Here is a 67,896-nt window from a genome sequence, read left to right on the forward strand (position 1 = left end):
TGGAGGTGGAGCCACTGGCAGCCATGGTGGTTCCCGCAGGACAATCTCAAAGGGAAAAGCTCTGAGACTGACACTGTAGCCTTTACGGAGCTGCATGGCCTGAGAAAAAACTCGTCAGATGGAAAGGGTGCACGTTCCATAGTTGAGCCCACCCAACACAGGCTTCCCTGTGAAGCTACAGGAGGCCGTTGGATTAACGCCACTTCAAGTGTCACAGGAGGCTTGCCTTACAGAAGGTTCTAGAAAGTGAAAGAAGAACCACACGCAGAGGCTGTGCCGGCGCGCGGGGCTGAGGCCACTTGCCGGCTGAAAAGACCACCTGGCAGCAGGGCTGTTACAGGAAAGGGGTGACCCTGAGCGAAGTTTTAAATGCCAGTGTGACTTTTTTTATTTAGCGCGAAATAATACACGCGGCAGCCACCTCAACTTCGTATCACCTCTGACCTGCGTGATTCGCCTCTAACTACATGCGCCATGAGCGACCGAACTTCTTTTCACTCCAAAAGGAGTTCCAGCGCTCGCGCAGTCGTTGGAACTGATGGAAGGGAAGATACATAGAACTGGAATTATTTTGTACAATGTTAATCATGCAACGGGCAGTATTCACAGTGCCTTTCATTGGGTGAGTGGAGGGTTGAGTGCCGCGGAGGGATCCTCTCGCGGAGGAATTCTCACGCGGAGGAATTCTCGCGCGGACGGATCCCCTCACAGAGGCTGCGGGAGCGCACCTCAGCATTTCGCTGCGGACGCCGAGGTGCGCGGAGCCATGTCTGACTCTGAGGCGAGCTCTGCGATGGCTGAGGAGGGCAAGCCCGACGAGCAGACGCTGCAGGTGCTGCGGGACCTGGCCAACCGCCTGCGGATCCATTCCATCAAGGTCGCATGCACTTCGGGCTTTGGGTAAGGTCCCCTTATGGAAGCACGGGCTGGGTCGGGCAGCCGGCTGGCAGGCGAGGCTGTCGGGTGAAGGGCCCCATTGGGGCCTCGGTGGGCTTGGGCACAGATGCCCAGCTGTCCAGGAGCGCGATCCATGCCAGCCAGTGTTCTTGTCGTGGTCAGGGCCGGGCGGTTGGTCCCCCCCCCCCCGCCGCCGCGTGAGTTCTGGAGGCGTCCGAGGCCTCTCTGGCTAGGAGAGAAAGATCTGGAAGCTTTTTGGATGGGCGGTGTTCCTGGAATGGCAACGGTCGGGCCGCGGTTTAGTTTAGTGGGCGACAGGGGCTAACTGTACGCGGTGACGCCAGGCGATAGGAGATGAGGGCGCCATCCTATCGGAGGCTGAGAACGTAAACCGAAAACGAAAGATGTTGGCGAGTAAGAGCAGAGACGCACTGCTGGGTTTGCTAGCGCGGCTATCTTGTCGAAGGCTTTTCTGTCTACTCAGAAGGGCTGTTGTCGTTTTGTCTTTGTAGGATGAATTTCACAATGTCCTAATTTTACATTTTTTAAAAATGTATTTATTTGAGAGAATTGGCGGGAGACAGACGGATCTCCCATCCGCTGGGTCACTCCCAAAATGGCCGCAACGGGGCTGGGCCACGCGAAGCCAGGAGCTTCTTCCGGTCTCCTACGTGGGCGCAGGACCCCGCTCCAGCTTCCGTTGCTCTCCCAGGAGGCTTAGTGGAGAGCGGGAACGGAAGTGGAACCGTTGGGCTCGAGCAAAACTGACGCCGCCTGCGCGGCCCGCCCCCCACCCCGCCCACCCCGCCATCTTAGGGCGAAGTGTGGGGGGTGGCGGTGGATTCTTTCCGCATTTGGTCAACTCCCCAGTGAGACTCCTGGCGGCGTACTTGGCCGCCTAGGGAGTGATTTCTGTCCTACCCCGTTGTACATTGGAGGCGTGTGATTTTTCTAGCTGTGGTGTAGTCGTCTTGGGCTTTCTGTTTGTAAAAGTCTACTCAGTTCTTCAGCGTGACCAGTTCTTTGCCCTTAGAATGCTCTTAGAATTTTTACTTCCGCAGCAGAATGGGCCTCTGGTTTGCTGAGTTGCGCTATTTCAGTCTTCACTTTTGCTTAATCTTTTTAAGAAGAATCAACTTCTGGTTTCATTGATTTTTTTCCCTGTTTTCTTAGTCTGTTTTATTTCTGCCCTAATCCGTATTTTGCCTTTTGATGGGTTTGCGTTTACTTCTTTCCCTAGCTCCTTAAGTTGCTTTGCTTGTTGATTTGAGGGTTTTTTTTTTTTTTTTAATGTGTTTAGAACTACAAATACATTTCCTTTTGGCACTGCTTTTGCTTTTTCTGTTCAGTTTTGGTTTTGTGTTTTTGTTTTTGATGTTTCTGTTTTTTAATTTTCTTTGCAATTTAATTTTTGGACTCATGGGTCATGCAGGAGTGTGTTGCTTGATTCTCACGAAGTTGCTGCATTTTCCATTTACTATTTCCAGTTTTATCCCTTTTGATGGAAATTTAAAATATTTGTGGAGGATGGAATTAAAAGAAAAATTTCGGGGGTGGTGTTGGTGAAATGGTGCCAACATATCTAAAAGTGCCATCTCACGTGTCCTTCGATAGCTCAGTTGGTAGAGCGGAGGACTGTAAAAGTGCCATCTCAAGCCCCGGATGCCATCTTGGCCTCTCCAGGACCAAACCTGGCTTACTAAGCCCAACCATAAGCAGCAGCCCCACCCCCGCTCTAACGGGATTCACTTTCCCAGTCCTCGCCCCCTGAGTCTGTAACAAGGCCTGTTTTCAGGCCCACTCCTCTTTCTGGCTCTCCCCATCCAGCCTGTCAGGTCCCTGTCGTCACCCCCATCCCCCCCCATTAAACTTCCCTTACTCCCCATTTGCTGTGTTCTGTGCTGACCTCCCAGGTGGTGCAGCCAGTGAAGCTGCTGCTTGCAGTGCCGGCACACCACACCCGAGCGCCGCTTGGAGTCCCAGCCTTCCAGCTTCCCATCTAGCTGCCTGCTAATGCTCCTGGGAGGTAGCAGAACGTGACCCAAGTGCTTTGGGTCCCTGCCATCCCCGTGGAAGACCAAGATGGAGCTTATGGGTTCTGTTTGCAGCCTGATCCAGCCCCTGCCATTGTGCCATTCAGGGAGTGAACCAGTGGATGGGAGATCTCTCTGTCACTCTGCCTTTTAAATAAATCTTTTTAAAAGAAATTATTTCAGGGGCTGGCGCTGTGGCATAGCAGGTAAAGCTGCTGCCTGCAGTGCCAGCATCCCATATGGGCGCTGATTCAAGTCCCAGCTACTCCACTCTGATCTAGCTCTCTGCTATAGCCTGGGACAGCAGTAGAAGATGGCCCAAGTCCTTGGGTACCTGCACCCACATGGGAGGCCGGGAAGAAGCTCCTGTCTCCTGCCTTTCGATCAGCACAGCTCTGGCAGTTGCAGCCAGTTGGGGAGTGAATCAGCGGATGGAAGACACCTCTCTCTCTCTCTTTCTCTCTGCCACTCCTTCTTCTGTGTAACTCTTTCAAATAAATAAAAAAAATCTTTAGAAATTATTTCATAGAGGGAGCTTCCATCCACTAGTTCATTTCCCAGATACTTCCATTGGCTGGAGCTGGGAAGCAGGTAACCCAATCCATATCTCCCATGTGGGTGGCAGGAACCCAGTTACTTAAGCTATCACCTCTGCCTCCCCAGGTCTGCATTGGTGGAAAGCCAAAGTTAGGAGCCTGAGCTGGGAATTGAACTTGGGCACTCCAGTGTGGGACACAGGAGTCTAACTGCTAGGCTAAACTCCTGCTCCTAAATTTACTGTTTGATTGCATTTTTACATTAACTTTTTTTTTTTGACAGGCAGAGTAGACAGAGACAGAGAGAAAGGTCTTCCTTTGCCGTTGGATCACCCTCCAATGGCCGCCGCGGCCGGCGCACCGCACTGATCCGATGGCAGGAGCCAGGTACTTATCCTGGTCTCCCATGGGGTGCAGGGCCCAAGGACTTGGGCCATCCTCCACTGCACTCCCGGGCCACAGCAGAGAGTGGCCTGGAAGAGGGGCAACCGGGACAGAATCCGGCGCCCCGACCGGGACTAGAACCCGGTGTGCCGGCACCACAAGGCGGAGGATTAGCCTTGTGTGCCGCAGCGCTGGCCTACATTAACTTTTTAACATAGCCTCAAAATTGGTATGATATCTTTTAAATCTTGTCCTAGGGAGTGAGCAGTTAGCCTAGCAGTTAAGATCCCCAGCTCCCATGTCAGAGACCCCGCCTTTGATTCTGAAAAGTGTTCTGATATGCCACAACACTGGTTCCAAAGTTTTTTTTTAAAAGAGGCTGGCATTGTGGCACAGTAGGTTAAGCCGCTGCCTGCAATTCCAGCATCCCATATGGGCATTGGTTCAAGTCCTGCTGTTCAATTTCCAATCCAGCTCCCTGCTAATATGCCTAGGAAGGCAGTGGAAGATGACCCAAGTACTTGGGCTCCTGCCACCTGTGTGGGAGATGGGGATGAATCTCCTGGCTCCTGATTTCAGACTGTTCCACCCCCAGCTGTTACAGCCATTTGGGGAGTGAACTAGCAGATGGAAGATCTCTCCATGTCTCTGTCTCTCTCCCTCTGTTTTGTAACTCTGCATTTAAAATACATAAATAAATCTTTCTTTAAAAAGTGCTGGCATCTCATATTGGAATGCCAGTTCGAGTCCCAGCTGCTCAGCTTCTGATCAAGTTCCTGTGAATGTGCCTGGGAAAGCAGTGGGAGAAGGCTCAAGTACTTAAGCGCCTGCCACCCACATGGTAGAAGACTAGGATGGAGTTTCTGGCTCCTGGCTTTGACCTGCCCAAGTCCCAGCCATTGTAGCCATTTGAGAAGTGAACCATCAGATGGAACATTTCTTTCAAATCTTTTCTTTAAAAAATTTTAAGATTTTTTTGGAGAGGTGGAGTTACAGAAAGAAGGGGAGACAGAGAAAGGTCTTCCATCCTTTGGTTCACTCCCCAAATGGCTGCAGCAGCCATAACTGGGCTGATCCAAAGCCAGGAGCTTCCTTGGGTCTCCCACGCAGGTGCAGGGACCCAAGCACTTAGGCCATCTTAACTGCTTTCCCAGGCCATAGCAGAGAGCTGGATTGCAAGAGGGGCAGCCAGAACACGAACCAGCACCTATATGAGATGCTGGCGCTGCAGGTGGAGGTTTAGCCTACTATGCCACAGCGCCAACCCCTTCTAAAAAAATTAAGAGCCATGTTTTTTTGAGGTCTTTTTGAATTTTCGTTTTTACCTAAAATGCAGAGAGACTGAGAGATCTTTAATCTCAGATGCTTACAACAGTAGAGCTGGGCCAGGCAAGAACCAAGAGCCAGAAACTCGGTCCAGGTCTTCTACATGGGTGGCAGAGACCCAAGTATTTTAGCCGCCTGAGATTTTTTTACATATTTATTTGTTCCCTTTACTTTTAAAATTAGTAAGAGGATTGTAGTTTCTCAATGATCTCTAATGGCTTAGAAACCAAATCATCTGCTTTAGAGAACACTTGCAATGCAAGAATTTTACGTCTGTTTTCTGTATTATGAAGCATGAACCAAGAGATAATATGACTGAGATGAGCCTAAAATCTTGTTCTTCATACTATGGGGAAAAGACTCTAGGGAGTTGCTTTTATAACCTTGTGCTGTGCCCTCCCCTATTTTTAATTATTGAAGGACCAGCTAGACTCACATGCAGGCCGCTTTGTAAGACCAGTGCTTATTTTGACATTCAGTAAAGGCCCAAGTTACTTGACCATGAGAAATTACTGTCTTTCATGATTCACTTCCTAAATAAATTCATTTTAGGTGGTAGGATGGGGTCTTCATGGTGTTTCTGATTAGTGGCTCCTGAATTTGCATCAGCATGTAGAATTAACCAGATGACTTCACACAAGAATACTCAAGGCCTGGGGTGACCTTGCTTCAAGTATATGGTACTCCACTGATACAAGGGGGTGGTCTTGTAGCAGGTGGCTGTGTGCAGGGAGAAGCTGAGGTTACTGGGCTTTGATGCTTCCTTCAAGGCTGCAAACTTGGGAGGCCGTGGCCCCTGGCGGGAATCATTCTAGGCTGGGAGAAACGACTGTTGCTTCTGGTCTGAGAAGGCCACATGCTGTACATTGTGTTGCACTTGCCTGGAGAAATGATCTGTGTGTCATGTCTGTCTTTCAGCCACCCCACATCGTGCAGCAGCGCTGCTGAGATCATGTCTGTGCTCTTCTTCTACACGATGAGATACAGACAGTCAGACCCGGAGAACCCAGACAATGACCGCCTCGTCCTCTCCAAGGTATGCTGGCAGGGCAGCCCAGGGCCTGTTCCCATGCTTCTAAACGCTGCCAGACTAGGCCAGGGCTTCAGCATAGTGGTTGAGATGCCTCTTGGGAAGCCTGCATCCATGTCAGATTGCCTGGGTTGAAGTGTCAGCTCTGCTCTGGCTTCTCACTAATACACACCCTAGGAAACACAAGTGATGGCTCGAATAATTGGGTCCTTGCCATCCGTGCGGGAGACCTGGATTGAGTTTCTGGCTCCTGTCTTTGACCTGGTCCAGCCCTGGCTGTTGCAGGGATTTTGGGGGAGTGAAGCAGATGACAGTCTTCCTTCTCCGATGGCAGCATGCCTGGAGTGGGCCCTGATGATCATTCTGGCTCTTTGTGTTGTGAAGGTTTATAAGGTGTTCTAACGAGAACCAACCTGAAGCCATGTGACATGCCTGGTAGGCGTGCTGGCTCGCGGCAGCCTCTCTTTCCTTTAGTGGTACCCTGCCTTGTTCCACCTAGCACTAAAGCTTCACCTTGGCAGGATCACGCTGCTCTCATTGCCTGTGCCTGTTGGGCAGAAACAGCCAACATCAGCGGAAAGGAAGAGCTGCATCTGAGGGAAATCAAGTGACTTGGGGAGACATCCCGCCCTGTCAGTTGGCATTCTGCCATTTCTCCATAGCTTTCACCTGACACTAATGGGGCACTTTGTCATTAGACTGGATACAGTGCCAGCTACCTCATGATACAGGGGGCAGGAAAGAAAAGGAACAGTGAAAACAAGGTTGAGCTGAGAACATGTGGCTGCTTTTGTCTGAAGAACACTGTGTCCTGGAGCAAATCATTTAAAACCTGCCTTGGAGAGCACCATGTCCAAACATAAATGCCAGACCAGGGCGTTGGGGAGTGGTTTAAGGACAAAGTCAACTGCGGGTGTGGCTTAGATACTTGGGAGTCATCATTCTTACCCTTGTTTTGGTGTCTGAAATGTAATCGCAAACACTTGGGCAAAAATAAAATTTCAAATATTAACATACAAAAAATTCGGTAAAGTTTGTGTGTATAAAGACAAAGATGAAGTAAATGGTCTGCTGCTAAAAGTTGGGTATATGAAAATTCATTGGACTAGGCTTATAATCTGTTTATAAGCTTGAACTGTTCTTTACAATAAAAAATGCTAAAATTGGGGTACACAAATACAACAGGGGCTTTCAGGTTTCTGGTTTCAAAGGGAAAATGTGTAGTTTGCCACATAACTGCTGCTATCAAGTTATCAGCCTCAGAGGGATAAAGAGCCTTTCTGGTATACAGTAGCACAGTAAGCATTGTTCAGCTGCTAGAATTTGTGTGTTCATCATATTTAGACGGCAGATAAAATTGGAAGAGGAAAAAATGCAGGAAGCATAGTGCAGGGTGGCTTTGACTAGGGACAGAGTAAAAGGGAACACTCGAGCCAGAGCAGGCAGTGCCTTCAGCACTGCTGTTCCGAGGCACTGGGTCTGGCCTCAGGTGACTGTAGGGTCAGGGCATAACTGTCCAATGCAGAGTGCTACGTCAGCAGGCCTGCTGAGGCTTGGCACCCTCACTGACTATCACGTTCTTTGACTCCCTTAGTAGAGCTGTCACAGTGCTGTGAAAGCTGCTGGGGTAGAGGGACTCGGGGTCTCTCTTCAGCCAAACCTCCATCCCTAGACCTTTGATTTGCTTTTGTTAACTCTTTTGTTTTCTCCAGCCAAGCAGGCCTGGGAACCAACCAAAAGGCCTTTGTGTGAACTTTTTCTGGAAGCACACTTTGCTGCAACAGAGATGAGAAGATCGTCTGGAAGAGAAGTCCTTTACTTTTGTGGTTGTCCGTAGCGCCTTGTGTCCATCTTTATTCTAGTCCTCCACTCCTTGGGTTGTGTCTGCTCCCACTCCTCCCACCACTGTATAAGAGTTGTGGGAATGAGAAAGAAACTCATACGGGACATTTCTGCACCAGGCATTGTGCTGACACCCCACCAGTCTTCTCTTGCAGACCTTACGGCCTGCTGTGGTCCATTGTTTGCATTCAGTGAGACCTTTAGGAGATGGTCTTACTTGCCCCACACGTCATAGCCAGGGGGAAAGAGTTGGTCTGAGCTCATTACAGGCGTGAGGTGGCCACCATAGGGAGGAAGACAGTTAGAGATGTGGTCAGAGAGACTTTATGGGACAGTTCTGCTAGGGTAGAGATGCAACACTGACAGGAGTCTTGGGGGGCACAGAGCATATGGAGAATGCCAGAGAAGGTCCTAAGAGCCCAGGGAGGAGAGTGGGAAACAAGCAGGAAGAGCCAGCTGAGACTGAGAAGCGCCATTTGTTTATCCATGACAGTGATGGACACGCACCTGCCTCTGCTTGAATGAAGCAGATGCTTTACCAGAGGTGGGGGACAAACAGGAAACAAGTAAATAGGAGAATGATAGGGCACTATTGAAGCACAGTAATCCGGAAAGACCACAATGCCTGTGTTTGAACAGAAATTTGGAAGACTTGGGACAGCTGTGACATGATGAGCTGCCTCTAACTTTTAGCAGGCTCCTCTGGTGTCTGGGTTGAAAGTGGCTACGGGGAAGAGGCTGGGGCAGTGATACAGGTAAAGGATTCTTGTGGCCAGGCCAGCAGGGTGGTGGCAGAAGCTGTTGAACCAGTTTTCTGTCTCTGGAAGCCTGGGAGTGGGCGACAACCCTGTGGCATGGATATCTCTGTGCAGACAACCAGGATGTTAGTGAAGGGAAGGGAAGTAGTGGTGGAAAGTGATTGCTTTCTGGCAGCGGTACTTCTAGGTGACTGCTTCTCAAATACCAGTTGGCCTGAGGTTTACAAAGCAGAGAACTTAAGAGTTCAATGTTTCTGGTTTTTATTTAAGAACCCACATTCTCCAAAACATTGAATATAACTAGAAGAAAAGCCTTGGGAAAATGGCAAGAGTCAAGTTTGACATTTTCTGCCTTGCGCATGGGCTCCCTCCTCTGTGTTCCCAAAGCTCCAGTTACCCTTGCCACACTGGATCACCTGTGCGCCCCAGGCTTGAAAGACAGATCTCTTCATCTGGGTCACCATGGGTTTGCTCTGTTGTCCACTTGTAACATTGATCCGAGGCTCGTGGTGCATGTGGGAGTGGTGAAGAGTTCACTGAGCAGGGCAGGGGGGGCCGTTCCCATGATACATACTGCGTGGGCCACAGGAGCAGCCTGCATGCTGTGCCAAAAGCAGGCCTGATACTCCTGTCCTGCAGCTGCTTCTGGCTTCACTGGGTCCCTTCTGTCTTCCAGAGGCTGTCGTTTGTTGATGTGGCAACAGGCTGGTTTGGACAAGGACTGGGGGCTGCATGCGGAATGGCATACACTGGCAGGTACTTCGACAAGGCCAGGTAAGGCACCTACCCAGGAATCAATTAACTGCCCTGCTTGTACCACACACTGGCTGTGTGGGCTGTCCGTGTGGGAAGACAGTGGTGCTTTTGGAAATTGGGAAAGAAAGCATGTTTCTGGAGACTGTCCCAGCATTTCTGACTGGATCTGAAGTGCTGCCTGGAGCCTGGAGCCAGGGTGATTGGAATGCTCATCTTTTCCAACAGCAGTGCCTTCCTGTTTCTCTTAGTGAATTTCACTTAGGAATGACTAGATGGGGCATTTGCCTCTGCATTGGGAGACCCCTAGTGGTTAATAATGAAGGTCTTTTTTCCCCTTGGATTGGTTCCATTAGATCAGTCTTTCTCACAGGGCATGTGCCTAGCAAACAAGACAAAGAAGAGGGCCAGAGAGGGTCCCAGAATTGGCCGTGGGGACATGGTGATCTAACCTCACAAGTTCCCTCTGATGTACCTGATGTGTGTGAGTCCAGAGCTTCTCTATCCTAGGATCTTGCAGAACAGCCAGCTAGGTCTTTGGGATGGGGGAGAACCCTGAAGGGCCAGTTCCCTCCCCATTGCAGCCCCTGGTGACCCCTCCAGAAGTACTGCATTGTGCCACTTCCACTCCTCAGGTAACCACTCAGCCCCGTTCCCCACACGTGGATTGATATTTGTTATGTGTTGTTGCCTTTCTTGGTTCTGAGCCTGAGGGTAATAACTTCTTTCAACTAGAGGATTTTACTGGTGTTAGGGCTGTGTGTTACTGGCATAAATGTTTCATATGATTTTCTGCTGTGGAATTCAGTGCTTCCAGTGATATGTGCTACTGAGGTAAGACATTTTGGTCGTTAGGATTATTTTAAGTTATAAGATCAGAAATAGAAGGTGACAGTGCTTAAAAATGGAGCTTACAGAGGCCAGCACCATGGTGTAGTGGGTTAATCCTCCCCCTGTGGTGCCAGCATTCCATATGGGTGCCGGGTTCTAGTCCCAGCTGCTCCTCTTCCGGTCCAGCTTTCTGCTGTGGCCTGGGAAAGCAATAGGGGATGGTCCAGGTGCTTGGGCCCCTGCACCTGCGTGGGAGACCAGGAGGAGGCACCTGGCTCCTGGCTTCAGATCGGTCATTGTGGCCATTGGGGAGTGGGCCAGTGGAGGGAAGACCTCTTTTTCTGACTCTCCCTCTCACTGTCTGTAACTCTACCTCTCAAATAAATAAATAAAATATTTAAAAAGTAAATGGAGCTTACCAAGAAAGTGTACATGGGAATGTTGCTTGGGGATTCAGGGGAGCTGACTTCTTCCCATTGCTCTCTGGCCTGTAGATAGGGAGAGGTGGCAGAAGAACCTAAAACTAGCCTCGCGGATAGCATAAGAAAAGGCCCAGAGCCTGGCTCCTGAGGCCCGAGCTCTCAAAGCAGCATGGCCTCAGCAGCTGCATGGGACCAGATGGCCAGAAGTAGCTTCTCAGGTCAACTCCTTCCTGTCTCTGCTGAAAGGCATTTGCTTGAGTGGCTCACTGAGCCTCCCCATCCCCCAGCATGCTCCTGAAGTGCTCTTGGCTTATTCTAGCTACCGGGTGTTCTGCCTCTTGGGAGATGGTGAGACCTCAGAAGGCTCCGTCTGGGAAGCAATGACCTTCGCTTCTTACTATAATCTGGACAACCTTGTGGTGATCTTTGACGTGAACCGTCTGGGACAAGGTGGCACCTTGCCCGTTGAGGACTGCATAGAGATCTACCAGAAGCGCTGCGAGGCCTTTGGGTAACCACGTTCTCTCTTGCTTTATCTTCTTTCTGTACTGCCCCTCTTTGCCTCATGTAACCTGGCTGCTCCCTCCTTTGACAGGTGGAATACTTACGTGGTGGATGGCCGGGACGTGGAGGCACTGTGCCAGGTATTCTGGCAGGCAGCTCAAGTGAAGGGCAAGCCCACTGCTGTGGTTGCCAAGACCTTCAAGGGCCGGGGCATGCCAAGTAAGCATTTCTTTCCTGCTTGTGGTTATTGAAAACATCTGTTTGCCCAGCAAAGGAGGCGTAGACAGGCAGGCAGGCGACTGAGTTAAGTCACAGTGATGATGCCTATGGTGGATGCTAGAGATTGTTTCTTCCTCTTGCTCTCACTAGACAGTATGTCTTGTTAGGGGAGGGAGGAGTCCAGACCCCCTGCAAGTGAGCAGTGAGGGAGGGACTAAGACAGCCCATCAGGTAGAGTGGCTGAAGGGGGGTGGTCTATGCAGTGAGAAAGTATGCTACATGTACCAGCAGATGCACGGTTAGGGGTGTGCATACACACGCATATGCCTAGGTCCAGACTCTTGAGAGAATATAGGAAATGGCAAAGTATCACCTCTGAGAAAGGTAGCTGTGGATCTGGGACTAGGGGAGTAGGAAGTTTTGAAAGACTAACTCCTTGCACCCTTCAAAACTGTCACCTCAAATTTTTCATCTCAACTTTAAATAGTTGTATTTAAAAATATAAAGAGTTCCAAATTGTACATCTCCTCCCTCTCTTATTCCCACTCTTATATTTAACAGGGATCACTTTTCAGTTAAATTTAAACACCTAAGAATAATTGTGTGTTAATTAGAGTTCAACCAATAGTATTAAGTAGAACAAAAAAAATACTAAAAGGGATAAAGTATTAAATTGTACATCAATAGTGGGACATGCTCAATCGGACTTGCCCCAAATGGTGGAGTTAGAAATGTGCCAGGGGGTTCCAATTCAATCCCATCAAGGTTGCATGTACCAATGCCATCTCACTAGTCCAAGTGATCAATTTCAGTTCACAATTGATCATACTGATAGGTCTAAGAGTCAAAGGGATCACATAAACAAGACTAGTGTCTGCTAATACTAACTGATAGAATAAAAAAGGGAGAGAACAATCCAACATGGGAAGCTATATACACAGCAGACTCATAGAATGGCAGATGTCCTAAATAGCACTCTGGCCTCAGAATCAGCCCTTAAGGCACTCAGATCTGGCTGAAGAGCCCATGAGAGGCCGGCGCCACTGCTCAATAGGCTAATCCTCCACCTTGTGGTGCCGGCACCCTGGGTTCTAGTCCCGGTCGGGGCACCGGATTCTGTCCCAGTTGCCCCTCTTCCAGTCCAGCTCTCTGCTGTGGCCCGGGAGTGCAGTGGAGGATGGCCCAAGTCCTTGGGCCCTGCACCCACATGGGAGAGACCAGGAGAAGCACCTGGCTCCCGGCTTCAGATCAGCACGGTGCACCGGCCACAGCACGCCGGCTGCAGCGGCCATTGGAGGGTGAACCAACGGTAAAGGAAGACCTTTCTCTCTCTCTCTCACTGTCCACTCTGCCTGTCAAAAAAAAAAAAAAAAGCCCATGAGAGTATTTTAGGCATGGAAAGCCAAGACACTCTGGCAAAAAAAAAAAAAAAGAAAGAAAGAAAGAAAGAAAGAAAGAAAGAAAGAACTAAATGAAAGATCTCTGCGAGTGAGATCCCAGTAGAAAAAACGGGCCATCACAGAGGAGGTACTTTTCTCTGAAGGGAGGATAGAACTTCCACTTTGACTATGACCTTGTCTAAATAAGATCAAAGTAGGTGAACTCAAAAGGCTTCCTCATGACTAGAGCCTAGGGAGACTACTGATGCCATAAATAAGAATGTCAAATTGTTAAGTCAACAACAGGAGTCACTGTGTACTTACTCCTCATGTAGGATCTCTGTCCTTAATGTGTTGTTCAATGTGAATTAATGCTATAACTAGTACTGAAACAGTATTTTACACTTTATGTTCTGTGTGGGTGCAAACTGATGAAATCTTTACTTAATATATACTAAATCGATCTTCTGTATATAAAGAGAATTGAAAATGAATCTTGATGTGAATGGAATGGGAGAGGGAACGGGAGATGGGAGGGTTGCAGGTGGGAGGGAAGTTATGGGGGGGAACCATTGTAATCCATAAGCTGTACTTTGGAAAATTATATTTACTAAATAAAAGTTTTTAAAAAAGAAAAACAAAACAAAAAATATAAAGAGTTATTTTAGGAGCAGGCATTTGGCATAGCAGTTAAGCTGCTGCTTGGGACACCCTCATCCCATTTCAAGAGTGCCTAGATTCTAGTTCCTTTTTTTTTTTTTTTTTTTTTTTTTTTTGGACAGGCAGAGTGGACAGAGAGAGAGAGAGACAGAAAGGTCTTCCTTTTGCTGTTGGTTCACCCTCCAATGGCCGCCACGGCTGGCGCACTGCGGCCGGCGCACCGTGCTGGTCTGATGGCAGGAGCCAGGTGCTTTTCCTGGTCTCCCATGGGGTGCAGGGCCCAAGTACCTGGGCCATCCTCCACTGCACTCCCTGGCCACAGCAGAGGGCTGGCCTGGAAGAGGGGCAACCGGGACAGAATCCGGCGCCCCGACCGGGACTAGAACCCAGTGTGCCGGCGCCGCAAGGTGGAGGATTAGCCTAGTGAGCTGCGGTGCCGGCTAGATTCTAGTTCCTGTTCTACTTCCAGTCTAGCTTCTTGCTAATGGACGCCCCATACGGCAGCACATGATGGCTCAAGTGGTTGAGTCCCTGCCTTTGACTTTGTCAAGCCCTAGCTGTTGCAGACATTTGGGTAGTGAACCAGCAGGTGGCTTTTCTTTCTCTCTCCCTTTCAAATAAATTTAACCAATTTTGTGGGAAGAATATGTAGACATTTTAGAATAAAATTGTTCTGTATTTCCTCCCAAAACACAGCCTTTCCCATACGTGCCCCTCCCCCATACTCATCTGTAAAGTTTCTCTCTGCTGTGATGATTATTGCTAAGACCCCATCTTGTCCCTGAACTGCAGTGGCTTCCCAAGTGGGCTTTCCGCTTCTAGCATACTTCCCTCCAAACTAATTTCCACTCACTCCCCTGACACAAATCCTTTGATAACTTTCAAAACTGCTCTGGATAAATTCAGTTCCTCCTCCTATACCCACAAGACCCACTCTCCATAGTCTACCCTGCCTGTCTCTCCAGCTTCATCTTCCCCACTTTCCCCTCCATTCACTTTACATGGGCAAGTGGCCCCCTCCAAAGCCAGAGGGCTTTCATCCAGGTTGTTCAGTCTGTAACACCATCCCTGGCCCTCTGTGCCAAGTTCTTAATCCTGTGAGTCCTGCACTGACATCCCTATTGTCAGAATGTGTTTAGATGACCTAAAAGGCACTTATTAAATATTTATGGGAAAATGACTATTATTTGTTTTTGTTGCAGATGTTGAAGATGCAGAAAGTTGGTATGGAAAACCAGTGTCAAAAGAAAGAGCAGATGTAATTATCAAGTTAATTGAGAGCCAGATACAGACCAATAGCAATCTTGTGCCAAAACCCCCTATTGAGGATTCTCCTCAAGTCAGCATCACAGATATAAAGATGATCTCTTTGCCTGCTTACGAAATTGGCGACCGGGTAAGCAAGAAGGTGGATAATGGAACAAGATATTGTTCTGAATCTCCTACTGAGTACATAGAATTCTTATGATTTCTATAGAAGAACCAATTACTAGACTATGAGACATTTAATTAATGGTTATAAGCCAAAAAGATGAACTCACCTCTTTTAATAGCTATGCCCTTTTTTTTAATCTGCTTTCACACTTACTTAGGTCTGACTTTTTTTACTATCCAGTTGCTATTTATTATTGCCTTGTGTTCTTTGGCTTTTTCTTGCTTCCTGACTTTGGTCTGTGGCCTGATACTCTGCAATGCATGAAACTGCCGTGATTCTGAGTGTACACTAAGGATGGTGATAGGTGGACTGGTCTTTGGAACCCTGTCTTGGGATTAGACAAGGAGACAGGCAAATTAAAAACTAGTTCTTCAGAAAAGAGTCAAGGGACTGACCTTGTGGCACAGGGGATTAAGCTGCTGCTTGCGACACCATCATCCCATATCAGAGTGCCAGTGTGAGTCCCAGCTACTTCACTTCTGATCCAGCTTTCTGCTGATGATCCTGGGAGTGCAGCAGAAGATGGTCCAAGTTCGTGGGCCCCTGCCACCCAAATGGGAGACCCAGGTGGAGTTCCTTGCTCTTGGCTTCAGCCTGACCCTGACCTAGCTATTGTATGGCCATTTGGAAAGTGAACCAGTGGATGAAAGATCAATGTCAGTCTGTCTCTCTCTTTCTCTCACAGTTGTTCTGCTTTTCAAATAAATATTTTTTCTAGAGAGAACCAAATTACATGTGTAAATGTTTGAGTTTTTTGACTATTTTTAGAGACTTATTTTTATTTATTTGAAAGGCAAAGTTAGAGCAAGAGACAACAGAGTGATGTTCCAGGGCTGCTGCTGTGGCACAGCAGGTTAAAGCCCTGGCCTAAAGCGCCAGCATACCATATGAGCGCCAGTTCTAGTCCCAGCTGCTCTTCTTCCGATCCAGCTCTCTGCTATGGCCTGGGATTGCAGTAGAAGATGGCCCAAGTCCTTAGGCCCCTGCACCCATGTGGGAGACCCAGAAGAAGCTCCTGGCTCCTGGCTTTGGATCAGCACAGCTCCAGCCATTGCGGCCAGTTGGGGAATGAACCAGCAGATGGAAGACCTCTGTCTCTACCTCTCTTTGTAATTCTGTCTTTCAAATAAATAATTCTTTTAAAAAAGAGAATGATCTTCCACCTACTGAATTACTTCCCAAACAGCCACAGTAGCCAGGCCAAGAGCTTCTTCTGGGTTGCCCACAGGGGCCCAAGCACTTGGGCCATCTTTAACCGCTCTCCCAGGCACATTAACAGGGAGTTGGATCAGAAGTGGAGTAGCTGGGACATGGACCATTGTCCATACAGGATGCCGGTGTTGCAAGTGGCAGTTTAACCCACCATACCATGCCTTTTAGTTTTTTACCCATCATTTTTATATCCTACATTCTGGTATATTGTAACAGACATGAAGTATGCAGGACTTAAAAACCTAAAGAAAGGGGCCAGCATTACTGGAGGGGATAGTATGCTGCATGTCACACATCTAGGAAGAAAATCAAATCTCTAAAGTATGGCTTCTACTGAATTTGTTTTGCTTTCACAGCATGGTAAAACCAGAAATTACTAATTCACCACTGTATTACACCACTGTATTATTTAGTCAAAGGAGGAGGGAAAAGTAGGATCACATTTATACATGTAAACAGAATTAGTTCACAGAATTCAACATCATTTCTTGTTCTAAAAAAATTCTCTTAGGGGCTAGCACTGTGGTGCAGCAGGTTAAAGCCCCAGCCTGCAGTGCTGGCATCCCATATGGGCGCCAGTTTGAGTCCAGGCTGCTCTACTTCAATCCATCTCCCTGCTAATGCACCTGGAAAAGCAGCAAAGGGTGGCCCAAGTGCTTGGGCCTCTGCCATCCACATGGGAGACCTGGAAGAAACTCCTGGCTTTGGCCTGGCCCAGCCCCAGTTGTGGCCATTTAGGGAGTGAACTAGCAGATGGAAGACCTCTACCTCTCTCTACAACTCTGCCTTTCAAGTGAATAAAAGTAAATCTTTAAATACATACATACATACATGTATATATAATATTAACAAAATAAGACTGGTGAGATGCTAGTTTGATTATAGATCCAGATAACTGAAATCTAGAGCTATTTTCATGTGTAAGGGTGAAGTCATTTCTTGTTCATCTGGTAGAGTAACTCAGCCCCTCTGGAAGTGTTAGCCTTTGCAGTTGAATAACAAGAGTAGCTGGTATTGTGGCACAATGGGTTAAACCACTGCCAGTGATGCCAGCATGCATACGGGTGCCAGTTCAATCTCAGCTGCACCACTTCTGATTCAGCTCCCTATTAATGCACCTGGGAAAGCAATGGAGGATGGCCCAAGTGCTTAGGCCCCTGCTATCCACATGGGAGACTCCCAGATGGAGTTCAGGCTCCTGGCTTCCACCTGGCCTAGCCCTGATTGCTGCAGCCATTTGGAGAGTGAATCAGTGGAAGGAAGATCTCTGTCTCTCTCTCTGTGTGTCTCTTTCTGTATATCTGCCTTTCAAGTAAATCTTTAAAAAAAGAAGAGGGGGTCCAGCGCTGTGGCACAGTGGGTTAACACCCTGGCCTGAAGCGCCAGCATCCCATATGGTAACCGGTTCTAGTCTTGGCTGCTCCACTTCCAATCCAGCTCTCTGCTATGACCTGGGAAAGCAGTAGAAGATGGCCCAAGTCCTTGGGCCTCTGCACCCACATGGGAGACCCAGAAGAAGCTCCTGGCTCCTGGCTTTGGATCGGTGCAGCTCCATCTGGGGAGTGAACCAGCAGATGGAAGACAACTGTCTCTACCTCTCTGTCTCTGCCTCTCAAATAAATAAAATAAATCTTTTTTAAAAAAAAAGAGGAGGATCAAAAGCTGGTGTTGTGGAAAGCCCCAGTGCCTGCATCCTGTGTTGGAGTGCCAGTTCAAGTCCCCGCTGCTCTGCTTCTGATCTAGCTCCCTGCTACTGTGCCTAGGAAGGCAGCTGAACATGGCCTAAGTACTTGGGCCCCCACCACCCATGTGGAAGAAGACCCAGGTGGAGTTCCTGGCTCTTGCCTTCAGCCATTTGGAAGCTATTTGGGGAGTGAACCAGCAGATAGATCTCTTGTCTCTCCCTCTGTCACTCTGCCTTTCAAATAAATAAATGAACGCCTTATATATAAGAAATGCTCACCAAATGTTGGTGCATTGGCCATTTCTCAGAGTGCCTCCCAAAGCTGCTGCTGTTAGCCCTGGGGATGGTGGGATGGGATCAGGGGAAAATGGTGTCTTCCTTCAGTGCCCCACTAGAACTTTGGATTTTTGTACTGTACACACATTGCATTTTTTAAAAAAAATTAAATTGTTAAAAATTTGTTTATTTGAAAAGCATAGAGGGCTGGTGCTGTGGCACAGTAGGTTAATCCTCCACCTGCAGTGCTGGCATCCCATATGGGTGCCAGTTCTAGTCCCGGCTGCTCCTCTTCCAATCCAGCTCTCTGCTATGTCCTGGGAAAGCAGTAGAAGATGGCCCAAGTGCTTGGGCCCCTCACCCAAGTAGGAGACCTGGAAGAAGCTCCTGGCTTCGGATTGGCACAGCTCTGGCCGTTGTGGCCAATTGGGGAGTGCACCATCAGATGGAAGACCTCTCCCTCTCTGCCTCCCCCTCCCCCTCCGCCTCTGCCACACCACTCTCTGTAACCCTTTCAAATAAATAAATAAATCTTAAAAAAAAAGCATAGCACAGAAATAGCTCTCATCCACTGGTCTAAGAATATTTTCTTAAGATTTATTTATTTGGAGGGTGAACCAACGGCAAAGGAAGACCTTTTTCTCTCTCTCTCTTCACTGTCCACTCTGCCTGTCAAAAAAAAAAAAAAGATTTATTCATTTGAAAGGCAGAATAACAGAGATCTTCCAACCACTGATTTAGTCCCCAGATGTATGCAGTAGCCAGGGCTGGACCAGGTCAAAACCAGAAGGGGTTGGCATTGTGATGTAGCAGGTTTAGCCGCTGCCTGTAACACCAGCATCTCATATGGGCACCAGTTAGATTCCCAGCTGCTCCACTTCCCATCCAACTCCCTGCTAATGTGCCTGGGAAAGCAATGGAAGATTGCCTGAGTACTTGGGAGCCTGCAACCACATGGGAGACTCAGAAGAAGCTCCTGGTTCCTGACTTCAGCCTCGCCCAGTTATAGCCATTGGGGAGTAAACCAGTGGATGGAAGATTTCTGTCTCTCCCTTTCTCGTGTAATTTCCTTTCAAATATTTTTTAAAGCCAGAAAGCAGGAACTCCATGCAAGTCTCCCGTGTGGGTGGCAAGAATCTGAGTACTTGGGCCTTCATGTACTGCCCTCCCAGGGGCATTAGCAGGAAGCTGGATTAGAAGCAGAGAAACCAGGACTTAAAACTGGCACTGGCAGCTCTGCTGTGGCCAGGGAGTGCAGTGGAGGATGGACCAAGTCCTTGGGCCCTGCACCCCATGGGAGACCAGGATAAGTACCTGGCTCCTGCCATTGGATCTGCGTGGTGTGCCGGCTGCAGCGCGCCAGCCGCGGCGGCCATTGGAGGGTGAACCAACGGCAAAGGAAGACCTTTCTCTCTGTCTCACTCTCTCACTGTCCACTCTGCCTGTCAAAAAAAAAAAAACTGGCACTGGCATGTCCTAAGTGGCAGCTCAGCCTGCTGCAGCACAATGCCCACTCCTAAGAATTGTTTTTGTAGCACCTGGTTGCAGAAAGAAGGCAAATAAAAGGCAAACCTTGTGTGTTTTTTTAAACAGTTTTATTGATACGTAATTCATATATCATGTAATTTACCCATTTAAAGTATACAATTCTGACCTGATTGTGTAGTCATCAAGAAAATAAAGTCAGTGTTACATTTCCAGTACCCTAGAAAGAACTTTGATGCATTAGCAGTTGCTCTGTTTCTAATCTCCAGCTCCAGGAAACCACTGAGTATCTTTAGTCTCTGGACTTGCCTATTCTGGGCATTTCACTTGAGTGGGGTCATACAGTGTGTGATCTTTAGTGTCTGACTTTCCTTTAGCAATGTTTTCAACATCCATCCACACTGTAGCATGTATCAGTACTTAATTCCTTTTCATGGTCAGATAATATTTCATTGTATTAATATATACCACAATATCTATTCATCTGTTGAGACATTTGGTTTGGCTATTTTGGCTATTACACCTTTTGGCTATTTTGTGTATGTCTTTGTACAGGTAATACACTTTTTCCTGGGTATATGGCTAGGAGTACAATTACTGGGTCATACTCAATTTTAATTCTATGTTTACATTTAGTTCTATGTATGATAGTTTGGGGATTACCAAACTTTTTCAATGAAAAAGTTAACATTGTAAAGATGTCAGTTCTTCCCTAAGTTAATTTATAGATTCAGTCCAATCTCATGGAGTATCCTAATGGAATTCTTTATTAGTGATACCATGGTTCTAACGTTAGATATTTTGTTTTTGCAATGAGTATTATCAGTTATATAATTTATATTTTTATGAATTTATTTATTTGAAAGCCAAAGTGACAAGAAGAGACAGAGACAGATGTTCCAGCTGCTGGTTCACATCTCAAATGCCTGCAACAGTCAGGGGTGAGCCAGGCCAAAGCCCAGAGCCAGGAACTCCTTCTGGGTCTCTCACGTGGGTGTCAGGGACTCAAGTACTTGGTCCAACACCTGCCTCCTAGTCATGTTAGCAGGAAGCTTGTTCGGAAACACGAAGTAGCTGGGACTCAAACCAGACATCCCACAGGGTGGCCTAACTCACCGTGCCACAATACCAGCCCCCAGTTCTGTAACTTAAAAAAATCACTCAGACATTTGTATTTTGGGAAAAAATTTTAAAAGTTTTAATAAACTTTATGGATGGGACAGGGAATATATTGAGTTGAAGTAAATTTTTCAAATAAAATGGCATCTGTAAGCTTTGGATGAGAGACCAATTAATGTAGCAGAGCAATTTAAAAAGTATACCAAGACAAATTAACATCTGAAATTCTGTTGAGTTATGAAGTGTTACGTGCTTGAGAACTAGAAATAGGAGGATATTAACCAGAAAGAGCATGAGCTGAAAACAAGTTAAGTAGCACATCAATTGTGTAGGGGACGTTTTTGAGAAGTTGATACCCAATGAACCAGGTATGGGTTTAAGATAAGCTAGTAGCTCACGTGTATGATCTTACAAAAGATCACTGGTGAGTCCCAAGTTTACCTTTTTTTAAGATTTATTTGAAAGGCAGAGTTAGAGTGGGGGAGAGAGGTCTTTCATCTGCTGGTTCACTCCCGTATGGCCAGGGTTGCACCAGGCTGAAACTGGGAGCTTCCTCTCTGGGTCTCCCATGTAGATTCAGGGACCCAAGCACTTGGGCCATCTTCTGCTATTTTCCCAGGTGCGTTAGCAAGGAGCTGGATCAGAAGTGTAGCAGCCAGGACTCGAAGTGGCGCTCATATGGGATGATAGCATTGTAGGTGGCGGTTTAACACACTGTGCTACAGCACTGGCCTTGGAAGTTCACCTACTTCATCAACATAGGTGACTGTAAATCTACAAAATGGTTCTTTTCTTCTAAATGCATTTCATGAAATGCTACCACTTGACTTTCTCGTAGGTGGCTACTCGGAAAGCCTGTGGTTTGGCTCTAGCCAAACTGGGTTATGCAAATGACAGAGTCGTTGTGCTGGATGGTGACACCAAGAATGCTACTTTCTCCGAAATATTCAAGAAAGAGCACCCTGAGCGCTTCATTGACTGTTTTCTTGCTGAGCAAAACATGGTGAGTGTTCTGTTTGAGTCTCTGGGGTCTTCTCATGGACTGTTATGGCCCACCCTGCAATTCAGTTTTTTTGCCATTCATAAAAGCAAAGGGACTGGAGAGCAAATAGTTGGACTGAGTTTGAAAGGTAGCTTCTAGGTGTTCTAGGAGGGATGTGGTGGACTGCACCTTCTTCAGGTTGTCTAAGGGCAGCATACTGAGGACCACAGCCAGTGGGACCTCTGGGCCTAGTGCCCTCTGACCCCAGGGGTCAAGGCCCATATCAACTTGAGCTTGCTAGGAACTTTTTCTGCCCTGTCCAGGCTCTCACTAGGCCATCTTTTTATTTTTTTTTTAAGATTTATTTTATTTATTTGAAAGACAGAATTACAGAGAGAGGTAGAGACACAGAGAGAGGTGTCTTCCATCCGATGGTTCACTCCCCAAATGGCCACAACAGCCGGAGCTGTGCTGATCTGAAGCCAAGAGCAGGAGCTTCTTCCAGGTCTTCCACGTGGGTGCAGGGACCCAAGGACTTGGGCCATCTTCCACTGCTATCCCAGGCCATAGCAGAGAGCTAGCAGCCAGGACTAGAACCGACTTAAGGCCAGGGCTTTAACTCACTGCGCCACAGCACTGGCCCCAAACTAAGCCATCTTAAAACCACCCAGAGGCACATAGATTGAAGAGCTTCTGGGATGTGGTTTTTCTCAACATAGCACAGGCCTGATAAGTTACAGGTATGCAAATATTACACTAATTGCAGCCTCAAGAATACCAGTAGGTTAGAGCTGGTGCATTGGGTAAAGCTGTTCTGCTATCTGTGCCTACTGCCTCCCCAGGAAAGCAGCTCATGCTGGCAACTGCTTGAACACCAAAGCCCTGTTGTACCCATCTCCTGTCTTTCAGTCACAGAAGCTAAAAATAGTACTGTGTAATTCAGTGAGTTTTCTTCTAGTCAGAAAACCACAGGGTAGCAGATTTCATGTGACCACAGAGAGATTTTATTTGAAACGAGTAGTATTTAAAACTTTTTAGGCATGAGCATTTGGCCTAGCAGTCAAGATGCTGGTTTCCCATATGGGAGCACCTGGTTCCATTCCTGGCTCTGGCTCCTGACTCCAGCTCCCTGCCAACGGAGGCCTAGTAGTGATGCCTCAAGTGATTGGGTTCCTGCCACTCAAGTAGGAGACCTGAGTTGAGTTCCTGGCCCCCACCCTTGGGTCCTCACAGGCATTTGGGGAATGAGCCATCAGATAGGATCTGTGTGTGTGTGTGTGTGTGTGTGCGTGTCTATCTGCCTATCAAATAAATAAATAAATACAATTTTTTTTTACAGAGTGGACAGTGAGAGACAGAGAGAAAGGTCTTCCTTTGCCGTTGGTTCACCCTCCAATGGCCGCCGCGGCTGGCACACCGCGCTGATCCGATGGCAGGAGCCAGGTACTTCTCCTGGTCTCCCATGGGGTGCAGGGCCCAAGCACTTGGGACATCCTCCACTGCACTCCCGGGCCACAGCAGAGGGCTGGCCTGGAAGAGGGGCAACCGGGACAGAATCCGGCGCCCCGACCGGGACTAGAACCCGGTGTGCCAGCGCCGCAAGGCGGAGGATTAGCCTAGTGAGCCACGGCGCCGGCTACAAATACAAATTTTTAAAGGAAAACAAATTTCAGATTAGTTGCCAGCATTTAAAAACCAAGAGACTTTATAGAGAAGCCAAATTTCTGGATTATTTTGAAAGTGAAATGCACTGCCAGCATGGACCAGCATTGCCCTGTGAGGACAGTTAGCTGGATTCCACTGGCAGCCCAGTGTAGCTGGTGTTCACAGCCAGCTCTCCGTGGGCCTTGGGTTTCATGCTGTACTGGCCTGCTTATTCCTCCCTGGTGTGTCTTGACTCTGTCGCTGTGGGTTTTGGAGCATCCCTGTTCGGTGAAGTAGGTCACCACAATTTTAAGAATGTGTGTGTGTTTCCATGGGTCCCATTAAGCTATTTTCATTTTGGGTGGGAAAAAAATGCACTCCAAGTTTTTGGATTGACTCTCCTAACAAAAAACTTGCTCCCTTACTTGTTGGTGGCTTCAGCCACCTACAAATACTCTGTGCCTGCTGAAATGTTCTCACTATTGGAAGAAAACCAGTGAAGCAGCAGCCAGCAGGTAGTATTCAGTGCTGTGCTGAAAGAGGTGGCTACAGAAAGAGTGTGGCTGTGGACAACCAGGGATAGCCTGTTGGAAGAGAGGACATTTAAGCTGAACCTCTGATGACAAGAAGTGCCCTTGACAGGTGTAGGGTTGGCATTCCCAGCAGAAGGCATGGCCAGCTCTAAGGCAGACCCAAATTCGGGGTGGTCAGGAGCAGAGGGAAGGCCAAGTTGCAGGAGCCTGAGGAGCACACAGGAAGTTGCTCAGAAAGGTCTGTGGGGGCCCATCAAAAGGGGTCTCAAGGGCCACTTTTGGCATCCCTGGGTCCTTGCCATTTGCTGGAAAACCATCAGAGGGCTTTAGGCATAAAAGCAACAGTATGTGTTCCAAGACACTGCAGTGTGGAGAGTGGGGGAGAGAGAGACGAGGTGAAGGAGCTGAGGCTCGGACTGAAGCAACAGGGCCAGTGGGACGCCAGGGTCGGGGGGTATATCGTCCAGAGCACCACATGAGAGCTGTAATCTCGAGAGGTTGACCAGACTGGGGAAGAGTGGGTTGGGGGCACCATCAGGAGCTCTCTGGGGTCACTAAGGAGATATGGGCATCAGATAGTTGCCAGTAGATGAGCTAGCTGTCCACAGATTTGTTTGCTCTCCAAGCCACTGAATATGTTTGTTTGTTTTGACAGGCAGAGTTAGAGAGACAGAAAGGTCTTCCTTCCTTTGGTTCACCCCCCAAATGGCCGCTATGGCCGGCGTGCTGCACTGATCCAAAGCCAGGAGCCAGGTGCTTCCTCCTGGTCTCCATGCGAGTGCAGGGCCCAAGCACTTGGGCCATCCTCCACTGCACTCCCGGGTCACAGCAGAGAGCTGGACTGGAACAGGAGCAACCGGGACTAGAACCCGGGGTGCCGGCACCGCAGGCGGAGGATTAGCCAAGTGAGCTGCAGTGCCGGCCTGAATATGTTTTTGTTTTTGTTTTTTTGACAGAGTGGACAGTGAGAGAGAGAGACAGAGAAAGGTCTCCCTGTCTTACCGTTGGTTCACCCTCCAATGGCCGCCACGGCCGGTGCACTGTGGCCGGCGCACCGCGCTGATCCGAAGCCAGGAGCCAGGTGCCTCTCCTGGTCTCCCATGCGGGTGCAGGGCCCAAGGACTTGGGCCATCCTCCACTGCCTTCCCGGGCCACAGCAGAGAGCTGGCCTGGAAGAGGGGCAACCGGAACAGAATCCGGCGCCCCAACCAGGACTAGAACCCGGTGTGCCGGCGCCACAGGCAGAGGATTAGCCTAGTGAGCCCCGGCGCCGGCCCTGAATATGTTTTTCTAATCAGTGTATCTCTTTGCCTAGTATTAAGTTAAAATCTACATTTTAAAAAGAGATGTATTTTGTTACTTATGTATTTGGAAGAGCAATAGAGACAAAAGGGGAGAGATCTTCCGTGGCCACAGCAGTCAGCATTGGGCCAGGCTGAAGCCAGGAACTGGAATCTCCATCTGGGTCTCCCACATGGGTCTCATGGACCCAAACACTTGGGCCATCTACGCCTTACCCAGGTGCATTAGCAGGGAGCTGGATCAACAGACCAGTGCTCTAATGTGGGGTGCTTGTATCACAAGCAGCTGCTGAACTACTTGTCACAGCGCTGGCCTCAACATCTAAACAGTGAATTTAAATAGTTGCAAAGGATGCGATTGTCTAGATACTGAAAATTTTTATATTTTAAATTAATATTTAAAGTATTCAATTAAAGATTACACCAAGACAGTTTTCTTTGTGAGAAAGTAAATCCCTCATTTTCTGCTTGAGTTCTTCTTTCCCTTCCCTTTCTCCAGGCTATCTTTATGCATGAAAGCCTTTTCTTGGTCATCCTGTCCTTCTTTTTAACAAAAATTTGTATACAAGTTGATAGCTTCTTGTAAGTTTCATACACCTGTAGGCCTCTGAGCATGAACATTTTTCCTTATGGAGTGAGCTGTGGTTATTGTTACTCACGGAAAAGTGGAATTAAATGATAAGTTTGGGGTGGGCATTTAGCCTGGTGGTTGAGGTGCTGGTTAAAACATCTGCATGCCATATTGGAGGACTGGGTTTTGATGCTTGCCTCCAGTTCCTTATTCCAGCTTCCTGCTAATGTGGACCCAGGAAAGCAGCAGTGATGGCTCAAGTGGTTGGATTCCTGCTACCCAATGTGGGACACCTGGATTGGGCTCCCAGCTCCCAGTTTTGGCCTGGCTGTTGGAAGCTTTTGGGAAGTAAACCAAAAGATAGGATCTATCTCGCTCTCTACCTCTCTCTTCCTCTCAAATAAATATAGAAAAATTTTTAAGATGCTTGTTTTGGTATAAAAAATTTGAAACCTAGGGCCAGTGTTGTAGCATAATGTATTGATCTGGCACCTGCAAATGCCAGCATCCCAGGCAGGCATCAGTTCATGCCCTGGCTGCTCTACTTCCAATCTAGCTCCCTGCTGATGCACCTGGGAAAGCAGCAGAGGGTGGTCCGAGTCCTAGGGCCCTTGCACCTACATAGGAGAATTGGATGAAGCTCCTGGCTTAGGCCTGGCCCAGCCCTGGTGATTGTGGCTATTTGGGAAGTGAACCAGCAGATGGAAGATCTCTGTCTTACACATATTTCTGTGATACACACGCATTATGAACTTTTGGAAGTACCGTCATATGCCAATGGATAAATATATTTATAATTTGAATGAAATATGGCTTACAGCGAATTCTGTTCCTGTTTTTCATTTCAATGATGTTAAATGCTAAGAAACCTTGTTCACATAAGTACCAAGATACTTGAAAAAGTTCATGTAAAATAGAAACAGAAGGTGAGTATTTCAGTACAAGATAATTTTGAAATCCATGTATGGTTTTTCTGTTAACGTGTTTCCCAAGAACTTTTTGAAGTTCCCTCATAAGTAGATGAAAATGGGAGTTTTGTTGTAGGAATGTCATTCGGTTTTTTTTTTTAAGAAAAAAATATTTATTCAAAAGGCAGAGTTACAGAGGCAGAGAGAGAGGTCTTCCACCTGCTGGCTCACCCCCCCCCCCAAGATGGCTGCAATGGCCAGAACTGCGCCAATCAGAAGCCAGGAACCAGAGCTTCTTCTGGTTCTCCCATGCAAGTGCAGGGCCCCAAGGACTTGGGCTATCCTCCACTGCCCTCCCAGGCCATAGCAAAGAGCTGTATTAGAAGTTGAGCGGCCGAGACTCGAACCAGCGCCCATGTGGGATGCCAGCACTGCAGGCAGCAGCTCCACCTGCTACACCATAGCACTGGCCCTCATCATTCAGTTCTTTAAATTTGTTGCCAATTATAAGTTGAAATTCACAGTGATTATTCATTTAAAATTGTTTGTGGGGGAACAGGCATTTGGTTTAGTGGTTAAGATGCTGGTTGGGGCACTGGCCCTCCCGTATTATAGTACCTGAGTTTATTATCTTCTAGTTCCTCTCCTGATTTCAGCTTATGCACCCTGGGAGACAGTGGAATGGCTCAAATAATTGGGTTCCTGCTGCCCACACGAGAGACCTGGATTGAATTCCAGCTCCCGCCAGTGAACATTTAGGGAGTGAAGCCACAGATGGGATATCTCTCTCTCTTCCCCTCCCACCCTCCCTCCCTTTTTAAATAAATAAGTAGATAGGTAATCTTTTATAAACCATTTTATTTATTTTTAAGAGTCGACAATACTATTAGGTTCTCTTTCAGTTTTGTCGAAAGTAAAGAATTGGTAATCACCTTACTTGACAGAAGGATCTGTCCTCCAATCATTTAAGTTCTTGACTTTCTCAACGCCAGCATGTTTATTTCAAATTGTCCTTAGATTGGTCTGGAAATTTTATACTCACAAGATGTGAGTGAGGGGCATGCCTTTTTGAAGTTGGGTTGATATAAGGTGATTTTTTAAGATTTATTTTTTATTCATATGAAAGGCAGAGTTACAGAGAGAGGGGAAGAAATAGAAATATCTTCCATCCGCTGGTTCACTCCCCAAATAGCCGCAATGGCCAGGGCTGGGCCAGACCAAAGCCAGGAGCCAAGATGTTCATCCAGGTCTCCCACATGGGTGCAGGGGCCCAAGTACTTGGGCCATATTTTGTTGCTTTCTCAGGTACATTAGCAGGGAGCTGGACTGGAAGTGGAGCAGCCAGGACTTGAACCGGTGCCCACATGGGATGCCGAGATTGCAGGTGGCAGCTTAGCCCGCTACGCCACAACACTGGTCCCAGTAGAAGATGATTCTTAAGGAGATAGTGGGAAACAAGTCTACAGTCCCTTCTCTGGCAGATGAATGTAGCACCAAGTCTATAGTGAGTCACAGATCTTGACTTTGGAATCAGTCATGACCACATTCCCCTTGGAAAATCTTTGCTTACCCTCTCCAGTCTGAAGTCTACTGGACTATATGAGCATGGAGTTCAAGGGGAGGTAAGTTTCAAGTTGAAGTCATGACCATGATGTGGATCAGAATAGTAAGGGACCATCAGAGAGCCAGGACTGTATTGGACCTTCCCAGGACCAGAAGGTAAAGGAGGAAGTCAGGGAACGTGGAGCCCTGAGGACTCACTGCAGCAGCCTGTGGGAAAGATGTGGTGAGGCAGGAGGACTGGGCCAGTTAGCACATTGCAGAAACTTCGAGAAGGAGATGCCTGGAGGAAGGCAGGGCCTGGTAGTTGTGCCAAATGTTGACAAGAAGTCACGTGAGATGCCAGCCAAGGTGGCAGCTTAAAGGTCCCTCTTGGGAATGGCAGCCGAGATGGGGTTAAAGCTGGAAGAGAGTGGAAGATGAGCAAGCAGGGACAGTGAGTGGACAGCTTTTTGTTTTCTGTGAAGAAGATACCCACGTGGGACAGTGAAGGGAAGACAAGGCCAGCTGGCAGAGTGGAGATGGAAAGTAGTGGTGTGTCCTTGGTAGTGGAATGATCCAGGGAAGGGAGCTGGTGATGGAGTACAGGTGGGGAAGTGCTAATGCATAATTAGCAGGACCTTTGAGCACACCAGAGGAGACAAGATTCAAGATGAGCAGCAGGCCAGTCATCCTTAGGGGGTTCAGGGCTATGCATGGGGAGGGGCGGGGCAAACTATTCCCTTTCTGTTCCCCGGGAGGTGAGGGTTCACTCTGAGCAGGAAGAGTGGTGGATGGAGAAGGCTTGGGAAAAAAAATTGAGAAATGGAGAGGAAACAGGCTAGGCCTGCAGAGCCGCAGTTGGGTTAATGCAGAGTCAAAGTCATCGTGGGACCATGCAGTCTAAACTGGGGAGCAGGGATGTTCTAACTCACATTCTTTGTGTTGCAGGTGAACGTGGCACTGGGCTGTGCCATCCGTGGTCGGACCATAGCTTTTGCAAGCACCTTTGCCACCTTTTTGACCCGAGCATTCAGTCAGCTGCGGTTGGGAGCCACCTGTGAAAGCAGCATCTGCCTTATTGGCTCCCACTGTGGGGTGACCGCGGGTATGAGTTCCAAAGGCTGCCATCTTAATAGCCTCTCTCCTTACAAAGAAAGATTTTTGTGTGATACCTTGAGCTTGAACTTTTGAGTTCCTCCTTTTTTAAAAGCTACGTTGGGTTTTGTAAGTGTTCGGATATTCTGGGTGGCTTTTGAAGTGTACCTCCTGGTGTTGCTGTGCAGTGTACACCCTTGCACTCACTATGAAGTACTTCATGAGCACCTCTTCTGTGCCTTGCTCCTACTAGATAGGATTAGGGACAGCACAGAGTCCCAGGGTTCCTGTCCACCCTCGGTATGGCGGCAGTGGAATGGGATAAGCAATGTGGGCAGAGGGGAGAGAGGAGGACTTTGAGCAGCTAGACAGCCTGCTCAGAAAGAATAGAGGGAGCCCTCGAGGAAGGTGGGGTCAGTGCAGAACAGCAATGCTGCCAGTGCAGCCAGTGTTCTGGGGCTGTTGACCTGGCTGAGCAAGCTAGACATTTCTGGGCAGCGGGAACACAGGCCACTTGAGAGGGTTGGGACGAGGTATGTGCTGCTGGTGGGGCAGGGGAGTCAAGTGTGGACTTGAGTGAGTCTGAGAAAAGAGGCCGATGCTGCTGAGAAATGGAGTGTCCCAGAACATGTGAACAGCAAAACTGAGTGTCTAGGGGTTGTGTTCATGAATGACCGAGATGATTCACCTGACCAGCTTGTGATGGGGCAGGCCCTCTAGATACATACGATGGCTCACATTTGTCCTAGAATCCAGAGGTGTGTGTTAGGGAGCAAGTGACGACGTGGGGGATGAGGCTGAATAAGATAACCTGGCTGAATCAGGGAAACTTGGCTGGGTGTGTGAAGCTGAGGGAGAGCAGAGAGTAGGGCGCCGTGGCAGCCGGCAGCAGCAACTTGCAGTTGGGCCAGGCACAGAGCCTGGGGACTGGCCCAGAGTTGTTGCCACGGGCTAGATCAGTGAAGAAGTGTCTCCTGGAGTTGGGGCCCTCCAACTCAAAGAGGAGCAGAGTTTCTGAGGTTAGGTTTCAGTCCTAGGCAAGGCAGTGTGCACAGTGACAGCCCCCTTCCAAGCCGAGGGGCTCAGCTGTCCTTCGTACACTCAGATTTGTCTTTCCATGGTGCTTCTCCCTTGGTTCCCAAGTATACCCTAAGGGTGCCCTGAGTAAGAACCATAGCCCTCAGGGTGCTCCAGAGGGGTGCTGCACTCAACTACTCAGAAGGCCTTGAGAAATGCATATGATGACTTACAAGAGCAGAGAAAAAGGACAGCCTGGGGGAACTCTCCTAAGGAGAAAGCTGTGGGCTGAGACTTGGTGGCAGCAAGGACAACACCTGAAGAGAAGTGCACTGAATCAGTTTGGTCAGGAATGCTGAGTGACCAACTCGCAGAGACGGCTTTCAGTGCTCAAGGGCAGCCTGTCCACACGGTTAGCAATGAGATCTCAAGGTGGGATGTCCCGCTAATGAGTTACAGTGACTGTGTCATTGGCTGTTTTCTGGGGTTCTGTAGTTCAAGAGCAGGAAGGGTTGCATTGCTTCTCAAAAGTGAGGGAGGTGGAGGCAGGTTCCTGGTGGCGTTTGTTACGTATGCTCATAGTTTTGTTGGATTGTGGCTTTCGCAGGTGAGGACAGCCCATCCCAGATGGCCCTAGAGGACCTGGCCATGTTCCGAACCATTCCCAACTGCACTATTTTCTATCCAAGTGATGCTGTCTCTACCGAGAATGCTGTCTGTCTGGCAGCCAACACCAGGGTATGTTTAAAGGGATTCTAGTTCAGACAGAAAATGTGTCTGGGCTCAGCCACTACTTTGGTACTGATGATCAGATTTCCACACCCCCACCCCACTTCATTCCTCAGCAGATGATTCAGAGGCATCCTGGACAAAACCTAGCAGCCCCTCTCTTTCAGGGCTCAGTGCTAGAACCAGGAGCACTCTGAGCATTCGGAACTACAAGAAGGTTAATGAAAGATGTTTACCGAGTCCTAGGAGTCGGCCCTAGGCAGGGCCCAGACTGGAGTGCTGACCCACCAGTGGGCAGCTGCTGTGGGGCCGTAGGACTTCAGACACACCGCAGTGCTGGAGTAGGGTGGTAGTCACTATGCACACAACCCCCAGACTCTGGTCCTGGCTTGCCCTCAGAAGCAGAAGGCCCCAGCCTTGCTGCTCTCCTAAAAGACTTCAGGCATGGAAAGTCTGTCCAGAAGCTAGCTGTGAGGGAGACTAGGGAGTGTAGTCTTTATCTTTTCAGCCCCTCCAACTAATGCTCAGCGCACTCCCCTCACCAGCTCTACCCACACCCCCAACACCTTGCCTATAACTCCTGTACTATAAGATGGGCATGGCTGGGGCAGACCATATAGGCTCCCTTTCGAAGCAGGTGTAACACATGTGGACAGCCCGTTCCTTGGTTTTTAAAAAAATTACTTGATATTTGAAAGGTTGATACAGATTCCACATCTTCTGGTTCACTTTCCAATTGCTTAAAAACCAGAGCTGGGCCATACCAAAGCCAGGAGCCAGGACAATCCGGGTCTCCCGTGTGGGTGACAGGAACCCAAGTACTTGAGCCATCACACGCTATCCCCCAGGGTGCATATTAGCAGGAAGTGCATCAGGAGCGGAGCTAGGACTTGAACTGAAGCACTCCAGTATGGGATGCAGGCATCCTGAGTGCTGGCTCAGCTGCTGTACCATCCGCCTGTCCCTGATTCTTTTTTTCAAAAAGTGGACCCACACCGTGTGTGTTTTTCTAATGATTGGTTTTTTATTTGTTACATCTGGGCAAATGTTTTATGATTTTATACATGCCATAAGATGCTATTTATAGAACATTCAGAAGAACCAAAATCAGAATACATAGTAGAAATCAGAGTAGAGTTTACTTTCAAGGGGTGGACAGAGTGACTGAAAAGAGGCCTGGGGGAGTTCTCTGGGCTGGGGGCACACTGTCTGCACTTCGGTGATGACTGCACGTGTCTGCCTCATCAGAAATTGCGGTGTGCTGCCCTTAGGGCCTATGCATGTTCCTGAGGCTGAGTTAACACCTCAAAATGACATTGAGGGAAGCTGGCTCATGGTGGGGGAGTAAACAAAAGCAGTGTTTGTTTATTGGGATACTAGTTTACAATGTATGTTTAAATCTGCATGTAAATTAACAAATACTTTTAAGTAGTCACTTGGGTATTAAATACTCCTAAATGTTTGTGTTCAAGTTGATGATAAAAACCTATTTACATCTTATTGGGGAAAATGTGAGTCATTTCCTATTCAGATGTCTAAAGTCTTTCTGAGGATGAAGTATCATAAGTTATTGTGACAAAAGTGAACTTTTGTTTAACGTTGAGTTCTGAGATTTCTATTTCCATGTGAGACAGGGCTCCCTCCCCGAGTTTCTGCTCTGTGGATACAGAACTAGTCATTGTGTATTTGGTAGATCTTTCCTGAGTCAGGAAAAGCGACAGTGTGCAAAGCTTCCTAGTCCTGCTTGGACTTTGGCCTGGCTCAATAGCACGATCAGAGGACTTGGGACCTGTTTTCCAGTGGTCATATATGCTTATCCCTCACCCCAAAGCATTTGCTCCACTTTTAGTTTGAAAAAGAACTGTTGAGGGCTCCCTTCCCCGCCAACTTTTTTCCAAGGTTTCTGAGTTCCATGTTTTTGGTCTCTAAACTGTGGCTCTGGTCTTCATCTGTACCCTAGGGAATGTGCTTCATTCGCACCAGCCAGCCAGAAACTCCAGTTATTTACAGCCCGCAAGAAACCTTCAAGATTGGAAGAGCCAAGGTGAGGGCTTCGGGTCTCCAGCTGTGGGAGACAGCTGTTCTAGACCTTGCGCGAGGTACCCCCACAGTAGTCGGAAGCACCATCCTTTCTCTGCTTTCATTTTTCACAACATCATGTGTGACCTTTACCTGCTTCTCAGGAAGAAACCCTCTACCAGTTGCCACTTGAACTGCACCTTTCTGCTTTCCAAATGATGTCTCTTTTCCTTAAGACTCTTAAAGTAATAGCAGTTGGAAGGCACTTGAGTGTCTTGGCTGTAATTTGTACACACAGAAACCATTTCAAATGACCACTAGATCTGCTGGGTTCACTTATAGAAAAGGGACGAGCTATGTTGCCCCTGTAATTCTGAGGTTGACTTGGCACGTGGGGGTACAGCCTCACCAGTAGGCATGCTGATAAAGGTTGCTGACTGCTGGGCACTTCCTGCCTCTGGTGTTCTCAGAAAAGCCCTGAGAAGCCCAGAGCATCAGCCCTGTTTGTAGATGAAGGTAAGAGAAGGGAAGCAGCTTGCTAGGGGGTTCATAGTTCCTGAGCAGCAAGCCGAGGGTTCAGGTTCAGGCAGTGAGCCCAGCCTTTTGGGCCTGCCCACCAAGCTCCACCTCCTGCTCGGCCTGGTTTTTAAAGCCAGGCATGGGGAAAACCAGAAAGTTCTATGGAGTGAGTAAATAAATGACGTGGCTCACGGACATTTTGGCATGTCTTTTTCTCGAGGTAGGAGAGTTTGTAGAACATAAAGTACAGCTTATCCACTCCTGCCTCAGAATCAACCCTTGGGACATTCGGATCTGACTAAAAGGTCCATGAGAGTCTCACAGGCATGGAAAGCCATGACATGGTGGCAAAAAAACAATCTAAATGAAGGATCCTGGTGAACAACACTCCAGCAGAAGGATCAGGCCATCAAGGAGAGAGGCGCCTTTCTCTGAAGGGAGGAAGGAACCTCCACTGTGATATGGCCTTGACTAAACAAATTCAGAGTTGATGAACTCAAGGGGCTTCCATAGCCTAGACAGCTCATAGCAAGAGTCTCGGGTGATTGCTGACGTCATAAATAAGAGTGCCAATTGTTAAATCAACAACGGGAGTCACTGGGTTCATGCTCCCCTCGCAGGATCTCTGTCCTTAATATGTTTATCTATGAAACTCAAAAACACTACTAGTCGAACAATACCCTATACCTGGTTCGGTTGTGTGAGTGCAACCTGTTGAAATCCCTGCTTAGTATATACTAAATTGATCTTCGGTATATGAAGGTAACCGAAAATGAAACGTGATGGGGGGGGGAGGGGAGAGGAAGTGGGTGAGGGGAGGGCCACGGGAGGGAGGTCGGTCGGGGGGAAGCCACAACAATGCAAAAGATGCATTTTATATTCTACTTAAAACTATTGGTTGAGCTCTGTAATTAATACACAATTACTCTTAGGTGTTTAATTAATGCTATAACTAGTACTCAAATAGTATTTTACACTTTATGTTTCTGTGTGGGAGCAAAATGTAATCTTTACTTAACATACGCTAAATTGATCTTCTGTATATAAAGATAATTGAAAATTAATTGTGATGTGAAGGGGAAGGGGAGAGGGAGTGGGAGAGGGGAGCGTTGTGGATGGGAGGGAAGACACGGGGTGGGGGGAGGCTATTGTGGTCCATAAGCTGTACTTTGGAAATTTATGCTCATTAAATAAATTAAAAAAAAAAAGAAAAGTAAAAAAAAAAAGTACAGCTTATCAAAGAGCTTGCCTTGAATTTTAAAAGCATCTAATTCAGCTTTTAAAAAACAGTGGATTGTTTTTTTAAATTAATTAACTTGCTTACTTGAGGGATAGAGAAAGAGCTCCCATCCGCTGGTTCACTCCCCAAACACCCACAGCAGTCAGGGTTGGGCTGGCTGAAGCCATAAACTGGCTTGCCACATAGGTAGAGGAACCCAGCAATTTGGACCATCGTCACTGCCTCCCCAGGTTTGCATCAGCAGGAAGCTGGAGTCAGGAGAGAGAGGAATCGAACCCAGGCACTCCAGTGTGAGATGTGGGTGTCTTAACTGGTGTCCTAACTGCTGAGCCAAACGCCTGCCCCTGCTGTGAATTGTTAAGGAGTGAGAGTGTTAGGAGTGGAGAAGGCAGTGTAGCAGAGCGCCCTCCATTCTGAGATGCACTGCAGACATACTAACCACAGCATTTTGTTTGTTGCTGCTATACCAGGTTGTCCGCCAAAGTGTCAATGACAAGGTCACAGTTATTGGAGCTGGAGTTACTCTCCATGAAGCCTTACTGGCTGCTGATGGTCTTTCTAAAGAAGGTCAGTTGGTTGTGTGTCAACATTGAAGTTCAGGCTGGGGAGAGGTAGGACTTCAGCTACCTGGTATGCTCCAGTTGGTCTTTCTGCTTTTATGTCTGCATGTTCTTTTTTATTAAAATAACTTTCTAATTGGAAAACAATTATTTTATTTGAAAGGCAGTGAGGGAAAGAGACGGACAGATGGAGATCTCCTATTCTGGTTCAGCTGCTTCAAATGCCTGCAGCAGGCAGGGCTGAGCCAGGCTAAAACCAGGAACTGGGAATTCAAATCTGGGTCTTCCACATGGGTGTCAGGTTGCAAGTACTTGAGCCATCGCCTGGTGCCCCCCAGGGTATATATAAACAGGACACTGGAATTGGGAGCAGAACCAGGTCTTGAACCCAAGTACTCTCATGTAGGATTTGAAGCCTGCTTTATTATATTGAGCTAATTATTGCTGTTTCCAAGTCTATGTTTTTTTTTAATTTATTGGAGAAACAGAGCTCCCATCCACTGGTGTACTCCCCAGATGCCTGTAATGGCCTGAGCAGGGCCAAGGCCAAAGCCAGTAATGCAGTCCAGGTCTCCCACTTGGGTGATAGGAACCCAAGTTACTTCACCCATCACTACTGTTGCTAGAGTCTGTACCGGCGGGAACTGGAGTCAGGAGCTAGAGCCAGAGATTAAAGCCAGAGCACTGCAGTGTGGGACTTGGGCATCCTCACCTGCTTTTAACCACTAGGATAAATGCCTCCCCTATTTTCCAGGTATTTTTATCCGTGTCATCGACCTGTTTACTATTAAACCCCTGGATACTGCCACCATCATCTCCAGTGCAAGAGTCACAGGCGGCCTGATTATCACAGTGGAAGATCACTGCCCAGAAGGTGTGTGCAGCGTGGGGAGTGGTTTTTGAGTTTGTGTAGGCAGGAAGTGTATTTTTCTTGTTGGAAAAGTGCTGAGCTCATGGCTATCACCTCCAGTCTCCCACTCACCCAGCGCCCTTTTATCATTACTCGTTTCCAGTGTATCCATGTAGGTGTGTCTCTTCCCACATAGATTGCTTCCTTTGGGGTGGGGCCACATCCATGGCATTCGTGTGGCCCCAGCACAGGGCGTAGGGCCCGGTCACTGGGGTAGGTCAGAGGCTACTCAGCATTGTGAATGGGAAGGAGACCAGAAAGCTTGCTCACTAGCCACCTCTGCCCCCAGAAGGACCAGTGCCTGGCAAGCAGAGAACACAGTGAATGCACAAAAGTGCATGCCAGGGAGAGGAGCTTGGGTGGGGTTTGGGCCTGGGAAGGTTAGGTAGGGCAAGCAGTGTGGTGCTGTGAGGAGTTTCACGTGGCAGGGCCCCCAGAGCAGCAGCATGATGGGTGATTAATTCTCTGGAAGGGCCTCCAGCTGCACATGGGGACTGGAGAAGCCCCTCCTCAGGCTCCTCCCACTGGGAGGGGCACAGCCCAAAAGGCTTCCCACCGGGACTTTGCTCAGGGACAGCAGCAGCTTGAGACGTCTACTTGCGAATGAGAACTCCCGGGGCAGACAGTGAGGGCTTTCAGGCTTGGGGACCCTTTTTCCTGCCAAGGGCCATTTGGACACTTACAACATCACTTGTGGGCTGTATAAAACGATCCACTTACAAACGAGCCTGCTAGAGATGTTTTGAATACGCTTGGAGTCCCACCTGCCGTTGCCTTGGCAGGGCCGGGCCAAATGGTTTTATGGGCCTTACACAGCCCACAGGCCACATGTTCCCCACACCTGGGCGTGGATCAGTGACTAGTGAAGACACTTTCCCCTGGGGACCAACCAATTCCAAGGCCATCATGGGGCTTCCAGGCTGAACAGGCACTCCCAGAAAAGAGCCTAACTCCCTTTGCTTCCTTCCCCAGGTGGCCTTGGGGAAGCTGTGTGTGCTGCCGTCGCCATGGAGCCTGACATTGTGGTTCATCAGCTGGCCGTGGCAGGAGTGCCCCGGAGCAGGAAACCTAGTGAGCTGCTGGATGTGTTTGGAATCAGTGCTAGACACATCATGGTGTCCGTGAAATGCGTTTTAAAGAGCTAAAGTGCCTGTTGGCTTTGGCCTTAGAAGACTGGCCCCTTTGCCTTACATTTCTGCTTATTCTACAACAATCCTTTAAAGCCTATACTGTTGTACTACTTAAAAAGTACAACCATTAGCATCTTTTTTCATCCCTAATTCTTTAGTTCAACTTAACTACCTTTAAAAAAAAAATCATACTTACATAGCCAAACTCATTTAAGTGCAAAATAGCTAACGAAACAACTACTTGCTACAAGTGTTCTGATGTGCCTACAGCTAACTGGGTAGAGGATCAGTGTGGAGATGACAGCTTGACTGTATGTTCCTTATAGGTGAAGTGGGAGTTGAGTTGTAGGCGTGAGCCCAGGTTTACAGCAGCCCTCGCACTGTGACGTAGCACTGATGTCTCCAGTGTACGTCCCACGTGCTGCCCTCCTACCTGCAGCTCCCTGGGTGATGTGTGACTGCGGTTGCCCTGGAATTGCTGCGAGCCTCTGCCTTCATCTCCCCTCCACGGCGCAGAGGCGCTGGAGCAGCAGAAGCTGTTACGATGTCTTGTGCTGCTCGTGGTGACTGTTCTGTAAAGAGATGAGGGCACGGCTGGTTTCAGTTTCCACACCACACTGTTAATAAAGCATTTCAAAAGCAGCTGCCTTATTCAGCTTGTTTCTTCTATGGGATTTGGTTTCTCCAGAATAAAGTCTTAAGGGAATATCTTGTATGTAAACCAGAGAGGGCACATGGTCTCCAACAGCCCTGGAAAAGGCTCGTGGCCTTTGAATATGCCGCTCACTGGAGAACAAGAGATACAAGAGATGGCCTGAAAAGCTTTTCTGGAGCCTCCTTTTAATTGCAAGCAAATCCACCTTGTGGTTGCAGTACAGGGGATGTGCCAGCCAGGTCAGGATGGGCCTTAGATTTAAAACTCCACTTCAGGTTACACTGCCTGTGTCTGGGGTGTCTTAGGACTTCGTTAAACCCCTGTGAAGTGCTTATCTGGGATCTCTGGGGCCATGACCAGTTTGTGTCGGGAATTGTTCTAAGAACCCGTGTGGGACTTGGAGTTCTTGGTGCCACTTCATTCTACCCCCAGTGTTTTAAGTCACTGAACTAGTTTGCCTGGCCTATATAATAATATGCTTATTCCATAAGATTTCCAAAATGACTTTATAAAAATAAGCTGATGTAGGGTGATCAGAACATTTAGAAATGGTACATGAGCAGTTGTTTTTTTAATGGCCCCAGATTGCTGTTTGCTTTGAAAAACAGATCTATTTGCATATGCTCCAAAAACTCAACAGTAGCCAGAAGGGCTGTGCCAGGTTGAAGCCAAGAGCCAGGAACTCAGTCCGGGTCTCTGTGTGTGCCAGGAAACTAAGTACTTGAGCCATCACCTGCTGCCTCCCAGAGTACACAGTAACAGGAAGCTGGATTGGAAGCAGGGCCACACTCAGATCTAAAGATGGCAGTGAGGAGTGCCGGTGCCCCAAGCAGCAACCTAATGCTGTGCCAACACCCACCTCTGAACTAACTTAGTTAAACCTCGCTTATCATCACTGTTTCCAACACAGAACGATTCCGGGGTGGGCATCTGGCTAGGGATCGCTGCAGTTTGGGACATCAGCATCCCATATTAAGAGTGCCTGAGTTTGAGTCCTGGTTCAGCTCCTTGAGATAGCAAGTAGTGACTGGTAAAGTGCTTGGGTCCCTGCCACCCACAGGGGAGATTGCAGGGTTTTAGTTTTGGGCTCTTGGCCTGGCTCCGATCCAGCTGTTGAATGCATCTGGGGGGTGAAGCCATGGATGGAAAATAAATTATCTCTGCCTTTCAAGTAAGTTTCTAAAAAAAACCCTCATAATTCAGTTTTTAATATACTCTGAAGAAAAGTGCAGCCATCACCAGTTAATTTTAGAGCATTTTTATCACCCCCAAAAGAAACGCTGTACCCATTGTGTCATTTCCCACTCACCCTGCCAGCCCCAGGAGACCACTGATCTTTGTTTATATGGATTTGTCCTGAATATTTCATATGAATGGGATCAAACACTAATAGTCTCTTTGTGTCTGTCTGCTTTCACTTAGCGTAATGCAGCCACATAGCCTGTTTCCAGAGCTTCATTCCTCTTGGTGACCTGTGATATTCCATGCTACATGGGCAGACCACATCTTACCCATTTATAAGCTGATGGGCGTTTGGGTGGTTGCCACTTTTTGCCTAGTGTAAATAGTGTTGTTACATATAGACTTGTGTGTAGATGGGTATTTTGACTTCTCATAGGTACATCTATCCAAGAGTGACTGCTGGGTCATGTAATTCTGCTAACCCTTGGGAGTGTCTGTGTGTGTGTGTGTGTGTGTGAACGGCGTGTGAGCAGTAAATGAGCTGATGACAAGGTGCTGTGCGATCTGGGAGGCATACATCCTGTGAGGTAAGCAGTTACAAAAACCAGAATCTGGCCGGCGCCGCAGCTTACTAGGCTAATCCTCCGCCTTGTGGCGCCGGCACACCGGGTTCTGGTCCCGGTCGGGGCGCCGGATTCTGTCCCGGTTGCCCCTCTTCCAGGCCAGCTCTCTGCTGTGGCCAGGGAGTGCAGTGGAGGATGGCCCAGGTGCTTGGGCCCTGCACCCCATGGGAGACCAGGAAAAGCACCTGGCTCCTGGCTCCTGCCATCTGATCAGCACGGTGCGCCGGCCACGGCGGCCATTGGAGGGTGAACCAACGGCAAAGAAAGACCTTTCTCTCTCTCTCTCTCTCTCTCTCTCTCTCTCACTCTCTCACTGTCCACTCTGCCTGTCAAAAACAAACAGAATCTGGGTAGCTGTGATTACTTGCATTCAGGTGGCCGGTGCCAGATGTACAACAAAAACAGGGCACACAAACATCCCCTGACAGCCTAACTAAAATACAGTTTTGGGCAAGAGTGAACCCAGAAGCTTCAGGCCAGTTCCCTAGAAAGTGCAGGGCAGAAGCAGTAGAATGGAATTGCAATGAAGGGCTCAGCAGCCATGGCTACGCAGAGGAGCTTGGTGCGCTGGAGCTTCTGTAGCCAAGGTGATAAATCCAGGTACAGGAAGCAGGCATGCTGTGTCACTGTTCTGTGACTGGGAGCCTGGTAATGAAGGCCCATAATCGCCCCGGAAGATGCAGCGGCCCCGGCCCCTGCCTGGAGGCAGGCAGCCTTGAGCTTCCCTAATCTGCTCGCCGCTCTGACTGGGTGGGCTCTGGTGCCTGCTTCCTGACCAGCCCTCAGGCCTCACTGTTGGCTGCAGGTCCGCGGGCAGCAGGTAACCTTTTGGCCTCCGCGCGCTCATCTGTGCAAGGCGCTGATGGTGCTGAGGAAGGGCATAGTAGGGCTGCAGACAGGATTTTAAAAGTGCTAGGAGAGGTCCGCATTTCACCCTGATCTGCTACCTGGTGTTCCTACTTCCTAGCCGCACCCTCCGCTCTAGCGGAACCCAGCTGTCCAACCCCATGGGTCCCTGGCTCCTCTCCAGCCCCACTGGGATAGATGGTATTGAGACTGACCACTCCGACCCGATTTTCCTCTGAATTGCCACCCTCCCTCTCCGCCGCTCTGCCACCCCCAACCCTGAACCGCGTGTTCCCTCTTGGGACGCCCTCTACCCACCATTTCAAACTGCCTCGCGCCGGCCCCGCGCGCCCACCCTCCCCGCCAACCCTGCGCGCAGTGGCCCTCCGGCCCGCAAGCCCCGCCCATTTGCAAGCGGGATGCGTCTCTGGACACATCATTGGGTTTTGTCACGTCAGTCATCAGCCCCAGCCAATCACCGTAACCAGCAGCACAAGCAGCAAGCCCGGGAGGTCAGAGGCTGAAGCAGGAGTGGGAGCCAAGGGTGCTGTTCACCTGCGGAGCCGCACCCTGGACGCACTGTCCCCGCGGAAAGCAGCCGGGCGCTGCCTTGCTGGCACTGCTTCAAAGAGCGAGCTGAATGGCTGTGGAGAACTGAGGTAGGGCAAAGGACACCAGTCGGGTGGAGAATAGCGCAGAGGTTTAAGTGGGCTGGAAATGCAGATTCCGCCCCGCCTGCCTGGATTCCTAAAGGGGCAGGAAAGCTATGGAAGTAGGGAATTAATATTTGCAACGGCCAACAAAGCCAGTGGAGTCTGGGCAGAGCTCTAACAACGTGACACACGCACCACGCACGCACCAACCAGGGATGGACTGCCTTCCCATAGGAAATCAGGACAGGCTCCGTAGACCCCTCAATGGTGTGCCTAGGCCTCCTGTGCTGATTATAGGATGAGGGACGCTGTGACGTTTTACATCCGGGATGTGATTCCCTATTGGGCTGAGGAAGAAAAGCAAGCAAGAACCCAGGTGTGCCCTAGTGATCTAGGGATGAGAGGAGATGTTCCCTGCCCCCCTAAGTGGGTACCTATCTCATAACTACTGACTGCACACAAGCTATGGGTGTCAGGTGACAGGAGGTAGTTGCAGAGGGTGTCGCAGATGGCAAGCATCTCCCTGCAAGGTGCTACCCAGGACAGCCCAGGACAGACATTGCACAAAGGAACCCCGGTCCCCCGGCCACAGGAGGTCAGGCCATTCCACTAGCAGGGGAGGCTCTCAAGGACTGCAGGACAGTGGCCCCCATCATGGACAAATCAGTAGGTGGCTCAGAGAGCAGGACAGGCCCCGTCAACGCTCCCGACCTCGGGAATGTGAGCATGGGGCACCCCAGACTCGGCTGCTACTGAGACTAACCAGAGGCCCCAATTCCAGGTTGAAGGGGGCCACCCCTCCCCAACACTGCCTATGTTTTCCATGACACACCTGGCAAGGCTGGGAATCCCACACGTTGGGGATTCCCTTTTTTTTTTTTTTTTTTTTTTTAGTTTCCACTTGCTGTATATTTCACTTCTCTCCTAAATGAGAGTTTTGCATCATAGAAACTTCCGTGTGTCCTTTTAAAAAAGATTTTATTTATTTACTTGTGAGGTAGAGATACAGAGAGGAAGGTCTTCCATCCAGTGCTTCACTCCCCAAATGGCAGCAACGGCCAAAGGGGGAGGGCCGATCCAAAGCCAGGAGCCAGGAGCCTCTTCCTGGTCTCCCATGTGGGTGCAGGGGCCCAAGCACTTGGGCCATCTTCCACCGCGCTCCCAGGCTATAGCAGAGAGCTGGATCTGAAGTGGAGCAGCCGGGACTTGTACCGGCGCCCGATGGGATGCCAGCACTGCAGGTGGCAGCTTAAGCTGCTATGCCACAGCGCCCACCCCACACTGGGAATTCTGTAACCTGCACCAGTAAACTTTGTGTCTAAGGGTCAGAACAGTCAGTCCTGTGCGTACAAGCGGAAGGATTGTGGAGAGTCCTGGGAGCCCTCTGGGCCACTCACCGTGCCAGAGCGGAGAGCCCAGGACTCTGAGCTCCTCATTCCTCCCCCGGACGAGGCCGGAGCGCTCAGCCCACACCGCGATCCTCGTGGCCATCATGACCACCGTGGCTGCATGGCGCAGCACGGACCTGAGCCGCCCGGGCCCGCGCTCAGATGGCCATCCTAGCAGCCAGCAGAGGTGGTAGCTAGGTGAACAGTGAGGCAGCGCAGGTCACGCAGTCTCGCACCCCAGTTCCCCGCTGGCAACATGCTCAGACCTCCCTGCCTGCAGCCCGCAGGCCCAGCCACCTCGGGGCCCCCAGGGCCAGGTCACAGGCCTGTGTTCCGGGCCTCCCCCTCCCCCAGGGCCGATTCTGTATGAGTCTGGGGCCGGCCAGGAGCCCAGAGAAAACCCGCAGAGTACCTCTGGAGAGGGAATTGAATAACAGCAGGCGGCACTCGGGGTTGGCTCCAGGACTGAAGGGTCAGAGAGGGACAGGGCAGTGTGAGAGCTGACACAGGAAGGGGCGACTGCCCCCAGAGCGGTGGGGGGTGGGCGCAGAAAGAGCTGGGGTTGCCAGAGCCCACAGGCCAGCATGAGGGGCGCTGCAGACGGACCTAGGGCTCAGATCTCCGAGGAGGGGCTAGAGGTCGCAGGGAAGGAGGAGGCAGCGGAGTCGGCAGCTCACGGGGAGGACAGGGCAGGGGGAGGTGTCCCGGGCGTCATCTCCCAGTGCCCGGCTCCCTGCAGCCGCATCGAGGTGGTGTTTCCTCCATCGGCCGAGAGGCTTACTCCGGGGACTCTGCTGCTGCACTTCTCGAAGTTCTGTCTGCTTCTTGTTCAGGGCTTGCGAAAGCTGCTGCAGTTTCTGAATTCCTTCCTTCCTATCTCGAGTCTCAGAGACTGGAAGGAGAGAGGAGGCGGAGCACCTGCACAGCAGTGCCGGGGTGGGAGAAAGGACGCCCAGGAACGGCTCTCTGGCCTCGTGGGAATGGGAAGGGGACGGAAGTTCTCCCTGATGAGCACGCAGGAGACCGCTGGATCTCTGTTCACCCCGCTCCCCTTCTGCGAGGGCCTGGGGCTAGAGACTCTCCAGCCACAACTGATCTTTAGCATTCTAGGGCTGGGAGCCCCCTACTGATGACCTATGACCCAGGTGAGAATGTTGGCCCATCATGCCCCGCCCCTCTGGGAGTCCCCAGGGACAGAGTGTCATCTCCCAAGGGGGCGCAGCTTGTACCAGGACCCCAGCAGTGCAGCCTCGGCAGAAAGGCGACTTGCTCCCTCACCAAGGGGTGCACAGAGACCTCCGCGTGCGGCCGAGGAAGGAGCCCCTGCGCGCAGGAGCAGCAATGACCCAGGTCGGGACGACCCTGCCTCCTCTATGTCCCTGCCACCCCGACCCTGCTTTTGTCCCCAGAGAGCCCTGCAAGAGCTCCCGATATAGGGAGGGATCTCACGCACACCCACTCACTGCTGAGGTCACAAGGCCGCGAGAGCCAGGAGCCCTGACTCTCAGGCACTGCGCCCTGCTGTGCCAGCCCCGGCCTCAGGCCTGCTGGCCCCGCTGGCTCTGCAGCTGCCCTGGGCTCGCCTAGAGCGAGCGTGCCCGGGAATGACGAGTGTGCACCAACATGATGCAGGACAGGCCCGTGCTTGCTTCTTTTCCAAGGAAAGCCCCTGCACTGCACCCAGATACAGGCGCTGGGGGTCTGAGAGCTGCCACCCTGAATCCCTGCCCCCACAGCCCTGGCTCACGCAGCCCTGGCTGCAGCTGACTGAGCTGGCGGGGTCACCCGGGAATTGGCAACAGCACTCAGCAGTTCTGCCGGGAGCCCTGGCACTGTCCACTGGGTGTTGATCTGAACTCTCTGTGGCCACTTGGGACACAGGGAGGTGGTGCGGGCTGCCCGCCACAAAACCATGCCTTCCCGGGAGGGTTGGGGCTGAAATCCCTCCTGTGTGCCTGCCTCCAGCCTCGCACTGCCCAGAGGCCACAGGGAAGGGGCCCAGAGGCCACAGGGAAGGAGAGGCAGAACGAGACTACAGCAGTAGGACCTCCACAGTGGGCCAATGCACGTGCATCGACAAGAACCACCCCCCCACGGCAATTCCAAGCAACGTGCCCCCTTGACCCAGGGACCTGGGGACTGAAGGCCAAAGCTAGCAGCACCAAGGCAGGCACCAGTGCCTTTGGGCAGATACAGGCGACGTGCTCCCAGCCCACTTCCAGACGCATAGCAAGCTGTCAGCCCTGGGTGTTGGTGACACGTAGCAAACTGTCGGCCCTGGTCCTGGGGAGGCTGTGGGGACGGAGGATGGAAAGTGGCAGGGTCTTTGGGGACGCAGGCTCTCTGAGGGAACTAGAAAGGCCTGTGAACTTCCCCCTGCAGTTCCACTCAGACGTAATTATCCTGGAACAGACACGCGTTCAAGGCTGTTAGCTGCACCAGTCGTGCGACAGCCTGCTAATGACAAAAACAACAAAGTGTGAACGTACAGCAGTGGGGGCTCGAGATGGCACCCATGGTGCAGGTATGCTCTGCAAACCCCACAGAGAAAAGGGGGCTGCACGTTGGTGCAGGCACACGGGGGACGCTGGAATGTAGCATGTGACAAAGGAAGCCACAACAAAGATGGATGCCAGAGTCCCCTGACCACTGAGTGACCACGTTGGTGATTGCTCAGAAAGTTAGCAGGCAGCAACGAAATGCACAGCATTGCTGCGGATCACCTTGTCTTGAAAATGCCTCGCTGAGGGGCCGGTGCTCTGGCACACCGGGTTAACACCCTGGCCTCAAGTGCCGGCATCCCATATGGGCACCGCTCTGAGACCCGGCTGATCCACTTCCGGTCCAGTTCTCTGCCATGGCCTGGGAAAGCAGTGGAAAATGCCCCAGGTCCTTGGGCCCCTGCACCCACGTGGGAGACCCAGAAGAAGCTCCTGGCTCCTGGCTTCGGACTGGTGCAGCTCTGGCCGTTGAGGTCATATGCGGAGTGAACCAGCGGATGGAAGACCTCTCTCTCTCTCTCTCAACCTCTCCCTGTGTAACTCTATCTTTCAAATAAATAAAATAAGTCTTTTTAAAAAAAAGGTAGAGTGGAGAAAGAGAATGCTTCCATCTGCTGGCTCACTTCCCAAAAGTCACAAGAGCCAGGGCTGGGCCAGGCTGAAGCCCAGATCCCAGAACTCCAGCCGCTATCTCACACGGGTCGCAGGGACCCAAGCCGCTGGGCCACCATTTGCTGCCTTTCCAAGGGCGTTAACAGGAGGCTGGGTCACAAGCAGACAGGCATTCTGTGTTGGGATCAGGGGGAGCCAACTGAGCGATTGGGTCCAACTTCCAGCCTCAACTCCTGCCAGTGACCTGCTTCAGAACTATGGAAGTCCACACAGCACTCAGAATGACAAGTGCTTTAAGTAGCACTCTCACCTCAGAATCAGCTCTTAAGGCATCCTGGTCTGGCTGGAAAGCTCACGGGAGCATTTCAGGCACGGAAAGCCAAGACAATGTAGTAAAACATGTTGTACATGAAGGATCTCTGTGAATGAGACCCAGTGGAAAGAAGGCGCCATCTAAGAAGGAGGTACCTTTCTCTGAAGGGAGGAGACAACTTGCACTTTGCTTATGGCCTTGTCCAAATACTGACAGTTTGTGGATTCAAAAGGCTTTTTAAGATTTTATTTATTGATTAGACAAGTAGTTACAGACAGTGAGAGAGAGAAACGTCTTCCTTCCATTGGTTCACTCCCCAAATGGCCGCAAAGGGACCACAGAACACATTCAGCTCCTCTTAGTAAAAAAACAAAAACCAAAAACCACCCGAGGGGGGGGGGGCGTGTCGGCGGGCTCAGTTACTCTGCAAGGTGGCTGGGCGGCTGGCCTTCCAACTAGGCAGCCACTTCCCTTTGACCCTCCTGCTCGCCTGGGCATTTACGCCAGCAATGGACACTTGACCACGGCAGCCCGCAGGGCACAGCTGCAGCCGGTGTATTGTAAGGCGGAAAACTAGGAGCCACCACGTCCCCTCTGACAGCTGGGTTCTCCCGAGCCTGGTCCGTGAAGCAGGGGCAGCAGCAGCCGGGCAGAGCCCTGGTCCAGGAGGCGGGCGTGTGTGTGTGTGTGTGTGTGTGTGTGTCACCAGGGCGTGAGGCTGCGCGAACCGACGCCCCCGCAGCGGGGTGGGCGGCCAGGTTCCATGCTCTGCGACGCGTCCTGACGACAGAATCACAGGCACGGACACGCGCGCAGGCAGCTGCCTCGGGCCGGGCGCGCGCAGCAGCGGGGAGGCCGCGTCTCCTGAGGTCAGCGGCGGCGGCTCCTGTGACGCAGGAGGGCTGCCCGGTAGCTGTGGGGAGGCGCTGCGGTGCGGGCGTCTGGGAGCCGCGCTCCAGAGTCCGCCCGACGGCGGCACCCGCAGCGCAGGTCGATGGCACCGCGGCCGCGCCGGCCTCGAGGGTCCCGCAGTCACTGGGCCAGACCCCGCCGCCAGAGACGCAGCCTCCTGAACCCGCTCGCCGACTCCCTGCGACTCTCGGGCGGGACCAACGACCAGGCCACGCCCGACACACCGCGCAGCGCTCAGCGCGGACCCCGCAACCTCTCGCGCGACCGTGGCGGCGGGCCCGCTCTCTCCCCTGGCACCTTCTGACGAGCACGCGACCGAGAAAGCTTCATTGGGTAACAGAAGCGTCCGTCAGGAGGGACGAGCGGAACTCCGCCCTCTCCCACCCCATTTCCTCCGGCAGAGCGTCATCATTGGCCAGGATCGCCGGAAGGGGTGGGCGCGAGGGCGGGACTTGGTTTCCGGCGGGCGCGCTGAGGCGACGGGAGGCGGTGGCCGCTGAGGCTGAGGCGGGGTCGAGGGGCTGCGCCGGCCCCTCGGCCCCGCCCAGCCGGAGAAGCGTCGGGTCCCCCTTCCCCAACACTCTGTGCTCCCCTGGGTCAGAGGCCGCGTGGAAGCCTCCGGGGAAGTCGGGGCGCGGATCCGGGCCGCGTGGGACCCGCCCCGCCGCGGGCGTCCCTTTCTCTCCCCTCCCGTGCTCAGGCCTGTCCAGGCTGGATTTGCGGCAGAGACGCGGTGTCCCCATCCCTGGGTGACGGGAAGGCAGAAGGCGCCCGCCGCGGGCCGCCGTGGCGCTGGCGAGTCTGTCAGCCCCCGGCCCTGGCGCGGCCCGGTCCTCCCCGCCTCCTCCCGGGGGCTTGGCCACCTCCCAGCGCCCCCTCCCTCCCGGGCAGTGAGTGCACACAGTAGGGCTGGGCGTGGCCCGCGGCCGATTCTCAGGGAGGCCCGCAGCCCACCCCCCACCCCACCCCTGCTGCCAGGCGGATTCCAGGGACGTGGGTGGTGGGCGCACAGCTGGCACCAAGCCCGGGGACCCCGGGGACCTGGGGTCTGTCAGGGGGTCTGGCTGCTTCCGGAGGCGGGGACGTGGAAGTAACCGAGGCTTCCCCGCGTCCCTTGACAGGTGTGGCCCTGCACCCACTGGCATCCGGTTCTCCAGGAGGACGGGAGCGGGGCCTCGGCGGGGGCTTTCGGGTCGGGCCGAGCTGTCTCCTCCTCGGGGAGGTAGGTCTTGGCGAGCCCGCTGCCCCCGCAGCCTGACCGCAGGTGGCGTCCCTGGACGTGGATGCCGCTGGACGTTGGCACGCTGCAAGGTGCGTCTCGGCACGTGCCAGGCTGCTTCACCCGCATGGGTGCTCTGGGCCCCGCCCAGACGATCTGGGGAAGCTGCAGGCCTGCCTGTCCGCCCGGGAGGGCCTCCCAGGCCCTGGAGGCTGCCGCACGGGGGCAGAGCCGGGGAGGGGCTGCGTGGGGCCAGTGTTTGTCCCCTGGGTCTCTGCTGGGCCCCAGGGTGGCCTGTTCCAGCTGGGGCCGCAGCCTGGGCACCCAGCATCCTTCCCAGAGGGTGGGGACGCCTCCCAACAGTGCCGTCCGCCCGCGGCTCCAGGTGCGCAAGGCTTGGCCTTGGGTTTCCCTGGCTCCCCTGGGCCCCTGGTGCTGCCCTCCACCCTCCGCCCCGGCCTTCTCCTTGGAGGTTTGTCCCTGCCCCCTGTGAGTTAAGGCGCTGAGCCCTGAGTCACATCCTGCTGCTAATTTCTCCCCACGGTGTCACTTGCCTCTCAGAGTTGCGGTTTGGGGCTTGTGTTTGGTCAGGCAGAAGGTCTGCTTTTCGTGTCATCGCAACGTCCAGACGTTTCCCGAGGCTTTCTGCAGTCTCTGGGGATTGGTTTGCTCCGGGCTCGTGTAGAGTAGCCTTCCCCATCCACAGGGGTGCCCTGGCGCCCAAGGCAGCATCACAGGTCCCGCCCAGCGGCCCCCTTTCACGCAAGCTCCGCTCTGTGTCTGCCGACTTGCCCAGCCTTGGCTCCCGAGGGGTTCTCTGGGCAGCGGGCGTCCTGCTCGGGGTCCTCCTCTCTCTTCCCGCCTAGGTCAAGGCCACAGCCCTGTGATCGGACACAGGTGGTGCTGCTCGCTTCCAAGCTGGGCTCCGGGGCTGTTGGCAGGAGTGCCAGCTCCTCTCCACGGGGTGCTCAGGAGACGGGGCTTCGCCAGCGCCCATGGAAGCCTGGGAGCAGGAGGGAACCCCAGGGCCAAGCTCATCTCCCTGTGTCCTCATCTCCCAGGGCTCGCGCCGTCCGCCGCGTGACCCACCTTGGTCTCTGGGGTCAGCCCTGAAGAGTGCAGGGGAGGATGAGGCGCAGACCTCTGGGAGAGGGGTGGGGGTGGGGTGCCACCCATCGGAAGAAGGCCAGAGGGGTTCCTCTGCCCGCTGCCTACGTGTCCACTCCTGGTCCTGAGCAGCAGGCCTTAGGAATGGGCCCGGGGTGCAAGCGAGGCTGCCCGGCCGGGTACTCTGGGACCCTGGTGGCCCGGCCTGGGCGGCGGAGTGGCTTTCCGACCTCAGGGTGTTGCACGGTGAAATGCAGAGAACGCACACACAGAAAGGAGAGTGGGCCCAGAGACACCATGTGGACGTGGGGCCGGCCTGGCGTGCTCTCCGGCATTTGACGGAAGCTGGGCCGTGCCCGGGGAGTCCTGCTCAGAACAGGGCCCTGGGCCCTCCTCTCCGGGCAGCCTATGCAGCCTGCCCACCTCTGGGGCCCCCACCCCGTGGCTCACACCTTCCCCACAGCCCGGCCCCTGGGTGCGGGCGCCCCTCTGCACCCACGGGAGCTCCCCCACCCCACGCAGTCGGGAGGGGCAGGGCGGGGCTGGGAGAGGTGGGGGCCTCGTGCTCAGGGTGCAGCTGACAGGCCCCTGTTCTACGGGGACCCTGCGAGGTGAGCAGGGCCTGGGCTCGGGCGGTGGGGGGCACCCCAGGGAGGAGGCGGTGGGGTGGGGAAGGAGCTTCTCACTTCCTGCAGGGGAGCATGTTGGATGTCCTCTCTGGGACATGTGCCCCAGCCTTCCTGGGCGGGTCCCGCAGCTCCCTTCCCAGCGAGGATCTTGCCCTCTCTTCTACGTCGGCCCCAAGCTGCTGTGGTGGCAAGCGCAGTTGCTCTTGGCTCTGGACACCGGGGAATGCCAGGGGCCTTGGGGGTAGCTGCCGGCCCCTCCAAGGCCGTCTCCCAGCTCTGGAGCCGCAGGAGAGCAGGTGGCTGGGCCTCCCCTCCAGCAGTGTGTTGGCACCTAGGGGTGGATGGCCAGCACCCGTGTGTCTGACCCAGGGGCCCTAGGAATCCTGTGCCTTCGCTCAGGCCTGGTGGACTCGCTGTGCATTCTCTGCCTCTCCCTCTGAGCACAGCTCAGATCCAGTGGGGGAGCGGGGGAGCCCAAGAAGGGCAGGGTAGCCCTGTCCCTGAGGGCCCAGGCCAGGCCTCCACAGCCCTGTGCTGCTTTGCCCCCAGGGCCTCCCCAGCTGTGCCCAGTCGGGGCCTCCACTCTAAGGATGCTGGCCCTGCCCTCGGGAATACCTGATGACCTGAGGGCTCGGTGCGCCACGGACTCTCTTCAGCTTTGACAGTGCTGCCTGGGGGCCTGCGCACACCTCTGGCTGCAGTCACCTAGGGCTGGGGGCCCTGGCTGGTGAGCGCTCTGCCCTGGGTGTAAGTGGGTGGCAGGCCGTGTCTGGGGAGCAGGTACCCTGAGCCCCATGTCTCCTGTGCTGGGCGCCCGGTACCACTGATTGCAGTGGCTGGGGCTCCTACCCTGCAGGGTGTGTGGGACCTCTCTCTAGGGGCCTCTGGCCCCTCTCCTCACCTGGGTCTCCTTCCAGCACCGTGGGGTCAGGGGAACGGGGCTATGGGGAGGTTGGGATGTAGGCAGTGGGGTGGCAGTGCAGAGGGAGGGCAGTGGGGCCCTACTGCCTGCCCATGGTCCTGGGACTCGGTGCAGGCTGAATTTCCAGTTTGGGAGCAGTGCTCCCCACTGGGACGACCGGCCCATCCTCTCCCTGGTCTCAGTGGGCGAGGTGTGGCCAGACCAGGGAGGTGGGGTGCGGGGACCTCCCTTTGGTCTGGCCACCTGGTGGTCCTTGAGGGGCCAGGTGGGACTGAGCCCGCACCCCGCAGCTCTGGGTGGGAGACACTGCAGTGCTCCTCGCCTGGGTCCCAGCCTCGCCTGCAGGCCCCTGGCCAGGGCGAGGTCCCAGTGTCACCCCGTCCTGGCCCACTCCCTGGTAGCCTCCAGCTCCTCACTTGGTCTGTCCTGCAGCCTCTGCCAGGGTACCCCTTGGGCCTGGCTCCTACCACCCCCTCACTCCCACCACGTTGGCATCCTCTTCCCTCAAAGCCCCATGGTCTCCTGGGTACCTGGGTGTTATGGGCAGGAAGGGGACGGGGGCAGGTGCTTGGCCGGACTCAGCTCTGAGGCTGTTCCCCCCTCCCCGGGGCAGTGTGAGGTGAGGGGTCCTGCCAGGGAAGATGTGGGGCAGGATGTCCCCTTTAGGTGAGGGCAGGGGGCTCAGGTGAGACAGGACAGGACATGGGTGCCCCAGGGTGCAGAGTCCTGGGTGCGTCATGAGGAGAGGGCAAAGCCTCAGGAGCCCTCAGGACCTGGCCCTGCGCCCCCACCCTGTACCAGCTGGGAAGCTTCAGGGGCTTCCGGAATGTGCCCCCCTTCTCGGCAGCCTAGCAACGGCTGGGTGCCTGGTGAGGCGGAGGGAGCCTGGATCCAGCTGTGTCTGCCTGCAGCTCGGGCTGGGACCAACCGGGTCTTCCTGGGACAGGCCGGCCCAGCCTAAGGCAACAGTTCAGCCCAGGACGGACAGATGGACAGGTGAGGGCAGGCTGTGTGGCTCCTCCCTGGCAACACGGGGACAGCGAGGTGAGGTGGGAGCCCTCGCTGAGGCCCGGGGTTGGCCCGTGTGTCCAGAGCCTGGTCCTCTCTGTCCCCTGCTCTGTGCAGCTCCTGACCACCCAAGGCTGCAAGGGGCATGACGAGGGGGCCGGCTGCGGGGGAGGAGGAGGAGGAGCTGACCCCAGAGCCGACCTTGGAGCCCGGAACCCTGATTCCTGGCTCCTGCCTGCAGGAGGACTTGGCCATTGTGCATCTGGGGTGCATTCTCAGGGCAGGAGGTGGCCTGAGCGGGAGTGGGAGCCCGTGGCAGGGCAAGCAGAGGCGGCTGTTGAGCCAGGGGCTGAGGGCCCCCGTGCACTGAAGGCAAGAGGGGGTTGGGCCGAGGGCCTCCTGCTGTGTGCGTGTGCGTGCGTGTGTGTGTGTGCGTGTGTGTGTCTGTGAGAGAGAGACAGAGAGAGAGAGAGAGAGAGAGAGAGTGGAGGGGGAGGGATGAGGCTGCTTCCCCAGAGTGGGTCCTTTGTCACTGGTTCACTGGGGCCATGAGCCCCACAGCCAGCCCCTTGGGGCAGGGGCCTCACGACTGCCCCTTCTGAGCGTCTGGGACAGGCCCACAGCCTGCTATGAGTCCAGGGACTGCTCAGGGGGCCCCACAGGTCTTCAACTCCAGCAGGGAGCCTTCCCCGTCCCCACCCTGCCCAGCACCCAGCCCCCGGCCCCCAGCAGCCTGTTCTCTCCCTAGGCCTCTCTCTGGGGGTGCTCCAGCTCTGCCCTCTACCTGGGTCTCCATGCAGGCAGACAGGGCTTCCTGGAGTCAGGGGCTGTGCAGGAGCAGGAGGTCCTGGGCACCAGGAGGGGCCACACAGAGACCCAGCAGCCTGGGCCGGGCCACACGCCTGCCCTGCTGGCGCGCTTGGCAGGTTGGCCTTGGCCCAAGCCCCTTCCCAGCCGCCGGCTCCAAGAAAGCCACAGCCACGCATGGGAGAATGGAAGCAAAACTTTATTCCTCTTGGCTGGGGAAGAAGACTAGTGGGCGGTCGTGGCCAGGACCCCTACGCCCTCCCCTCCCGGAACCCAAGAAGACAGGCGGCGCCACCGATCGGCTCCCTCTGCCCAAGTGAAAGCCAAGAGGCCAGCCGGGGAGGCAGGTGAGCGCAGCGCGGGGCAGGGGCCACTGCAGTGACAGGGTGGCCGGGGCAGGCCGGAGGGCTGGGCGGGGGGACGGGGAGAGCCTGGGGGAGGGGCCGGGGGCTGCTCGGGCAGGAGAGCAGGCGTGGGTGGGGGCACTTCTCGTCCTGGCGGCGCTGGCCGGCGGGGGCACCGGGCTCAGGGCACCAGGACGCGGTAGGGGCTGCCCGGGATGTGCTCGTCGCCCCACTTGACCACCAGCGTGTACTCCCCCTTGTCCTTGAGCAGGTAGGAGACGCTGTAGAGCCGGCTGCCCACGTGCTTCACCAGGATCTCCTCGCAGGGCGTCCTCGGGCCGTGAACCCCGACCAGCAGCATGTTGTTGCCTGAGGTAGGGACGGGCCTCGGTCACGGGCCCCGCTGCTGACCGCGCCCAGCCCTCCTCCCCGTCTCCCTCCCTGCCTGAGTGGCAGGGGCCGCTCCAGCCGCTGCTCCCGGCCAGCCCTTTCCTCTCCTGAGGGTAGAGAAGGCGGGGGCCCGGGGCTGGCCGTCCCGTGTCCTCGGGGAGGCCGGGGCGGCCCCAGCTGCCCACCTGCTTTGCTGCAGTCCACCGTGAAGCTGCTCTTCTGGCCTGCGTAGGCCTTGCTCAGCCCCAGGCCCTTGGCCACCACTTTGCTGGCATCGGCAAGGCCTGGGCCCGCGGCGGCGTGCTGGGGGGCGCCCGTGGCCTTGGTCAGGGAGTCCACAAACACTGAGGACGTCTCGTGGAGGCTGTGGTTGCTGACGAGACGGGGGCCTGCAGGGCACAGCGGGTGGGGCTGAGAGGGGGTGCGAGCGCCTGGCGTCGGGTGGCCACCAGCAGCCTGGCCGTAGGCTCACCTGTGACTTTGGCCTTGAAGGGGCTGCCCCCAATGTGGTAGGGCCCGCCGTACTTGATGGAGATGAGGTAGCTGCCGGGCGCCATGGGAGTGTAGGTGACGCGGTAGCCCTCGGGGCACTCCTGGCAATCCATCTTCACCTTGGAGGGCCCGTCGATGGTCACCGAGAGGGCACCGGCTCCCGCGTTGGTCGTGTTCACAATAAACTCAGCCGGGCTCCCTGTGAGCACGGGAGGTCAGGCAGAGCCGGCCCGGCCTGGTGACCCCGTCCTGTCCCGCCCCCAGCTGCCGGGCCTGTGCTGTCCCCCCACCCCGGCCGTCCACCCCAGACGTCGCCGGGAGCTCGGCCCTGGCAGCCTCAGCCACGCCCAGAGCTGCAGCCGAGGACCCACCTGTGACGCCGCCTTCCAGGCCCGCTCCGTAGGCGGACACCATGCCTGGGTCCCCTCCGTGCCCAGGCTCCCCCACTCGGATCTTGAAGGGGCTTCCAGGGATGTGGGTGCCGTTGAACTTGACGTCAATCAGGTAGATCCCATTCTCCCGTGGGATGAAGCGCACGGCATACTTATCTGAGGAGCAGAAGGGCACGCTGCGGGCCTGGGGGTTCTGTCACCAGCATGTAGCCTCCGAGAGGACAGCCTCGGTCCTGGCCTGCCCCGTCCTCCCCCCACACCCTTAGCCCGCGTCCCCTCCGCTTCCTCTGGGGCCCTGCTGGGCGCCCACACCCGGCAGCACACACCTGCAGAAGGCTGAGGGCGGAGGCTCTAGACACCCAAGCAGCCTGCCATCGAGGCTCAGAGGCACGGAAATCGTCCACCGGCCAAACAGCCGCCTCATCTCACGGCCGGCCTCCCCTGAACGGCTACCGTGAGTGCCACACTCCCCGCCCGTGAACCGGGGCTCATGGACGGGCCGGAACTTGCTTCGGGTCAGGCAGCCGGCAAGGGGCAGGACTGCGCGGTGACACTGGTGTGCTTGAGCCTACTGCAGGTGCCATGCGCCTGGCGAAGGGCCCGGCAGCCCTGTGGCTACACTGGGGGCCGTCCCTCTGCAGACACACCGCGTCGCGCTGCCCCACGAAAGGCCTTCTTCCCAGTGGCCGTGGCTGGCGAGCTCATGGCCGAGGCCTTGGGCCACCGGTCGGGGAGGGCTCCCCTGTCCCCTGATCGAGGGGGCCCTGCAGCCGTCGGGGGGCCCCGTGCTGGGCGCCAACAGAAAGTCTGTACCTTCCTCACGTACTCTCAGCCTGCTTCCAGCCGGCTGGCCGGGCTTTGGGGAGGCCCGCTGCCCCCGCTGGGGCCCGTGCAGGTAGGTGGCCGGGTGGCCGGACAGGGACAGGGCCTCACCTTGGTCAATCTCTGTGACATAGCACTCCTCCAGGGCTCCCGAGGGGCTGTGCACCTTGGCATCAATCGCCCCCTTGGCCCCGTTCAGGCTGACTGCAAAAGAGGCTGGCTGGTTGACCTTTAGCCCTGACTCCTGGAAGCACAGCAGACGAGGTTAGATGGGGTGGCGGGGACCGGGCACGGGGCCGGTACATGGCCCCAGAGTTGGGAGGCCCCAGGGCTCACACTTACCCATCTGGCGTCCAACTTGGTTTAAAGAGGGAGAGCCACTGATATGCTAGGGGCAGCAAGCTTCAGACATAGGTTCCCCCACCACGCTACCCCTCCCCCTCCCCCACCGCCCAGACCCCTGAAGTCACAGGGCCCCCACAGCTGGAAGGACAGTGGCCCCACCCTGGCAGGCTTTCCCTCTTTAAACCTCAGCCCTGGTGCTCAAGGGGCACAGGCTCCTGTTCAAAGCCTTTAGACCTGAGACACGAGAAAAACTCCACGCGGTGGGCAGGGTGCTTCCTGCCAACCCCAAGTGCGGGTTGGACCCGGCCAGAGCAGGGGCCCGGGGCCCAGAGCTGGGCCGGCTGGGTTACTGGGCACAGAACCCTGGCCTGTGCTTCGCGGTGCCTCTGGTCTGGCCGGGCCCAGGAGCCCCAGGTGGCCAGTTTCTCTCAGTGCCTCACCTGAAGACTAGAAACAGTAAGGCGGCGGGCATCGCCGGACGGAGAAGCCACAGGCACCACGAAAGGACTGTCAGGGATGTGCTCCTCGTTGAACTTGACCGACACCTCGTAGTCACCTGGCAGGGAGAGGACACGAGGCTATCCTGGGCCAGCCCAGGCCAGGCACGATGGGAGGTCTGGCTCCTCGGAGGCTGGGCCTCCTGCCTGCCCCACCAACAGCCCGGGGCGGGGCGTTCTGAGGCTTCGAGGCAGGTGGAGGGTGGTGGGGGCCCCAGGGTGGTGGGGAAGACAACCCCGGCTCCCTCCCTGAGGACCTGCTCCAGCCCCGGCCAGGCCCCCGGTACCTGGCTCCTGGACCACGTAGGCCACACCACATGAGCCGTCCTTGCGGTCCTCAAAGGAGATCTCGGCCTTGCTGGGGCCCTCGACGGCGATGGCCAGGCCCCCGGCGCCAGCTTCCCTGGTCCAGATGCTGAATTCGGCTGTGGAGAGCGGTATTTCCTCCTGGAGGGTTGCGCCTCTGCCCTCAGCCCCTCGCCATGGCCCCGATGGCGTGGCTGCCGGCAGCCTCCCCCCCACTGCCCCCGGGCACCCAGAAGAGCAAGAGCTGGGTGGGCAAGCGGGCCTACCTGGCACTCCGGCTTCAGCCCTCTCCAGGCCAGGGCCCCCAGCACGAACCTTGTGGGCTCCTCCTTCCCCCAGGGGCCCCACGGTGAACTGGAAGGGGCTTCCAGGCACGTGCTGGCCCTTGTACTTGACACTGACTGTGTGCGTGCCCATCTCAGCAGGCACAAAGCGGATACAGTAGGTGTGGTTCTCGCCTTCCACGATCTCGGCCTCGTGGCTCTTGCCCGAGGGGCTGGTCACCTGTGCGGTCATGTCCTGGATGCTGATTTCTGCAGGGAGGAGGTGGCCCGGTGGGTAGGAGGTCTGTGCCCCCACCTGCTCCCAGCAGCCCTCCCTGGCTCCCCACAGCCCCTACCAGGGATCTTGAGGCTGAGGTCGCAGTGACTGCCAACGTTGGCCACCGAGGGGGCCCGCCGCCTGCGTGTGATGCTCTCTTTCACCCGGCCCTCGCCTGTCACTTTCACGGAGAAGGGGCTGCCTGCAGGGAGAGAGTGCGGCCCATGCCCCGCGCGGGTTACACCCGGGTGCGGTAGGGCTGGGGGGAGGGCGGGGCTGCACTGTCACCACACCTACCAGGCACATGCTGGTCAGCGAACTTGATGTTGATGATGTAATTGCCGGGTTCCGTGGGGCAGTAGGTGACCCTACACGTGCCGTCTTCCAGGTCTTCCGTGTTGATGTCCACCTTGCTGGGACCCTCGATGGACAGGCTGAGCCCCCCGTAGCCTGGGCGATGGACAGCCCTGAGCCAGGCTGCCCAGCGCCACCCACGTCCCCCGCCCCCGCGGGCCCGCCTCCGCCACCTACCTGCGTCTCGAGTGTCGATGATAAACTCCGCGGGCTCAAAGGTGCGGCCCTCGTGGAGGCCCTGGCCGGACACGCGCACGCGGCTGGCATCCCCGATCTCCGACTGGCTGATCACCACCGGGATGGGGCTGCTTGCCACGTGCTGCCCGTTCTTCTTCACGTGCACCAGGTGCTCCCCTGTCTCCTTGGGCACGAATGAGATCCCTGGGCACGGGGCGGGGCTGTCAGCGGGGGCGGGCGCGGACACCCCCACCCACGCCCGCCCACACAGCCGCTCTTCCTCCGCAGTCCCCTCAGCCTCTCACCCACGTGGCCGTTCCGCAGCCGCTTCAGCAGGCAGGGCTCCTCCCTGCCCGAGGGCGGCACCACGGTGGCCGTCAACAGGCTGAGGTCCGTCTCCGAGATGTTGATGGGGATGTCGGCCGCAGAGCCCACCTTCAGGTGGGACATCCGCATGGAGTCGTCACCTGCGGGGGCGGCGGGGGGCGGCCATCCGTCACCGCGCCTCGGGCCGCAAGGGGAGAGCACGCCCACCCCCGCTCCCAGTGCCACCCACCTGTGACCCTGGCGGTGAAGGGGCTGCCTGGGATGTGCTGCTCGTTGTACTTGACCAGGATGCTGTAGTCGCCGGGCAGCACGGGCAGGTAGGAGACGCTGCACGTCCCGTCCTGGTTGTCCGTACAGCTGATTTCCGCTTTGGAAGGCCCCTCGATGGCCAGCGACAAGCCCCCTGGCCAGAGGTGCGGGTGAGGGTGGGCACCGTGCCCGGGGACACGCCGCCACGCCTGCTGAGGAGGAGCCCCGCTGGTGGGGCGGGGCGGGGCCGGCAGGCGGGGCTACCCCGTTAGGGACCCCGCCCACGTTCAGCCCTCAGCCGCCCCAGTGGGGAGGTCCCGGATGCCCAGCACGCGCCGCTCACCTTCTCCCGCGTCTTTGGTGTTGACGGTGAACGTGGCGGGCTTGTTGACCACTCCGTGACTGAGGCCGGGCCCGTAGGCAGTGACGTGGCCGCAGTTGACGTAATCCACGTAGAACTGCAGGGGGCTCCCTGAGGCGGGAAGGGGGCCGTGTCAAACGGCAGCCTCATGTGCCTCCACCCCCACCTCTCTGCGAGATGGCGGTGGCAGCGGCCGGCCAGAGGCAGGGTGGCCCACCTGGGATGTGCATGTTGTCGTAGCGGATGTCCATCTCGTGCAGGCCAGCCTCGCTGGGCGCATAGCGCACGGTCACGGTGCCGTCCTTGTTGTCAGTGATGGAGGGCTGTGCCACCTTGCCTGAGGGCATGCGGACCTCCCCTGCGGGGCAGCGGGGCAGCGGAGCTGGGTCAGGGCCGCCCAGTGGCTCGCCCCGGCCGCCCGGGCTCCCGCGCTCCTTCCCGCCTCACGCTCACCGGTGATCTCGCCCTTCTTGATGGTGAAGGGGATGACGAGGTCAAAGGGCCTCAGGCTGGTCACGTCCAGCCCGTTGACACCCACCAGGGGCCTCTCTGGGGCCTGCATGGAGACACGGGGCCCAGGTAAGTGGCTGTGGGGGCACGTGGGGGTCCCTCCTCGCAGGTGGCAGAGCGGCCGGGGCCCATGGGACTCCCTGCCCACCAGCCCTGAGCATCTCCTTGGGCCGGGCGATCCGCGAGGTGGTGAGCCCTGCCGTACCCAGGTCTGCTGGCCACCCTGGGCATAGGTGTACTGTGGGGCCAGCTGCTGAGGCCGTAACGGGGGCTGTGCCGCGGGCTGTTCCCCAGCCAGAGCCTGTGGAGCAGAGCGGGAGCTGGAGAGTCTGTTGTCGCAGCGGGGCCCTGGGGGACGGGCCAGGCTGGACCTGTCAAGAGCCCCCTGCATCCTGCCCCCGGGCCCTCCTTACCGTCACTTGGAAGGGGCTGTTATATGTGGGTACACCGTTCCAAGATCCAGTCAGTTGAGGTTTTCGGCTCATCTCGTGATTTAGGACCTTCCTCCCTCAGGTGTCACCTGATGTCCTGCCTCTGCTGTCTGATTTCCTCCCCATCTTGGGGGTGCTGTAGTGCGTGTGGCCAGTGGTGTGGTGGCTCCTGGGTGCCAGCCGTGGAGGGAGAGAACTGGTACTGGAGACAGTGCCTGAAGCGGCTGCTGCCCCTCTGCACCCCCCTGCAACACTGGAGCCCTGTAGAATGTGGGTAGGGTTGTAGCTGCGCCCTTGGGAGCGGGGGTCCTGGAGGCTTCAGCAGCTGAAAGAGGCGAGCCCCGAGTCCTTTGGAGCGTTGAGAGGTCACTGTAGCTCTTTAGAGCCTCAGAGAACATTTACCTGGAGGCCTGGAGACCTTGATTTCCCCATGAGAACCACAGAGCTTCCCTCAGCCTTATGCTTGGGGTACCCAGAGTGCTTGGGTGATTTCTCAGTCAGGTGTCTCTGTGTGGCCCAGAGCCTTGAGGATTGGGTAGAGCACAGGGTCGAGGATTGCAGAGCCCTTAGGGACATAGACAGGGCAGAAGTGCCCCAAGGCTCATAGAGCCCTGGACAGTGGCAGCCAAGCCCAAGTGGCAGGTCTCAGGAGGGTAAGGGGTGCTCACAGGGTGTCTGGAGTGGAGCCCTAGGGAGCCAGAACCAGGAATTTTATCTTGTCCTAGGCTATGAATGGGGAGACCTGGGGGCACTTGCAAAATGAAGGAAAAGAGCAGACTCTCACATGCCTGGCAGCTCTTTCCTTCCTTCCCTCATGCCAGACAGCATAGTGATTGCCAGGCACACCCAACAAGTTGCGGCCATCCTCCGCACTTTCACTGGGGCCTAGATGGCTGTTTTGTCCCAAACGTTCTTCCGTCTCCTTCCTCTCATGCTGTCTCTTGTCTCTTCCACACCATATGCTACTCAGAACTTTCTGGTATCGTGCTCGCCAGCACAAGCCCCATGTGCTTTCCTGCTAGGCTCTGCTTACCTCTCTGCCCCAGGCCCTGGCAGGCTCCCACGCAGTGCATGCTGACTGGTGGAACAAGCCCTCTCGTGTGACTTCCGACTGGCTGTTCAGGCAGGAGCTTGCTACTGCATCCTTCTCAAGTCCTGGTGTGGGCCTGTTTGTTCTGCTACCCCATGATGAGGCTTACTGATATCATTAGGTGCCTACTGTCCACCTACCCAAGCCCACCACCCACGGTGGACCATCTGTCTGGGTTTCTGCCCTCCTGCAGGGCCTGAGGAGTCCATACAACAAGGGGCTGGGGGGTGAGGGACAAGCCAGATGCTGGGGACTTGGGAGTCAGACCAGGGAGGCTGAGGCTGTGTGGTTAAGAAAATTAGAAGTGACTCATTCTTTTCTGCCTATCTTCAGTGTAGAAAAACCATGTGTTACTTTTTAGGATCACCAACCATGTGGGGAGAAGCTGAGTTGCAGCACAGAAATGGTCAGGAGCGTGTGGGAGGTGTCCAAAGCCCAGCCACGCCACACAGTCACAATGTGGCCATAGCCAAGCAAGAGTCCCTGGGGCTCGGGAGCCCAAGGTGCATGTACGGGCACCACACAGGCACTGCACAAAATGAGACCAGGTTGAGTCCCACAGCCTGCAGTGGGGGGTAGATGGGATGCAAAAGGGACCAATGCCAAGGCCCTAGCCCTTACTGGGCCTCTGCCTCCTACCTGGGGTAGGATGCCCGCCCTGCCCTGTGCTTTTCCACCCTTTGCAGGCAGCAGAAAGCCAGGTGTGCCAGGTATTGCCAGTCATTCTATCCTGAGTCTCTTTAGCACCCCCTTTTAAAAAATACATGTAAAGATTATGAAATATATAACAAGAGCTGAAAGGTTGGAAGGTGAGCTGAGGAACGACCTTCCAGACCCACCACCAAGATGGCTTGTTTACGTTCTATCCTAATGCCCTTGGAAGCTGAAGTTCGTTTCAACCTTTCCTGATGGGAGCGCTTGCAAACCACACTGTGCCTGCAGCCTCACCTGCATTTCCAGGTGGGTTCTCCAGACCCCTTGTTGTTATCACAGTTCTTTTCGTAAGTAGTTACCAGTGCTTTGGGGAGTCAGGGAATAAACCCCCAAACAACACATGAACCTAGTCAGTGGTAGCATTTGATTCCTATGCCAAGACCAAAGCAAAACCACAGAATCAATAAAGCCAGGTGACAATCCTTAAAAAACCTTAAGACCCAGAGACCCCAAAGCATGGCAGCCAGCCTCTCCCCCAGCAGGAAGAGCCAACACATTAAAAATAAACGGTCTTTATTGCGTCCACGAAAACAAAGTCAAGGTGGCCCTTGGTTAACCTCAAAAAGGTGACAACGAACAGGAGGCATGCATGAGCACATGACAACATCTCTGAAGGAGTGAAGTCTTGCCCTCCCAGGCCCTAAGGGTCAGAGGCAAGCAGGGCCAGGAGGCTCCAGAGGAAGGCACGCCCAGGCCTACCAGAACGTGAAGGGCCCGAGTCTGCTGCCTCCCTGGTGGGAGCAGGCAGGGGGAGCAAGCACTGCTCAGGGCTAGGCCCAGCCCCCAAAGCTAGAACACACAGAAAAGCCCCCACCCCCACCCCCAGCACACACTGCACTAAGGCAGACAGCCAGGACTTCAAAGAGCTGGCTCTGAAATCAAGACCCTCAGGGATCCATCCAGAAGGGGTTGCCTTCCTCTGCCTGCAAGGAATAGTAAACAAAGAGCAGGAAGGCAGCAAAGACCAGGAAAAGCAGCAGCTGGCCCCAGAGTGGGACCTGGCGGTCCTGACCCAGACCAGCTGCAGGGGCCTGCTTTTCTGGTCGGATGGCACGGCGGGCGAGCCATGATGGAGAAGGCGAAGAGGCCACAGAAGAGGAGGATGCAGGGTAATAGGACAGGCCCAAGGAACTCCTGGAGACGTTGGAAACAGGGCGGTAGTGTGCGATGCTCTGGTAGGCACTGTCACGGCCATATGTGGAGCGTTCCCTAATGCAAAAGAGGGGAGCAGGTGAGCCAGGAGAGCTAGGCCCAGAATCACTGCTCCCAGGGCCTTCCCACTACTCACCTGTCCTTGTCCTCCTCTTCAGAAGAGAAAAGATGGTCACTGCGCACCTGCAGACCAGAATCGAGGTGACGGGACTGGCCAGCAGGGTCAGCACAGCCTGTCGTATTACTCAGCCCACTCTAACCATTGCTTAAAGGCCAGAGACAGGGCAGGCATTGTGGCGTGGCAGGTTTGGTTGCCAGTTAGGGTGCCCATATCCCATACGGAGTGCCAGTTCAAGTTTTGGCTGGTTTGCTTCTGGTCCCCTGTTACCCCTGTGGAAAACCTAGATGGAGTTCTGGGCTCCTGGCTTTGCCATGGCCCCCATCCTGGGCATTTAGGACATTAACCAGGGGATGGAAGACCTCACTTTCTCTTTTTGTCTTCCTGTTGCTCTGGTTTCAAGCAGATGAAAATAAACATTTTTTTTTTTTTAAGATTCTACTTATTTATTTGAAAGGCAGAGTTAGAGAGGGAGAGATCTTCCACCTGTTGGTTAACTCCCCAAATGGCCACAATGGCCAGGGCTGAGCCAGGCTGAAGCCAGGAGCCTGGAATTCCATCCAGGTCTCCCATGGGAGTGGCAGGAGCCCAAGTACTCACACCATCCCCCACTGCTTTCCCAGGCACAGTAGCAGGGAGCTGGATCAGAAGTGGAGCAGCCAGGACTCCAACCTGGATGCACATGGGATGCTGGCACTGCAGGCGGTAGCTTAACCTGCTGTGCCACAGCACTGACCCCAGAACCCTCTTTTCTCCCCCTGGATTCTGAGTTGGAACTTCAGATCCTGACCAGGGTGCAGGCCACATCCTGTGTGCTCTAGTCAAATACTCTTGACACGCCCCGTAGCAAAGTCCTAACTCATCCTAACTCTCTCTGGAAACCTAGGAGCTAGCATTTGTACCCAGTGATGCCGGGATTTACCCAAACCCAGCTGTCATCCCTTCAAGCTGCCCCCGGATATGAGGTGCCCGACGGCAGCTCACCTGGTGGTGGGAGGTGTCAGCATCAGAAAGCGAAGTCCCGGGTTGCCGGAAGCCTTTGGATGTGCCCACAGACTCGGGCTCCCCGTAAGTCCTGGTGCTCAAGTAACTCTCCTCGTAGTAGTCATCATTATAGCCTTGAAAAAGGGAGCACTGGTAGCAGAGGGCAGACCCGTGTTCCCCAGCTGCTCCAGGGACCCTTATTTAAACAGCGTTTTTGGGGCCCCTCTCAGGTCGCTGAGGCTGGTGGGGAGTCGAGGCCTCAGGTTTTCCCTACGCCCACGGTCCGGGACAGGGTGGGTGAAGGTGTTGGGGTGATGGTGTTAAGGGTGTCAATTCCTTGCCTTACCCTTGCTCTGGTAAAGTAAGGCGTCCTCTTTCTTGGGCAGGTCGTACTTATCCGAGTCCACAGATGCCGAATCCAAGTCTGAATTGGGGGGGACGAGACCATTTTCCCCCAGGCTTCCCTCCCTTCTTCGCAGTGCCTCTCTCGGCTAGCAACCCACCCCCCACGCCACACCCTCGAAATCCCACCCTCCCTGTCACCACCGGCAGCCAGCTGCTCACCCGAGAACCGATAGGAGAACGAGGAAGCAGACGAGTTGGGTGGGGAGAGCCTCCGCCTCTGGGTCTCGTACTCGAAGATTTTCTTTTCGTAGAGCTTGCGAGTGGAGCCTGACCAGACAGCGGGCGCGGGGCGGTCAGGGTCGTGGGCTGCGAGCCCAGGGAGGGAATCTGGGTAGGGGACGCAGGCGGGGGGTACCGGGGGGCTGCGAGACGGCGCGCGGGAGAGCGAGTCCCGGGAGGCGTCCCGCCCGCTCCCGCGTACCCACGACTGGCCCGTGCGGAATGTTGTACTGGCGCAGCACGGCGGCCAGCTCGGTGTCCGACAGGACCGCGTAGTCGTCCATCGCGGGCGCGGCCGGCAGGTGGCGAAGGGCTGGGGGCAGCCCGGGCCTGGCGACACAGGCCAAGCAACACCACTGCCTCGCAGGGCTCGGGAGCGGCCGCGCTTGCGTCACGTCTGCGTCACGCTCCCGTCATGGCCGCGGGCTCCGCAGGCTGCGCGCGCTGCGCGGGGCGGAGCCAAACCACAAGGAGAAGCCGGCACGGACCGGTCTAGCTGTGGGAGCGGGCGGGGCGGGCCTGGCGAGCTCGTATTTCAAAAACGTGCGAGATTGGTTTGTGGCGGAAGAGGGGCGGGGCCTGTGTGGGAGCCAAAGTGGCTCAGACTACTCAGGCCGTGGGAGTGGGCGGGGCTGCACGCTCGAGAAAAGGGGCTGGACGGGCACGCCAAGACGTCACACGCAGGCGCTTCTGAGCTAGACTCGCGGGAGGGGCGGAGCCTATGCGACCCGAACCGGTAGAAACCGGCCAGAACGTGGGAGCTAGGGAGCCGGCGGCGTGGGTGTCTTTGCGGTGGTTCGGGCCGGTTGACTCTTGCCACATCCCTGCGCCTGCACTCGTCGTCCCCCTTTTCCCGGGATCCCAGGCCGAGGGTTCTCCCGCAGCAGCGGGAAGGAGCCACCCTTTGCACAGCGCCGCTCTCGGGCCAGCCACTGCTGCCTACGCTTTGGGTGCGCTACGCGGACCCCCTGGCCCAGGCCGGCCTCGCTGACCTGCACCGGCCCTCGCCTGCGCACCTGCGCCCATCGGTTCCCATCGCCTCCCTCCCTCCTTCCCTTGCTCCTCCCGCCCTCCACCCGGGAGGAAATGGGGCACTGGGCCAGGAGGACGCGGGCACTCCTGGAGCAAACAGCCTTCGAAGGGGCCCGGCGGGCCGTTCCAGCGGGCACGGGCAGAGCGCGCTTCGGAGAGGGAGTGTGCCCTCCCAGCCCACCCTACTGTCAACCCGGGGTACTGGGTGGAAGGGAAGGGGGCTCCAGTCGGAATGGCCCTGAGCCCAGTGACCAAGAGGGGGCCGGGCAGGGGCAGAGGAGCCTGGTGAGCCGTGAGAGACTGCCAAGGCTTGCTCAGGTTCCTGTACTGTGGCTGGGTTGGCAAGGGTCTTAATCAGAAGAGGGCTGTCCCGTTGGGGAGTCGAAAGGAAGTGACAGAAGTGGGTGCATGAAGAGATGAGGTGCCGTCCTGGCCTCACAGATGTTAGCTGGTGACAAGAAAGTGCGAGGGCTCTGATCAGCTCCAGGCTGAAGGGCCCAAACTGGTGATGGTCACAGGCCAGTTCTCTGAGGAAGATTGCTCACACAGAATGGGGACAGACAGACCAGGGAAGAATGTGGAAGAGACGAGGCCCTTTGACCGTAGACAAAAACCCTAAGGAAGAGGGGTTTCCGTTTGCCAGATTCTAGAATAAAGACCTGGCCCAGTCTGTTCCCAGCAATGTGGGAGAAGTTGTGTGCATTCCCAAAGACAGTGTGCATGGCAGGAAAAGGCAGGAGAGATGACAGTTTGAACTATTTGCAGCTATGAAGCTGCCTCCTGGAGTTTTTAGTTTTGGCCAAGGCCCGCTTGCCCAGCACCTCTCCAAGCCTTCTTCTGCAGTGCTGGCCCCTCTCCCGGAGGCCTGTGTGTACAGAGTGCTTGCTCAGTTCCCCCCCTTCCGCCACCACCCCTCCCCATTGGGATCCCAGCTCTTTCCTTATGAGGTCAAGGAATTCTAGGTTTGCCTTCTCCCTAAGTAACACCCCCCCTCCCCAGGGCACCTGCCTTATTGCCCCACTCGGAGGCCTCGCCACAAGTAGCACCAGGAAGCTGAAGGTGGTGGTCCCCTGTACCCACCCCATGTGTACCTAAAGCCTCATCCAGTCCCATGGTAGCGCAGCTCTGTCCCAGGCCACTAGAAGTTAGGTAAACCATTACCTAACAGTGTGGAGAGGCTCGGCACCAGCCACCTGGTCCTTGAGTTGATGACCTGGACGGCCATGACCCAGCTTCAGAGTTCCCAGAGGGACTGGGAAGCACATATACAGGGGTCCCTAAGGGCAGGCGAGGAGACAGTAGGGTGTAGCCAGTGTGGAAGGAGCTTGGAAGTGGCTGATTCTAAATCAAGACTAAGAAAGCGTCAAGCACAGGGAATGGCTTCTAAGCAGAATTGAAAGCTATAAGGCAAACACTGTCAGCATGAAAACATTTCCTCAACAGGAGAAAAAATACCTTGAATTTACTATGATCTTCACCAGGAAGCAGCTGGTACGATACACACCTTCATTCCCCCGGATTGGAAGAAGCAGGGCCCAGAACTTGTGTTTGCAGTGTGTGTGTGTGCTGCGGGGTGGGTCGGGGCTAGTGGTCGTAGTGCAGAGAGGGATCAAATGCAATGGACATCCTGAGACGCGGCCAAGCTGCTGCCCCATCTTTCAGGCTCCCTCCACCTTTGGACCCCTTGCTCAGGTTGTGCTGCCTTTTCCCTCCAATCACTTGAGCCACCACCACCTCCTGGGGTCTGCACCAAGCACTCCAGTATAGCACAGAGGTGCCCACTCAGAGTCCCAACCAGTAGGTCAGACGCCCACGCCTCCGCTTTTCTGATGGAGTCAATAGAGAGAATTAGAATACTCCCCAATGTGTAGTCAGGGAAAGTCTCACTGCGGGAAACCTTTCTTTCAGCTACTTGGGTCTGGGAAGTCTGTGTTTACTGCCTCAGGGTGTAAAGTGTGGTCATTGGGAGTTGTGATCAAAATATTAACATGACACTACTTTATGCGGCCTCCCTCTAGGAAGTGACATTTCAACTAAATCTGAAGCTACCAGGAAATGGACATGCAGAAGAGGAAGACCGAGTCTGGCAGCGCCAGGGTGTGGCTGTGCCCACTAGGCTCGCAGACACTTGGCTGTTTGGCTGCACCCCAGTGCACACCCCCAGGCTTTGGGACTGTGCCTATGTGTGCTCCTGGACTGCACTACCTCCCTGCTGCCCGTCACGCCTGGCCTCTGCTACGGGCCAAAGCAGTGGCAGCCAGGATGCTTGGTCACCACAGGACTCAGGTGTTGGCAGTGCAGCCCATGTAGGGCTATTGGTGCCTTAGGGTTGGCCTGTAGCCCCTCACCGCCAGACTGGGGACTGTGATTTGGTGGCACCCTGGTAGAAGGTGGCCTTGGAGCTGGGCCTTTGCAGCTGGGGGAGCACCTGGCTCCCCTAAACTCGGCCATCCTGGGTGGTTGTGCTTGAGCCTAGACGTGGGTGCAGCAGACCCCCTGTCCCCAGCCCTGGCCCCGCCCGGCTCTGGCGGCCCTGACTCGGTGGTGAGCTCATCGGGGGTGGGGGCGGGGGTGGGGGTGGGGATGGGGGCGGCGTCGCCAAGCTGCCGGGGAGATCGTGCTCGTGGCGCGCCCCCGCACACTTCCCCCTCCCCTCCGCCCCCTGGCTCCTGGGCGATTTTACCAATTAAGGCTTTCTCGGCCGGGCCGGGCCGGGCCGGGCGCGGGGCGGGCGCGGGGCGGGGGTGAGGCCAACAAGAAGGCGGGCAGCGACGGCCCATTCG

The 67,896-nt window shown here is 54.3% G+C and overlaps 4 protein-coding genes and 1 long non-coding RNA gene across 6 annotated transcripts in view; 3 read left to right on the top strand and 2 right to left on the bottom strand.

The window, feature by feature from the left end:
• The first annotated feature begins 400 nt into the window (after positions 1 to 400).
• Positions 401 to 38,127, top strand: TKTL1 (transketolase like 1). The gene is made up of 13 exons (XM_008250299.5): positions 401 to 900; positions 6,095 to 6,212; positions 9,483 to 9,580; positions 11,132 to 11,323; positions 11,408 to 11,535; positions 14,777 to 14,970; positions 21,624 to 21,788; positions 29,215 to 29,371; positions 30,986 to 31,116; positions 33,068 to 33,151; positions 35,356 to 35,452; positions 36,200 to 36,319; positions 37,328 to 38,127. The coding sequence occupies exons 1-13, from the start codon at positions 539 to 541 to the stop codon at positions 37,498 to 37,500; spliced, it is 2,019 nt and encodes a 672-aa protein (XP_008248521.5). The 5' UTR covers positions 401 to 538; the 3' UTR covers positions 37,501 to 38,127.
• A 14,918-nt stretch (positions 38,128 to 53,045) lies between these two features.
• Positions 53,046 to 59,398, bottom strand: LOC149119771 (filamin-A-like). Its single transcript, XM_089324655.1, has 18 exons — positions 59,382 to 59,398; positions 59,174 to 59,269; positions 58,912 to 59,014; positions 58,676 to 58,816; positions 58,441 to 58,569; positions 58,078 to 58,251; positions 57,827 to 57,988; positions 57,522 to 57,725; positions 57,288 to 57,440; positions 57,070 to 57,192; positions 56,717 to 56,983; positions 56,432 to 56,569; positions 56,088 to 56,203; positions 55,414 to 55,546; positions 54,460 to 54,636; positions 54,069 to 54,287; positions 53,782 to 53,985; positions 53,046 to 53,575 (listed from the first exon to the last, which is right to left on the bottom strand). Exons 4-18 carry the CDS (start codon positions 58,803 to 58,805, stop codon positions 53,388 to 53,390), a joined length of 2,517 nt encoding a protein of 838 aa, XP_089180781.1. The 5' UTR covers positions 58,806 to 58,816; positions 58,912 to 59,014; positions 59,174 to 59,269; positions 59,382 to 59,398; the 3' UTR covers positions 53,046 to 53,387.
• A 1,922-nt stretch (positions 59,399 to 61,320) lies between these two features.
• Positions 61,321 to 63,533, top strand: LOC149119772 (uncharacterized). Its single transcript, XR_016228204.1, has 2 exons — positions 61,321 to 61,449; positions 63,360 to 63,533. It is a non-coding gene; the product is annotated as an uncharacterized LOC149119772 (long non-coding RNA).
• Positions 62,091 to 64,365, bottom strand: EMD (emerin). The gene is made up of 6 exons (NM_001171372.1): positions 64,284 to 64,365; positions 64,022 to 64,129; positions 63,804 to 63,881; positions 63,458 to 63,591; positions 62,492 to 62,538; positions 62,091 to 62,412 (listed from the first exon to the last, which is right to left on the bottom strand). Exons 1-6 carry the CDS (start codon positions 64,363 to 64,365, stop codon positions 62,091 to 62,093), a joined length of 771 nt encoding a protein of 256 aa, NP_001164843.1.
• A 3,494-nt stretch (positions 64,366 to 67,859) lies between these two features.
• The window catches only part of FLNA (filamin A), a 24,421-nt gene continuing 24,384 nt past the window's right edge, over positions 67,860 to 67,896 (top strand). The window contains exon 1 of one of the 2 annotated variants that reach the window (XM_070066342.2): positions 67,860 to 67,896. This exon is cut by the window's right edge and continues 114 nt beyond it. The gene's annotated coding sequence lies outside the window, so the exon portion shown is untranslated. The other variant, XM_089323673.1, reaches the window with a different exon arrangement.

Source organism: Oryctolagus cuniculus, chromosome X (assembly GCF_051225735.1).
Source record: "Oryctolagus cuniculus isolate XC-2025 breed Fujian yellow rabbit chromosome X, ASM5122573v1, whole genome shotgun sequence".
NCBI classification, from domain to species: domain Eukaryota; kingdom Metazoa; phylum Chordata; class Mammalia; order Lagomorpha; family Leporidae; genus Oryctolagus; species Oryctolagus cuniculus.

Excerpts from the sequence above, each read along its gene's own strand:
- LOC149119771 (XM_089324655.1), bottom strand. The coding sequence starts at position 58,805 with ATGCCCTCAGGCAAGGTGGCACAGCCCTCCATCACTGACAACAAGGAC. Across the intron at positions 58,570-58,675 it reads CGACAACATGCACATCCCAG|GGAGCCCCCTGCAGTTCTAC; the intron begins GTGGGCCACCCT and ends TTCCCGCCTCAG. Across the intron at positions 55,547-56,087 it reads TTACTGTTTCTAGTCTTCAG|GAGTCAGGGCTAAAGGTCAA; the intron begins GTGAGGCACTGA and ends CTGTGCTTCCAG.
- EMD (NM_001171372.1), bottom strand. The coding sequence starts at position 64,365 with ATGGACGACTACGCGGTCCTGTCGGACACCGAGCTGGCCGCCGTGCTG. Across the intron at positions 62,539-63,457 it reads CTGACACCTCCCACCACCAG|GTGCGCAGTGACCATCTTTT; the intron begins GTGAGCTGCCGT and ends TCTGGTCTGCAG. Across the intron at positions 62,413-62,491 it reads GAAGAGGAGGACAAGGACAG|GGAACGCTCCACATATGGCC; the intron begins GTGAGTAGTGGG and ends CTTTTGCATTAG.
- TKTL1 (XM_008250299.5), top strand. The coding sequence starts at position 539 with ATGGAAGGGAAGATACATAGAACTGGAATTATTTTGTACAATGTTAAT. Across the intron at positions 901-6,094 it reads GCATGCACTTCGGGCTTTGG|CCACCCCACATCGTGCAGCA; the intron begins GTAAGGTCCCCT and ends TCTGTCTTTCAG. Across the intron at positions 6,213-9,482 it reads ACCGCCTCGTCCTCTCCAAG|AGGCTGTCGTTTGTTGATGT; the intron begins GTATGCTGGCAG and ends TCTGTCTTCCAG.